Raw genomic sequence first — 72,089 nt, 5'->3', positions numbered from 1 at the left:
CGCTGAAACAAAGTTTCAGCGGACAGTTTTTCGGAATTTCCGAAAAACCTTGTTCAGCGGGCTGTTCGCTGAAACTGTCCGCTGAAAGCCCACACACGGGCGGACTGTCCGCCGAAACACTGTTCAGCGGACAAAGTTGGGCGAACAGTCCCCGCGTGTGTACGCGGCCTTAAGGATGTAAGCACACACTCATTTCTTCTGAAATACACCCATAAAAGTCATAGGAGCAGCAGTTACCTACCATTTTTAGGGCCTACAATATCAGCAGGGCTTTATTATGCATTCTTGGTTGGGTGTTTTAACCTACTAAGATGATATTTTCTGCATTCAACAGCTATGAAAAAGTGTAAAACCTGAGCGTTTACAGTGTTAAACCCTGAAGGCAGAAGGCGGGAGCACCCTTTTATCTCTGGTTAGGTAGAGCTCAAGTGGTGCTTAAAAGCAAGTCTACACCTTTTATTATTATTATTATTATTATTATTATACATGGTGGTACAAAGGGTAATAGATGCAGAGAATGATTTGATGGGGGTACACCTAGCAATCATTCAAAGCCACAACGTAATACTTCAATAGCTAGTACCTTCAATTAAAAAAAAAGATGATCATCACATTTTTGGGTCTACATGATGTTAGACTGTTGACAATCAAACCAAAAGTAGAAAAGATTACATTGACTTGATCACATTTGCTTTATGCGAAGTGGCTGTAAAACACAAGGGGCTTGTTGAATAGTTTCTTGTGTAAGTGATATGTAAGCATATGAAACAAAACTATACTTGTGGTCAGATTTCTTTGCCTCTTGAGACAGAGAACATTCACATCTGCAATTTGGTATCTACAGAGCCGAAAGTGGCCACAGTCTATGCTCAACAAATGTCTGAGACTCTTGTTAGCCGCACTAAGATAATTTTGCCAAATTAATCACATGAAAGAATAAACTTTTATTAGTCACTAGTCACTAAACCTTAGTGTTCTTCCAAAACCATACATTAAATTATACTCAGCACAAATGTAATGTATTTTGGATGTTCCCTTGTTTGCATTTTAGCTATGAAGTGTTGACAGATTCGATTAGAAAAATCTATGCTATTGCTCATGAGAAACATAGAATATATGGCACTCGTGACTAAAACTTTGGATCGGAGAAATGCTTTTAAGATATCATCCCATTAATAAATCAAAACCAAACAAGGGAGAACATATAATTAAAACAAAAAGTCAGAAACTGCTGAAACTGAATGTATGTGATAAAAATGATATCCATTAATAGATCAGGTAACCTAAGGGACTTAAAACAAAGTGTCATTTTTAGGTAACAGGCAGTTTTGCTGTCAGCCTGGATGAGGTTCCATCACATATAAAACAGAGAAGTCACTTTACAATTAACTGAGCTGTTGCTGGGACATTGAGAAGAAACAGCTGTCATTGTTGAAAGCATAATTACACAAGGACACACAAAAAAGACATGTACACTTGGTTTAAGACCATCGTACTCATAAGGCTGGACTGGCATACTGCCCAGGGATTCCTTCATACTAATCACACAGAAACAACATTCACTCCTGGCTAATATATCTGTTAAGTGAGCTAATCAGACCATAGTTCAAAGGTGGTGTCTGGTGGGACACACTTGTACCTGAAGCATAATTATATACAAGTCCACCTGCCTACTGCTTGGAAATAACACTACAAGAACAATGCTTCCTGGGAAATAGTAAATGTGCTGATGAAATGTTATTTTTGAGTAAAAGAAATGTTGCAAGAAAAGGCTCAGTTCCAGGGCATAGTTATGTATAGCTTGTACAGCTGCTCTTTTCTGATAATATGCCGTATGTCCTGTGGATAGATAAAAGACACAAAGTTGAGGTGCCTAGATTGTGTTTTGCTTTAAACAAATTTTGATAAAGCTCAAAAACAGGAAAGTACATACACTCATACATGAAATACACATAAGGTACCTATTTTACTTTAGTTATGAAATGTGCACAGCTCAGGCATACAGCAAAGCCTGGCAGATGACACCAGTTTATTTGTTACATTCCAGGAACACAGTAGTGTCATCTACTCACCTCCTGCATGCTGACTAATCTGTGAAAGAGCAGCTTAAAACTGCCGAGGTAATCATTCTTCTCACTTTGCCCCCTCCCTCTACCAGCATGTTCCAGGTGAGCACATTTTCACACCTGGTTGGATCTCATTGTTACCCCTTGCTCTCTAAGTCTGTGTGCTGCTGTACAGGGGACTGCTTAAAGCAGAGTTCCACCTAAAAAAGGAGAATCTCCACTTATCTGCCTCCTCCCCCCTTCCCGTGCCACATTTGACACCTTTCGGGGTGGAGCAGGTACCTGTTTTTGACGGGTATCTGTCCCCACTTCCGAGAGATCTCACCATGGTGAGATCACTCAGAAGTTTGGCCCCCCTCCTCCTTTTCCAGACACTGTGCCATTCAGAAAGTGCACCTCGCTTCAGTCATGTGCAGCAGGGAGCCTGCTGTGAAGCTGAAAGGCTTCACTGCCAGTTTCCCTTACCAAGAATGGCAGTGGCAGCACCTGAGAGCCGATGGAATCATCGGCTGGGGTGCCAACTTTGCTGGATTCCAGGACACGTAATGTCCTAATATAAAAGATCAGCAGCTAAGGTAATTTGTGTTAAACAAAACACTCACACCTGCATAACTAAAACCTAAAAAGACTATTGAAGTGTAAGATGCAGTAGCTTTTTCAAATCTTGTGATTAAAGGTTAATTAGTGATTCACAAAAAAAACCTCCATGAACAAATAGTGCTTGCTGATAACATGTATCATAACATGTATCATAAATCTCAAAGGTGTATATTAAGTGTAAGTCCTTAGAAAAACAAAATCAAACAAAAACCAAAAAGTTATACATTTTTATTTAAAAGCCTTCAGGCAGGTACAGATTGAAAAATGAAGACATCTGTAATAGCCAATGTTCTAAATCCTTAAAAATGGCTGAAGGGTGGGGGTGTGCGTTCCATCTAGAGCTCTGTACAAAGCACCGTGCGTCCTGGTTGATGGGGTTCATCATCAGAAGCTGGGAGTCACGGTGCGTGGGTTCTTTTTATATACTAGAAAAAATTTCAAAAGCTGCGCCAAAACCCAAATATACTGCCTACACGATAAAAAATCTAATAATATGATAAATAAAAATAAATTATTCTAAATCACTTTACATACAAAATAAGTGAATAAAGTAACATAAGTTGTAATTCATCAAATTAAGAAGAAAAAGCAAACAAAATTCTTAAAGAAGTCCTCTGTCACAATTCTTTCCAGACACCACGGTGAATCCACTCAAAACAGCAAACAAGTGCCCATCACCGAGAAGTGAATATGCTTACCAGATGGAAGCTTAATCAAAAGCCTTGTATACACTTCATCTGTGTCCTTCTCCTTATAGTTTGCGCTCATAGATCAGCTAACCCAAATGAATGGCAGCGTTCCCATAAACATATCTCTCGTTCAGCGATCCAAAAAAATTGCTAACAGTGGCTCCAAAGAAAAGAGGAAACCCACATAGTATAATACCGTTTGGATAATTTATTTAAAACGTGAATATTACACTTACATGGACATCCATTCAGATACAGCATAAAACAATAGAAAGCCGGCCGGCATTCGGAAGCCCGTCCTCCCCTCGTGCAACGTGGTGGCGTCACTGCGTGCCTTCCCAGACGCGTTTTGTCTCAAACTATAAGGAGAAGGACACAGATGATTTGTATACAAGGCTTTTGATTAAGCTTCCATCTGGTAAGCATATTCACTTCTCGGTGATGGGCACTTGTTTGCTGTTTTGAGTGGATTCACCGTGGTGTCCTGGAAAGAATTGCGACAGAGTACTTCTTTAAGAATTTTGTTTGCTTTTTCTTCTTAATTTGATGAATTACAACTTATGTTACTTTATTCACTTATTTTGTATGTAAAGTGATTTAGAATAATTTATTTTTATTTATTATATTATTTGATTTTTTATCGTGTAGGCAGTATATTTGGGTTTTGGCACAGCTTTTGAAATTTTTTCTAGTGTATTTGAGTGTGTGTATCCCACTTAGAGCTGCGGCCTTTTGTTTTAGATTATTTGGTGTTGTGTTCTTACCTGAGCGCGGTTTATTTTTTCCATCCTTCTTTTTATATACCCTCAATAGCTACTCACTATATCATCAGCATTGGTAATATCAGAAAAATGAGAGTACAGAACAAAAAGCATTCATGATTTAACATGAGAATGTAATTTGTTCTGTGTTCTAATTTTTCTGAAAAAAACACTGAAAGCTCCCAAACTCTGCCCACAGCTGATAAGCGCTGGTGTCCAGTGTTTTTTTTTTCTCAGTGGGCAGCCTGGGGTTCTTAACAACCAGTGAGGTTGCTAGCTGGTTGTTGAGGAGCAGGCTAGCCAGCTGGCCACTGCATCCTTAACAACAGATAACTCAGCAGCTGGTTCCCTGCTGACAGCTGAATGTAAACAAAAGAATGCCAGAAATCAAAACTTCAGAAAAAGATGTTGTGGGGTCCCCCTAAGTCCATTGGAGGGGATTTTAAAGGGAACCTCATGCCAAAATTGCTCCCACCATCTGACAGCTCCACTTTGTAGCTGCCGCTAAATAAATGAAGGGGTGGGGGACACCTGGGGACATCATCAGATGACCCCACCCCCTCATGATGTCATCGACGTAGCATGCCCTGGCTGCCCGTTTCTTAACAACCTGCTATACACTGCTAAATGCCAGCACAAAAACGTTTAAACACAGACAAAAACGCTAATATTAACAGTTTTAGCCAGCATTTTTCTGTCTTTTTTTTTAGCTTCTAATGTGCATGGAGCCATAGGGAACATTATTATTGATTAATCATTATTTTATTTATTTTTTTAACTTTCAAAATAATAAGACTTGTACCGCTTATAAGACATATAAGCGGTACAAGGTATATCTGTCGTCCAACAAGGACCAAATCAGGGCATGTAGTACAGCTAATCAACAATTAATTAACAAATGATTAATGTAGCAGTAATATTACAATGCAACCCCTCATCCTTATACAGCCCCCCTGCTCAGTAACTGGGCGAGCAGGGAACCACCGTCTGAGTATCATACACACGATTCCACTAACTGACGGCCAACCTCACTTATGCCGTCCATGGCTGCCAGACCCTAGTAAATTTCTTAGGGCAATTCCTATTCAGGTAGGTTAGCCTGTAGAGAGGAAGCACTGCATTAATTGACCTTTCCTATGAAACGACAATGGGGGGAGGGGGCATTCCACTTCAGAATAATTTCCCTCTTCGCATAAAAAAGAGGTAGGATAGTAATAGCTTCATACATATTGGCCTCTGGTCATCGTCCTGAATTCTCAGAAGCGCCAGTTCCGGGGAATCAGGGAGATCCAGTTGAAGGCGACCATTAATAGTCTCCACCACCTCAGCCCAGTACCCAACAATCCTAGGACAACTCCAAAACAGGTGAAAATAAATCCCTACCTCTTTCTGACACCGGGGACAGTTTTGCGACCTCTGCGGGTAAACCTTGTGAAGCCTTTGGGGAATATAATAGACTCTGTGAATTTAACCTGAATTAGCTTCTCCCTGGAAGAGATCAGTTTGGAGGTATTGGTCAGGCAGTCTTCCCAGTCCTCCCTGTCCAAGGCAGGTATATCCACCTTCCACCTATCCCAAAGCCTCTCCAGCTTAGTAGCATCTCTTCCTAGCAGATCCAAATACATTGCAGACAAGGGCTTCTTGAGCTCCTCCTGGGCCAACAGTTCCTCCACAGGGTCCATAGCAAGATTGCGTATCGTTGGGAACTGTGCCCGAGCGGCGTGCTGCAGCTGAAGGCACCGAAAGTACATCAACCCCGGTAGGTGGTATTTGTCCCTGAGAGATGGGAATGGCAGCACCCCCAAAATAATATCCCCCAGCTTCGTAATTCCATACCTAGCTGTCAGGTCACCTTGAGGCGAGGTGACAGATGCACACCGTAGGAATCAGGAGTGCACCGCAAGGTTGTGGACCCTACGGCTGACTGCTGCGGACGGGAGACAGGTCCCACCAGGGTTAGAGCGTAAGATTCCCTGGGGCGTGGAGTCTAAGAGCCAGCAGGTGTTCACCAGAGCCTCGATTGGTGAGGATGGACTTGGCTGCAACTGGCTCCAGGTCGCGACCCCCAGGGTCCCCCAGCTCACACCCACAGTAGGCAACAGGAGGATAGGGATGGTGAGGGACAAAGCCAAGGTCAGGGCCACAAGCAGACTGGAATAGTCAGGGACACGCCAAAAGGTCAGGATCACAGGCAAACAGGGATAGTCAAAGACACGCCAAAGTCGGTAACGGAACAACAGAAGAGCACACGGAAGGTAACAGGAAGCTAAACACACAAAGGAATACACAATGGTTGATCAGCACACTAGGCTTGCAGTGCACAGGTTAATATACGGTTCCCTGATAGGGCCTGGGGTGGAGCCATGCTTAGAGGAGAGGTTATAAAAACCACCAGGTGGAAGTGGCTGGCCTCTTAGTCTGAACACATGAGGGGAGGTAAGCAAACAGGAAGATCACTGCATAACCATGACACTAGCCCAAAGATGTGGCTCGGGAATTTTTGTAAACTGTGGGAGGTTGGCTTTTTCCCATAGTGGGCAGAGGGGGGACCAGCCTTGGGGATGGGCCAGTCTCTGTCTAGCCACCGTCCAGGCCCGGAGGGTCATTTTAGTAGGGTGCGGGAGACTGTCGTATGCCCTATGTCCCCTGTAAATTAAGTTACCCAATTCTCGGAGTGATCCAAGGAAAACTGCCTTTAAACATACGGCAGCATTTGTCTTGGAGAGCACGCACCACCACCTGTCTGTGACCAGTATGGCCACCCAACAATAGGTCTGGAATTCAGGTAGAGCCAACCCCCCATAGCAGACAGGTAGAGTCAAGGTTGATCTAGCCAGTCGTGGGGTCTCCCCCCCCCATATAAAGGCTCCCACGCACTTGTCCAGTTCTGTGAAAAGGGTGTTAGGGATCCAGACCGGGCTGTTGCGGAAAATGTATATAAATTTGGGGAGGAACAGCATCTTTATCAAGTTTATGCGACCCATAAGATTTAGTGGTAGGGAGGTCCACGACGCACACCTGGACCTGAGTTGGGACATGATCGGGGGTGCAGGTTCAGGTCCGTGAAGCTGGTCAGATCCCTGCTAACTTGTATACCCAAGTACCTAAATTGGTAAACCCAACATAATGGTATTGTCCTGTCAGGGTCACGGGCCCGAGGGTCCAGAGGGAAAATGCTCGATTTGGGCCAATTAATGCGCACTCCTGAGTACCTACCGAACTCCTCAAAAATCTCTAATGCAGCTGTCAGCGACTCGCCCGCATCTTGCAGATACAACAGCGTGTCATCCGCATAGAGGGAGATTTTTCCTTCCAGGGGGCCCACTCTTGGTCCCCTCACCCTGTCCGAACTCTGAATCAATGTCGCCAGAGGTTCAAGCGCCAGTGCGAACAGGATCGGGGACAGCGGGCAGCCCTGGCGCGGGCCCCTCTGTAAAGCAAAGGGCTCTGACAGCCTGTCATTGGCTCGGATTCGGGCCACGGGCTCCCTGTACAGCATGTGCAGCCACCTGGTGAATCTGGGGTCAAAGCCAAACCTTTTCAGTACCTCCCACAGAAAGACCCACTCTACTGAGTCAAACGCCTTCTCAGCATCTAATGAGGCGATGACTCCCGTGCCACTCTTTGTGTGTGTCATAGACATGTTAAGAAATAGGCATCTTATAGTGATGTCTGTTCCTTTTCCGGGCATGAATTTGGTTTGATCCGGGTGGACCACCTCCTCCGGGACCACTGATAACCTATTGGCCAGTATTTTCGCCAGAATCTTGGCATCGACATTTAGGAGAGAGATTGGTCTATAGGAAGAACAATCTAATGGATCCTTACCCGGTTTAGGAATCAAGACAACGACGGCCTCAGACATAGAGTCAGGGAGTGTTCCCAGCTCAAAGAATTGGGCATACAGTGTCACTAGAAGAGGGGACAACAATTCCTGATGTTGGGAGTAAAATTTGGTTGGTAAACCGTCCACCCCTGGGGTCTTCCCGGTCTGAAGCTGGGAAATAGCAGTCTGAACCTCCTCCAGGGTGATCACAGCCTCCAGAGTGAGACATGCCTCATCCCCAAGGGTTGGAAGAGGGATGTCGGCTTAGTAGGCGGATAGCTTCTGAGAGGAATAATTCACCCGGGAGGAGTACAGGCACCTATAATATTGGGCAAATCTGTCGTTAATGTCACTAGGTGAGTTTAACAGGTCCCCCTCTGAGTCCCTAATTCCACCAATGTGGGTAGAGGCGAACTGGCTCTTAGCCAGCCATGCCAAAAAGCGACCACTCTTGTTACCGTATTTGAATATTTTATGGGCTGTAGTAAGGAGTGATTTCTGGGTCGCCTCCACTCTACACAATGACAACTGTTGCAGTGCGAACTGCCAAGCGTCATAAGTGTCCCTGTTGGGGTCTGCCACATATGCCTCCTCCCCCACCCTGGCCTCCTTTTCCAACCTTTCCAGGGAGTGCACAGAGTGCACAGAGCTGCCGAGATGCGTGCCATGTATTCCCCTCTGGTCCAAGCCTTAAAGCCATCCCATGTGACCAGAGGTGAAGCAGTGTCAGCATTGTCCACCCAGAAATTACATAGCCCTTCCTGTACCTCCTCCTGGACTCCCTCATCCTCTATCCAAAACCTAGAAAGCCTTTGTAGCCTCTCCCCAGGGGGGGCAAAGGACAACTTAAGTAACAATGGGGCTTGGTCAGAAATTCCCCTCAACATTGGTGACTTTCGTGAGCATAGAATGGGAAACATACACCATGTCCAGCCAGGATAGAGTTTTGAATGTAGCTGAGTGGCAGGTGAATCATCTAGCTCCAGGGTTACAGAGGCGCCACATATCCGTCAAGGCAAACGAGGTGGCCCAGTCTGACAAACCTGGCACCCAATGAGTCACCAAACGAAGCCTATCCATATCTGGTGTGGCGGTGAGATTGAAATCACCCATCACAAGGATATCATCCACTCCATACTCTATCACCTTCTGCATAATTGTATAGCCTGCTCAGCCTGAGGGGGAGGTACAACCCCACCAGAACACACGGGTTATTTGCAATCAATGCATGGATAAGAATGTACCTTCCCCCTGGGTCTGTCCTGACACCCAGAAGCTGGAAGGGCAGTTGTTTACGTATTAAGATACTGACCCCCCTGTAGTAAGTGGAGTACGTATGATAATGAGACCCAACCCAGGCCTTTTTAAGGCTTAGGATTCGAAACCCAAGGAGATGGGTCTCCTGCAATACACAGATGTGAGGTGAGTACTTCCTGAGATAAAGTTAAATACCAAGGATCTCTTATGGGCAGAGTTTAAACCCCGCACATTCCATGAGATTACAGATATCGAGGTCATGACAGTCTGGGAGGGCATATATGTATCAAGCAGTAACGCATGGATGGAGACAGTCTAATCCCCGAGGGGGGCTAGCCAGGCACCACTGAACATCCCAGCTCCTCCCCCACTGCATGTGATATCCAAGAAAGCATGTCTTAGCGCTTGTACACACGGTCGGAAATTCCGACGGAATGTGTCATATCGGACCGTTTTGTCGGATAATCCGACTGTGTGTGGTCTCCATCGGACTGTTTCCGCTGGAGTATCTGATGGACCAAGTTTTCCAACTTGTTCGTAAAATTTTCCGAAATGCTCCGATCGGACATACTCCGTTAATGTGTAGCCTACTCCGACGGACAAAGTGCCACGCATGCTCAGATCAAATTCCTAGACCAAAGCTATTGGCTACTAGCCTGAATGTAGTCCCATCGTAACGAAATAACGTCATCACGTTATGTACAATTGGATTTTCCGACAACTTTGTCCGACTTATCTCCTAATGGTTCTAATCTTTCACTCTCTATAGAAGTGCCTCGTGGTGATTCCATGCCTGCTTGCGCTGCGGCCTTGTGGCTATCTCCATTGAGTTACCCACCACGGCTCCCGGTTGGGGGTGTATTTTGGACGGCTTGCGGCACCCACCTACTAGACTATCAGTGCACTTACCTAAGTGAGTAAGCATGTATTAGGTGTGGGTGACTCGTTTACCCCAACCTTTTTTCATGCGTTTTCATTACTATTTTTATTTTTCATTTACCTTACTTCTGAATATCATATTACTCTTTATTATAGATTGAACACGTGCTCTGCTCCTGATGAGTGGTTTAAAGGCCACGAAACGTGCGTAGAGCTATCATATGCCGTGCTTCTTTTGAATACATTCAGATTTTGATATTACCCTAATTGGTGCACAAAGACCTTGGTCCTGCAGACATTATCTTACATAGTGATGGCCGAACGGTTCGCCCGGCGGTCGTTTCGCGGCGAATTTCCGACATTCGCGGTCCGCACGTTCGAACGCCTTTTTCCGTCGTTCGCCGCGGCGGACTTACGTGTTTAATGTATACAAGAACTTTAACCTTTGGTGACACGTTTATCATGTGATACAGGACAGCCAATTGAGACATGACAGCACATGGACACTTGTACATTCCCCCTAACCTATAAATACACCCGATCCGGTGGCCATTTTACATTCTTTCTTCTGTTAAGATAGGGACAGGTTCCTGTGTGGAGTAGGGAGAGATAAACCACTAGCTATTTGGTACACAAAAGTTCTTTTCAGGACTGGTATAGGTGTTAGGTGTTGATAGGTTTGCTGTGCTGCTGATTCTTGCAGCAGCCTGAGTGTCTTTTGTTAGTTTAGAGAAAGGGAAAGGACGGTGTATGCTACAGGGACAGCCAGATTAGTCTTTCATCATCATCATCATCATCATCATCATTAGCTGTTACTATCAAGGTCCACAAAAGAGCTGTTCCAGTAACCACTAATCGTTCTCTTTTTTTGCCAATTTGTATAGGGACAGGAAGGAAGCAGTGTTGTCAGGCAGTGAGGGTAATTTTAAAGACTTGCTGTTATTATTAGTTCCACAAAGGTTCTTTTCAGGACTGGTATCAGTGGTACAGTAATAGGCTTGTACATGTATAATATTCTTTCTTCCAAATATAGAAAGGATATTATACTTGACTGCTGCCCTTCTGCTGCAGTCTGCTAAACATTCACAACTCACTTGTTCCACAAAAGTTCTTATAAGGACTGGTAACTTGGTATAGGGTGCTACGGTACATAGGCTTGAGTGCGGTACAGTCTGCTGTTCTGTAAGGACCGCTATCGGTCCACAATAGATAGGGTTGACGTGCACCACTGCTGACCGCTGCCCTATACTGCAGCAGTCCTTCAGCGGTATAGGGACTGACGTACAGTCTGCTAATCACTAACACACAACCTGCTTGTTCCACAAAAGTTCTTATAAGGACTGGTAACTTGGTATAGGGTGCTACGGTACATAGGCTTGAGTGCGGTACAGTCTGCTGTTCTGTAAGGACCGCTATCGGTCCACAATAGATAGGGTTGACGTGCACCACTGCTGACCGCTGCCCTATACTGCAGCAGTCCTTCAGCGGTATAGGGACTGACGTACAGTCTGCTAAACACTAATACACAACCTGCTTGGTCCACAAAAGTTCTTATAAGGACTGGTAACTTGGTATAGGGTGCTACGGTACATAGGCTTGAGTGCGGTACAGTCTGCTGTTCTGTAAGGACCGCTATCGGTCCACAATAGATAGGGTTGACGTGCACCACTGCTGACCGCTCACCTATACTGCAGCAGTCCTTCAGCGGTATAGGGACTGACGTACAGTCTGCTAATCACTAACACACAACCTGCTTGTTCCACAAAAGTTCTTATAAGGACTGGTAACTTGGTATAGGGTGCTACGGTACATAGGCTTGAGTGCGGTACAGTCTGCTGTTCTGTAAGGACCGCTATCGGTCCACAATAGATAGGGTTGACGTGCACCACTGCTGACCGCTGCCCTATACTGCAGCAGTCCTTCAGCGGTATAGGGACTGACGTACAGTCTGCTAAACACTAACACACAACCTGCTTGGTCCACAAAAGTTCTTATAAGGACTGGTAACTTGGTATAGGGTGCTACGGTACATAGGCTTGAGTGCGGTACAGTCTGCTGTTCTGTAAGGACCGCTATCGGTCCACAATAGATAGGGTTGACGTGCACCACTGCTGACCGCTGCCCTATACTGCAGCAGTCCTTCAGCGGTATAGGGACTGACGTACAGTCTGCTAAACACTAATACACAACCTGCTTGGTCCACAAAAGTTCTTATAAGGACTGGTAACTTGGTATAGGGTGCTACGGTACATAGGCTTGAGTGCGGTACAGTCTGCTGTTCTGTAAGGACCGCTATCGGTCCACAATAGATAGGGTTGACGTGCACCACTGCTGACCGCTCACCTATACTGCAGCAGTCCTTCAGCGGTATAGGGACTGACGTACAGTCTGCTAATCACTAACACACAACCTGCTTGTTCCACAAAAGTTCTTATAAGGACTGGTAACTTGGTATAGGGTGCTACGGTACATAGGCTTGAGTGCGGTACAGTCTGCTGTTCTGTAAGGACCGCTATCGGTCCACAATAGATAGGGTTGACGTGCACCACTGCTGACCGCTGCCCTATACTGCAGCAGTCCTTCAGCGGTATAGGGACTGACGTACAGTCTGCTAATCACTAACACACAACCTGCTTGTTCCACAAAAGTTCTTATAAGGACTGGTAACTTGGTATAGGGTGCTACGGTACATAGGCTTGAGTGCGGTACAGTCTGCTGTTCTGTAAGGACCGCTATCGGTCCACAATAGATAGGGTTGACGTGCACCACTGCTGACCGCTGCCCTATACTGCAGCAGTCCTTCAGCGGTATAGGGACTGACGTACAGTCTGCTAAACACTAATACACAACCTGCTTGGTCCACAAAAGTTCTTATAAGGACTGGTAACTTGGTATAGGGTGCTACGGTACATAGGCTTGAGTGCGGTACAGTCTGCTGTTCTGTAAGGACCGCTATCGGTCCACAATAGATAGGGTTGACGTGCACCACTGCTGACCGCTCACCTATACTGCAGCAGTCCTTCAGCGGTATAGGGACTGACGTACAGTCTGCTAATCACTAACACACAACCTGCTTGTTCCACAAAAGTTCTTATAAGGACTGGTAACTTGGTATAGGGTGCTACGGTACATAGGCTTGAGTGCGGTACAGTCTGCTGTTCTGTAAGGACCGCTATCGGTCCACAATAGATAGGGTTGACGTGCACCACTGCTGACCGCTCACCTATACTGCAGCAGTCCTTCAGCGGTATAGGGACTGACGTACAGTCTGCTAATCACTAACACACAACCTGCTTGTTCCACAAAAGTTCTTATAAGGACTGGTAACTTGGTATAGGGTGCTACGGTACATAGGCTTGAGTGCGGTACAGTCTGCTGTTCTGTAAGGACCGCTATCGGTCCACAATAGATAGGGTTGACGTGCACCACTGCTGACCGCTGCCCTATACTGCAGCAGTCCTTCAGCGGTATAGGGACTGACGTACAGTCTGCTAAACACTAATACACAACCTGCTTGGTCCACAAAAGTTCTTATAAGGACTGGTAACTTGGTATAGGGTGCTACGGTACATAGGCTTGAGTGCGGTACAGTCTGCTGTTCTGTAAGGACCGCTATCGGTCCACAATAGATAGGGTTGACGTGCACCACTGCTGACCGCTGCCCTATACTGCAGCAGTCCTTCAGCGGTATAGGGACTGACGTACAGTCTGCTAATCACTAACACACAACCTGCTTGTTCCACAAAAGTTCTTATAAGGACTGGTAACTTGGTATAGGGTGCTACGGTACATAGGCTTGAGTGCGGTACAGTCTGCTGTTCTGTAAGGACCGCTATCGGTCCACAATAGATAGGGTTGACGTGCACCACTGCTGACCGCTCACCTATACTGCAGCAGTCCTTCAGCGGTATAGGGACTGACGTACAGTCTGCTAATCACTAACACACAACCTGCTTGTTCCACAAAAGTTCTTATAAGGACTGGTAACTTGGTATAGGGTGCTACGGTACATAGGCTTGAGTGCGGTACAGTCTGCTGTTCTGTAAGGACCGCTATCGGTCCACAATAGATAGGGTTGACGTGCACCACTGCTGACCGCTCACCTATACTGCAGCAGTCCTTCAGCGGTATAGGGACTGACGTACAGTCTGCTAATCACTAACACACAACCTGCTTGTTCCACAAAAGTTCTTATAAGGACTGGTAACTTGGTATAGGGTGCTACGGTACATAGGCTTGAGTGCGGTACAGTCTGCTGTTCTGTAAGGACCGCTATCGGTCCACAATAGATAGGGTTGACGTGCACCACTGCTGACCGCTGCCCTATACTGCAGCAGTCCTTCAGCGGTATAGGGACTGACGTACAGTCTGCTAAACACTAATACACAACCTGCTTGGTCCACAAAAGTTCTTATAAGGACTGGTAACTTGGTATAGGGTGCTACGGTACATAGGCTTGAGTGCGGTACAGTCTGCTGTTCTGTAAGGACCGCTATCGGTCCACAATAGATAGGGTTGACGTGCACCACTGCTGACCGCTGCCCTATACTGCAGCAGTCCTTCAGCGGTATAGGGACTGACGTACAGTCTGCTAATCACTAACACACAACCTGCTTGTTCCACAAAAGTTCTTATAAGGACTGGTAACTTGGTATAGGGTGCTACGGTACATAGGCTTGAGTGCGGTACAGTCTGCTGTTCTGTAAGGACCGCTATCGGTCCACAATAGATAGGGTTGACGTGCACCACTGCTGACCGCTCACCTATACTGCAGCAGTCCTTCAGCGGTATAGGGACTGACGTACAGTCTGCTAATCACTAACACACAACCTGCTTGTTCCACAAAAGTTCTTATAAGGACTGGTAACTTGGTATAGGGTGCTACGGTACATAGGCTTGAGTGCGGTACAGTCTGCTGTTCTGTAAGGACCGCTATCGGTCCACAATAGATAGGGTTGACGTGCACCACTGCTGACCGCTCACCTATACTGCAGCAGTCCTTCAGCGGTATAGGGACTGACGTACAGTCTGCTAATCACTAACACACAACCTGCTTGTTCCACAAAAGTTCTTATAAGGACTGGTAACTTGGTATAGGGTGCTACGGTACATAGGCTTGAGTGCGGTACAGTCTGCTGTTCTGTAAGGACCGCTATCGGTCCACAATAGATAGGGTTGACGTGCACCACTGCTGACCGCTGCCCTATACTGCAGCAGTCCTTCAGCGGTATAGGGACTGACGTACAGTCTGCTAAACACTAATACACAACCTGCTTGGTCCACAAAAGTTCTTATAAGGACTGGTAACTTGGTATAGGGTGCTACGGTACATAGGCTTGAGTGCGGTACAGTCTGCTGTTCTGTAAGGACCGCTATCGGTCCACAATAGATAGGGTTGACGTGCACCACTGCTGACCGCTGCCCTATACTGCAGCAGTCCTTCAGCGGTATAGGGACTGACGTACAGTCTGCTAAACACTAATACACAACCTGCTTGGTCCACAAAAGTTCTTATAAGGACTGGTAACTTGGTATAGGGTGCTACGGTACATAGGCTTGAGTGCGGTACAGTCTGCTGTTCTGTAAGGACCGCTATAGGTCCACAATAGATAGGGTTGACGTGCACCACTGCTGACCGCTCACCTATACTGCAGCAGTCCTTCAGCGGTATAGGGACTAAGAGTTTTGTCACAGGGTCATTTAAAAAATGACATGCAGAGGAAGAGGCAGGCCCTTCCGCAGGGGTGGTAGGGGTAGGGCAGGAGCAACAGGCTTGAGCCAAAGTGGGAAGTTGCAGAAGGTGCGTTCAATTACTTTAAAGGATGCACCAGACTTGGTTGAGTGGCTCGCTCAGCCTTACTCTTCTGCACCCTCCTCATCCTCTCGATCTGCACCCTCTTCTTCACTCTCTGCTATGTGCACCCCCAAAGACACTACCACCAACAACACGACCACCACCACCACCACCACATACCTTCCGCTTGAGTCACTGGAATTATTTTCCGATCCATATCAAGAGGACATTTCTGATGCGCAGCCACTCTTGGTATTGGATCAGGAAGAGGAGGTAGCAACAAGCGCTACTCAGCAGTCTGACGCCAGTACCCAGATCAGCCCAAGGAGGAGGTTGGTCCCCGGTGTTGCTGCCTACTCTACTTATAGCGGTGGGGAAGGTGACGTTGATGATGACGTGTCTAGTGATGTCACGTGGGTGCCCACAAGAGAGGAAGAGGAGGGGAGTTCAGAGGGAGATATGGACCAGCAGATAGGGAGGAGAAGCAGCAATGACTTACATTGCACAGCAGGGACAAAGCAGACTGCAAATGTATCAGGAGCGAGTCATCGACCATGTACGGTCACATCTGGCGCTCCCAGGACACCGGCACATGGCTCCGCAGTGTGGGCTTTTTTTAACGTGTCCGCTGCTGACAATAGCGTTGCCATCTGCAATCTTTGCAGTCAACGCGTTAGTCGCGGTAAGCCCAATACTCACCTAGGGACGACCGCCTTAAGAAGGCACATGAGCAGCCATCACCGAGCCCAGTGGGAGCAACGGAACACACAAAGCCACACTGCAGGCTCTCACCGTCCAGCCTCGTCTTCTACTTCTCCTTCTCCTCTCTCCTCACAATTGTCCTCCACTCCACCTTCCATCACGCCAAGCTCACATTTTTCTGCAAAAAGGCAGGCTTCCGTGGGCCTAATGTTTGAGCGTAAAAAAATGATGACGCCGGATAACCCTCTTGCCCAACGGTTGGCGGCTGGCTTGTCAGAACTCATAGCCCGCCAACTACTGCCATATAAACTGGTGGACTCGGAGGCCTTTCGCAAATTTGTGGCCATTGGAACACCACAATGGAAGGTCCCAGGAAGGAAGTATTTCTCAGAGAAGGGCATCCCAGAGCTATATGGCCATGTTCAGCGGCAAGTGAATGTATCTCTGGCACACAGTGTCGGTGCCAAGATACATCTGACCACAGACACGTGGTCTAGCAAACACGGGCAGGGAAGGTATATCAGTTTTACTGCCCACTGGGTGAACCTTCTGACGGCCGTCAAGCATGTAACCCGTGGCACCCGTGTAGATTTGGTTTTACCGCCACGGATTGCATGCAGGCCTGACTCTTCTTCTCCTCCTCCTACTCCATCCTCCTCCCTCTCCTCCTCAGCTGCCTCCTCCTTTTCCGCTGCTAGCGTCTCTTCCACTGCACCGCCCAAGCTCCCCAGAACCTATTCCACATGCCAGGTGAGACGTTGCCATGCCGTGCTGCGTCTGTTGTGCCTGGAAGCAAAGAGCCACACTGGCCCGGCACTCCTTTCAGCTTTGCGTTCACAGGCAGATGAGTGGCTAACACCGCTCAATTTGACAGTTGGTAAAGTGGTGTGTGACAACGGTGCCAATCTGCTTAGCGCATTGAAACAGGGCAAAATCACGCACGTGCCGTGCATGGCACACGTCTTAAACTTGGTCGTGCAGCGATTCCTTGTCAAATACCCTGGGGTCCAGGACATCTTGCGGCAGGCAAGGAAAATCTCGGCCCATTTCAGAAGATCTTACACGGCCATGGCTCGCCTTGCTGACATTCAGCGGCGACACCATCTGCCGGTCAGACGTCTTATTTGCGATTGCCCGACGCGATGGAACTCAACCTTCTATATGCTTGATAGGCTGCTCCAGCAGAAACGTGCAGTTAACGTCTACCTGTATGAACTCTGCGAAAGAAACGGTTCTGGGGAGCTGGGTTTTTTTTCACCGCGCCAGTGGCTGCTCATGCGCGACACATGCAGACTTCTGCGGCCATTTGAGGAGATCACCAAACTGGTCAGTCGCAGCCATGGCGCCATCAGTGACATGGTACCTTATGCCTTCTTTCTGGAGCGTGCATTGCGTCGTGTCATTGATCAGGCTGTGGAGGAGCAGGAGCGGGAAGATGAGGAAGTCGCAATGCTGGATGAATTCCCAGGGGGGGCTACTCTATCTGAGACAAGTCAACAACAGGAGTCTGATGAGGAGTCAGAGGAGGATGGTGCCGGGGCGGATGAGCAGGAGCAAGAAGAGCATGCTTTAAACCTTTCTGGGATCCCTGTTGTGCGAGGATGGGGAGAGGAGAATGAAGAGGACGACATTATCCTGGATGATGAGCAGGAGCCAGGCCACCACACCGCTTCCACTTTAGTGCAAATGGGGGCCTTCATGCTCCAGTGTTTTAATAGGGACCCCCGTATAAAAAGCATGAGGGTCAAGGACCAGTACTGGGTGGCAACGTACTTAGACCCCCGGTACAAACACAAAATGGCGGAAATGTTACCGCCGTCGCAGAGGGCTGTCAGAATGCAGCACTTCCAGGCCTTGCTTCGAGAAATGCTGCATTCTGCTTTTGCGTGCGCTGGCAGAGGAGCAATTCCCACTCCCAGAGAAGGATTTGCGGGTACCAATCCAACAGCGCCTGCAAGAAGAGGCCGGTTTGAAGATGTGTTGGTGACTTCGGATATGAGGTCATTCTTTCAGCCGACCCATCGACAGGTGTCATCCGGATCCAGCATCAGGGAACGCCTAGACCGTCAGGTGTCCGACTACATTGGGTTAACGGCCGATGTGGACGCTCTGAGGAGTGATGAACCCCTAGACTACTGGGTGGGCAGGCTTGACCTCTGGCCAGAGCTTGCCCAATTTGCAATCGAACTGTTGGCTTGCCCCTCATCCAGTGTCCTGTCCGAAAGGACGTTCAGCGCAGCAGGGGGGATTGTGACCGATAAGCGTACTCGCCTAGCTCACCACAGTGTTAACTACCTCACATTTCTAAAAATGAATGAGGCATGGATCTCGGAGGAATTCAACACATGTGATCAGTAGACCATGTATATGTCTATAAACAATTTTTGGAATCAAGCACACAGACCTTCTTAATTCATTTGGCTCACTTCCCTGACCCAAAAAAGCACACCGTACTATATGCCCCTACCCTCCTCTTTGAAGAGGTTGAGCGGTGTCATATTTCTACTGGGGCTGCTTATTATGAGGGGTTCCCACCATCCCTGTGCTGTGCTGACTTCCTCCTGGGTGTTCTTATTATGAGGGGCTCCCACCATCCCTGTGCTGTGCTGACTTCCTCCTGGGGGTTCTTATTATGAGGGGATCACACCATCCCTGTGCTGTGCTGACTTCCTCCTGGGGCTGCTTACGGTGCTGCTGTCAGCGCTGTATGTCACGGAGCTGCTGTCAGCGCTGTATGTCACGGAGCTGCTGTCAGCGCTGTATGTCACGGAGCTGCTGTCAGCGCTGTATGTCACGGAGCTGCTGTCAGCGCTGTATGTCACGGAGCTGCTGTCAGCGCTGTATGTCACGGAGCTGCTGTCAGCGCTGTATGTCACGGAGCTGCTGTCAGCGCTGTATGTCACGGAGCTGCTGTCAGCGCTGTATGTCACGGAGCTGCTGTCAGCGCTGTATGTCACGGAGCTGCTGTCAGCGCTGTATGTCACGGTGCTGCTGTCAGCGCTGTATGTCACGGAGCTGCTGTCAGCGCTGTATGTCACGGAGCTGCTGTCAGTGCTGTATGTCACGGAGCTGCTGTCAGCGCTGTATGTCACGGAGCTGCTGTCAGCGCTGTATGTCACGGAGCTGCTGTCAGCGCTGTATGTCACGGTGCTGCTGTCAGCGCTGTATGTCACGGAGCTGCTGTCAGCGCTGTATGTCACGGAGCTGCTGTCAGCGCTGTATGTCACGGAGCTGCTGTCAGCGCTGTATGTCACGGAGCTGCTGTCAGCGCTGTATGTCACGGAGCTGCTGTCAGCGCTGTATGTCACGGTGCTGATGTCAGTGCTCTGTATTACGGTGCTGCTGTCAGTGCTCTGTATCTCCTGCACCCTCTTGTTTGCCTACCCTGGTCCCTGACCTTCCCTCTCCTCCATTGCCTTCATTAGCTCCATAGTCCTGAATTGTCAGAACAATTTCCCAAATAAAAAAAAAATGCTTGTAGTTATCGATCCCAAATTCACCTCATACATGTATTATGCTATTGTCCAGGTGGTGGGACTACGTGCTACCCCCTAATAATTACCCCGTGGCCGCAAATTCGACCTAAAGGTTTGCGAAATTCGCCTCCCATTGAAGTCAATGGAGCCCGCGGCGAACGGTCGTTTTCGCGAACGTTTGTGTCCGTTCGCGTTTCGCGTTCGCGAAACGTCCCGTCGGAAGTTCGTCCATCACTAATCTTACATATGCTTTTATTCAATCTTGCTGCGGTGAACTTTGGAGTTTTATTATTATGATACTTTGTAATATTTATGTTATTATCATGCTGTATTATTATTTTCATTATTACCATTATCATGCATTGTTTATTACTTTGTTTATCATTGTATTTATTTATTTCTTGTAAATCTAATTGCAACGATCAATAAAATTCCTTTTAGTTCACCTTGTACTCTCTTGCTACCACATACTTCATGTAAAGTCCCAATGTCCCCCTTGTTTCCCCCCCCCCCCTCTTTTTTTGTCCGACTGTGTGTATGCAACAGTTTCGGACAAAATCCGCCGGACAAAATCCAACGGATTTGGTTGTCAGAATGTCCGACCGTGTGTATAAGGGCTAAAAGGAACAAACAATACACAGTAGTGATGGCCGAACGGTTCGCCCGGCGGTCGTTTCGCGGCGAATTTCCGACTTTCGCCGTCCGCGGGTTCGAACGCCTTTTTCCGTCGTTCGCCCCGGCGGACTTACGTGTTTAATGTATACAAGAACTTTAACCTTTCGTGACACGTTTATCATGTGTTACAGGACAACCAATTGAGACATGACAGCTCATGGACACTTGGACATTCCCCCTAACCTATAAATACACCCGATCCGGTGGCCATTTTACATTCTTTCTTCTGTCACTGTAGGGAAAGGATCCTGTGTGGAGTAGGGACAGAGAAAACGCTAGCTATTTGGTACACAAAAGTTCTTTTCAGGACTGGTATAGGTGTTAGGTCAGCAGCCTGAGTTTCTTTTGTCAGTTTAGATAAAGGGACAGAGCGCTGTATGCTGCTATTTTAGGGACAGCTCAGCCAGATTAGTCTTTCTTCATCATCATCATCATCATCATCATTAGCTGTTACTATCAGGTCCACAAAAGAGCTGTTCCAGCTAATCGTTCCAGCCTACTCTTTTTTGCCAATTTGTATAGGGACAGGCAGGAAGCAGTGTGTCAGGCAGTGAGGATAATTTTAAAGACTTGCTGTTACTATTAGTTCCACAAAGGTTCTTTTCAGGACTGGTATCAGTGGTACGGTAATAGGCTTGTACACGTATAATATTCTTTCTTCCAAATATAGAAAGAATATTATACTTGACTGCTGCCCTTCTGCTGCAGTCTGCTAATCATTCACAACTCACTTGTTCCACAAAAGTTCTTATAAGGACTGGTAACTTGGTCTGTCTAGGGTGCTACGGTACATAGGCTTGGGTGCGGTACAGTCTGCTGTTCTGTAAGGACCGCTATCGGTCCACAATAGATAGGGTTGCCGTGCACTACTGCTGACCGCTGCCCTATACTGCAGCAGTCCTTCAGCGGTATAGGGACTGACGCACAGTCTGCTAAACACTAATACACAACCTGCTTGGTCCACAAAAGTTCTTATAAGGACTGGTAACTTGGTATAGGGTGCTACGGTACATAGGCCTGAGTGCAGTACAGTCTGCTGTTCTGTAAGGACCGCTATCGGTCCACAATACATAGGGTTGCCGTGCACTACTGCTGACCGCTGCCCTATACTGCAGCAGTCCTTCATTGGTATAGGGACTGACGTACAGTCTGCTAATCACTAACACACAACCTGCTTGGTCCACAAAAGTTCTTATAAGGACTGGTAACTTGGTATAGGGTGCTACGGTACATAGGCCTGAGTGCGTTACAGTCTGCTGTTCTGTAAGGACCGCTATCGGTCCACAATACATAGGGTTGCCGTGCACTACTGCTGACCGCTGCCCTATACTGCAGCAGTCCTTCATTGGTATAGGGACTGACGTACAGTCTGCTAATCACTAACACACAACCTGCTTGGTCCACAAAAGTTCTTATAAGGACTGGTAACTTGGTATAGGGTGCTACGGTACATAGGCCTGAGTGCGTTACAGTCTGCTGTTCTGTAAGGACCGCTATCGGTCCACAATACATAGGGTTGCCGTGCACTACTGCTGACCGCTGCCCTATACTGCAGCAGTCCTTCATTGGTATAGGGACTGACGTACAGTCTGCTAATCACTAACACACAACCTGCTTGGTCCACAAAAGTTCTTATAAGGACTGGTAACTTGGTATAGGGTGCTACGGTACATAGGCCTGAGTGCGTTACAGTCTGCTGTTCTGTAAGGACCGCTATCGGTCCACAATACATAGGGTTGCCGTGCACTACTGCTGACCGCTGCCCTATACTGCAGCAGTCCTTCATTGGTATAGGGACTGACGTACAGTCTGCTAATCACTAACACACAACCTGCTTGGTCCACAAAAGTTCTTATAAGGACTGGTAACTTGGTATAGGGTGCTACGGTACATAGGCCTGAGTGCGTTACAGTCTGCTGTTCTGTAAGGACCGCTATCGGTCCACAATACATAGGGTTGCCGTGCACTACTGCTGACCGCTGCCCTATACTGCAGCAGTCCTTCAGCGGTATAGGGACTGACGCACAGTCTGCTAAACACTAACACACAACCTGCTTGGTCCACAAAAGTTCTTATAAGGACTGGTAACTTGGTATAGGGTGCTACGGTACATAGGCCTGAGTGCAGTACAGTCTGCTGTTCTGTAAGGACCGCTATCGGTCCACAATACATAGGGTTGCCGTGCACTACTGCTGACCGCTGCCCTATACTGCAGCAGTCCTTCATTGGTATAGGGACTGACGTACAGTCTGCTAATCACTAACACACAACCTGCTTGGTCCACAAAAGTTCTTATAAGGACTGGTAACTTGGTATAGGGTGCTACGGTACATAGGCCTGAGTGCGTTACAGTCTGCTGTTCTGTAAGGACCGCTATCGGTCCACAATACATAGGGTTGCCGTGCACTACTGCTGACCGCTGCCCTATACTGCAGCAGTCCTTCATTGGTATAGGGACTGACGTACAGTCTGCTAATCACTAACACACAACCTGCTTGGTCCACAAAAGTTCTTATAAGGACTGGTAACTTGGTATAGGGTGCTACGGTACATAGGCCTGAGTGCGTTACAGTCTGCTGTTCTGTAAGGACCGCTATCGGTCCACAATACATAGGGTTGCCGTGCACTACTGCTGACCGCTGCCCTATACTGCAGCAGTCCTTCATTGGTATAGGGACTGACGTACAGTCTGCTAATCACTAACACACAACCTGCTTGGTCCACAAAAGTTTTTATAAGGACTGGTAACTTGGTATAGGGTGCTACGGTACATAGGCCTGAGTGCAGTACAGTCTGCTGTTCTGTAAGGACCGCTATCGGTCCACAATACATAGGGTTGACGTGCACTACTGCTGACCGCTGCCCTATACTGCAGCAGTCCTTCATTGGTATAGGGACTGACGTACAGTCTGCTAATCACTAACACACAACCTGCTTGGTCCACAAAAGTTCTTATAAGGACTGGTAACTTGGTATAGGGTGCTACGGTACATAGGCCTGAGTGCAGTACAGTCTGCTGTTCTGTAAGGACCGCTATCGGTCCACAATACATAGGGTTGCCGTGCACTACTGCTGACCGCTGCCCTATACTGCAGCAGTCCTTCATTGGTATAGGGACTGACGTACAGTCTGCTAATCACTAACACACAACCTGCTTGGTCCACAAAAGTTCTTATAAGGACTGGTAACTTGGTATAGGGTGCTACGGTACATAGGCCTGAGTGCGTTACAGTCTGCTGTTCTGTAAGGACCGCTATCGGTCCACAATACATAGGGTTGCCGTGCACTACTGCTGACCGCTGCCCTATACTGCAGCAGTCCTTCATTGGTATAGGGACTGACGTACAGTCTGCTAATCACTAACACACAACCTGCTTGGTCCACAAAAGTTCTTATAAGGACTGGTAACTTGGTATAGGGTGCTACGGTACATAGGCCTGAGTGCAGTACAGTCTGCTGTTCTGTAAGGACCGCTATCGGTCCACAATACATAGGGTTGCCGTGCACTACTGCTGACCGCTGCCCTATACTGCAGCAGTCCTTCATTGGTATAGGGACTGACGTACAGTCTGCTAATCACTAACACACAACCTGCTTGGTCCACAAAAGTTCTTATAAGGACTGGTAACTTGGTATAGGGTGCTACGGTACATAGGCCTGAGTGCGTTACAGTCTGCTGTTCTGTAAGGACCGCTATCGGTCCACAATACATAGGGTTGCCGTGCACTACTGCTGACCGCTGCCCTATACTGCAGCAGTCCTTCATTGGTATAGGGACTGACGTACAGTCTGCTAATCACTAACACACAACCTGCTTGGTCCACAAAAGTTCTTATAAGGACTGGTAACTTGGTATAGGGTGCTACGGTACATAGGCCTGAGTGCGTTACAGTCTGCTGTTCTGTAAGGACCGCTATCGGTCCACAATACATAGGGTTGCCGTGCACTACTGCTGACCGCTGCCCTATACTGCAGCAGTCCTTCATTGGTATAGGGACTGACGTACAGTCTGCTAATCACTAACACACAACCTGCTTGGTCCACAAAAGTTTTTATAAGGACTGGTAACTTGGTATAGGGTGCTACGGTACATAGGCCTGAGTGCAGTACAGTCTGCTGTTCTGTAAGGACCGCTATCGGTCCACAATACATAGGGTTGACGTGCACTACTGCTGACCGCTGCCCTATACTGCAGCAGTCCTTCATTGGTATAGGGACTGACGTACAGTCTGCTAATCACTAACACACAACCTGCTTGGTCCACAAAAGTTCTTATAAGGACTGGTAACTTGGTATAGGGTGCTACGGTACATAGGCCTGAGTGCAGTACAGTCTGCTGTTCTGTAAGGACCGCTATCGGTCCACAATACATAGGGTTGCCGTGCACTACTGCTGACCGCTGCCCTATACTGCAGCAGTCCTTCATTGGTATAGGGACTGACGTACAGTCTGCTAATCACTAACACACAACCTGCTTGGTCCACAAAAGTTTTTATAAGGACTGGTAACTTGGTATAGGGTGCTACGGTACATAGGCCTGAGTGCAGTACAGTCTGCTGTTCTGTAAGGACCGCTATCGGTCCACAATACATAGGGTTGACGTGCACTACTGCTGACCGCTGCCCTATACTGCAGCAGTCCTTCAGCGGTATAGGGACTAAGAGTTTTGTCACAGGGTGATTTAAAAAATGACAGGCAGAGGAAGAGGCAGGCCCTTCCGCAGGGGTGGTAGGGGTAGGGCAGGAGCAACAGCCTTGAGCCAAAGTGGGAAGTTGCAGAAGGTGCGTTCAATTACTTTAAAGGACGCACCAGACTTGGTTGAGTGGCTCACTCAGCCTTATTCTTCTGCACCCTCCTCATCCTCTCGATCTGCACCCTCTTCTTCACTCTCTGCTATGTGCACCCCCAAAGACACTACCACCAACAACACCACCACCACCACATACCTTCCGCTTGAGTGCAAATGGGGGCCTTCATGCTCCAGTGTTTTAATAGGGACCCCCGTATAAAAAGCATGAGGGTCAAGGACCAGTACTGGGTGGCAACGTACTTAGATCCCCGGTACAAACACAAAATGGCGGAAATGTTACCGCCGTCGCAGAGGGCTGTCAGAATGCAGCACTTCCAGGCCTTGCTTCGAGAAATGCTGCATTCTGCTTTTGCGTGCGCTGGCAGAGGAGCAATTCCCACTCCCAGAGAAGGATTTGCGGGTACCAATCCAACAGCGCCTGCAAGAAGAGGCCGGTTTGAAGATGTGTTGGTGACTTCGGATATGAGGTCATTCTTTCAGCCGACCCATCGACAGGTGTCATCCGGATCCAGCATCAGGGAACGCCTAGACCGTCAGGTGTCCGACTACATTGGGTTAACGGCCGATGTGGACGCTCTGAGGAGTGATGAACCCCTAGACTACTGGGTGGGCAGGCTTGACCTCTGGCCAGAGCTTGCCCAATTTGCAATCGAACTGTTGGCTTGCCCCTCATCCAGTGTCCTGTCCGAAAGGACGTTCAGCGCAGCAGGGGGGATTGTGACCGATAAGCGTACTCGCCTAGCTCACGACAGTGTTAACTACCTCACATTTCTAAAAATGAATGAGGCATGGATCTCGGAGGAATTCAACACATGTGATCAGTAGACCATGTATATGTCTATAAACAATTTTTGGAATCAAGCACACAGACCTTCTTAATTCATTTGGCTCACTTCCCTGACCCAAAAAAGCACACCGTACTATATGCCCCTACCCTCCTCTTTGAAGAGGTTGAGCGGTGTCATATTTCTACTGGGGCTGCTTATTATGAGGGGTTCCCACCATCCCTGTGCTGTGCTGACTTCCTCCTGGGTGTTCTTATTATGAGGGGCTCCCACCATCCCTGTGCTGTGCTGACTTCCTCCTGGGGGTTCTTATTATGAGGGGCTCCCACCATCCCTGTGCTGTGCTGACTTCCTCCTGGGGGTTCTTATTATGAGGGGATCACACCATCCCTGTGCTGTGCTGACTTCCTCCTGGGGCTGCTTACGGTGCTGCTGTCAGCGCTGTATGTCACGGAGCTGCTGTCAGCGCTGTATGTCACGGAGCTGCTGTCAGCGCTGTATGTCACGGAGCTGCTGTCAGCGCTGTATGTCACGGAGCTGCTGTCAGCGCTGTATGTCACGGAGCTGCTGTCAGCGCTGTATGTCACGGAGCTGCTGTCAGCGCTGTATGTCACGGAGCTGCTGTCAGCGCTGTATGTCACGGAGCTGCTGTCAGCGCTGTATGTCACGGTGCTGCTGTCAGCGCTGTATGTCACGGAGCTGCTGTCAGCGCTGTATGTCACGGAGCTGCTGTCAGTGCTGTATGTCACGGAGCTGCTGTCAGCGCTGTATGTCACGGAGCTGCTGTCAGCGCTGTATGTCACGGAGCTGCTGTCAGCGCTGTATGTCACGGTGCTGCTGTCAGCGCTGTATGTCACGGAGCTGCTGTCAGCGCTGTATGTCACGGAGCTGCTGTCAGTGCTGTATGTCACGGAGCTGCTGTCAGCGCTGTATGTCACGGAGCTGCTGTCAGCGCTGTATGTCACGGAGCTGCTGTCAGCGCTGTATGTCACGGTGCTGCTGTCAGCGCTGTATGTCACGGAGCTGCTGTCAGCGCTGTATGTCACGGAGCTGCTGTCAGCGCTGTATGTCACGGAGCTGCTGTCAGCGCTGTATGTCACGGAGCTGCTGTCAGCGCTGTATGTCACGGAGCTGCTGTCAGCGCTGTATGTCACGGTGCTGATGTCAGTGCTCTGTATTACGGTGCTGCTGTCAGTGCTCTGTATCTCCTGCACCCTCTTGTTTGCCTACCCTGGTCCCTGACCTTCCCTCTCCTCCATTGCCTTCATTAGCTCCATAGTCCTGAATTGTCAGAACAATTTCCCAAATAAAAAAAAAATGCTTGTAGTTATCGATCCCAAATTCACCTCATACATGTATTATGCTATTGTCCAGGTGGTGGGACTACGTGCTACCCCCTAATAATTACCCCGTGGCCGCAAATTCGACCTAAAGGTTTGCGAAATTCGCCTCCCATTGAAGTCAATGGAGCCCGCGGCGAACGGTCGTTTTCGCGAACGTTTGTGCCCGTTCGCGTTTCGCGTTCGCGAAACGTCCCGTCGGAAGTTCGTCCATCACTAATACACAGAACATTTTAAACTGATAACTTGTAGTCAAACCCAAACATAGAACCAAAACTTGGTCAGCAATGGCTAAGCACCCCTTCCCCCCACCCCGCAGGTCCCACCCGAAGTAAGACTACATTTTTCTCCCAATTTAACCGGCCCGAAGGCAATAGCACAGTACAATAGCACAGCACGGGTGACGGCACTTTTGCTGGCAGGATGCCTCCACACCAGAGTCTAGTAGAGAGTACAGGAGTGTGCCACCCCTGCTTTCACACTGCCGGTCAACAGTCAATTATGGAGGCACCTTCACTAAACGGAGTACAATGTCAAAATTACCATGAGTTACCTTAGTAGTGAACTGTGCAGAAACTTTCGGAGACAGTCCAGACCAAGGAGTGCTGTTGTCCGAAACAGAAATAGTGTAGATCCATGGGGGCCGACACCCCAGCGGGGGCTTCACAGCTGTGCAGAGGGTCATCCCCCGTGGTGGCAGTGTATCCAACCAGCGCGCGGCCTCCCTCGGGATAATGAAGAAACGAACCGTCTCCCCGTTGATCACCCACAACTTATCAGCAAAGAGCACACTATATTTAATTCCTTTAGCACGCAGGGCAGTTTTAACCACATCAAATGAGCGCCTGAGTTTCTGAGTTTCAATGGATTCCAGAAACAGCATCAGGCGGTTGTTCCTGTGGGTTAAGTCTCCAGCGGCCCTAGCTGCTCTTAGTAGCTCATCGCGGTTTCTAAAATTAAGTAGATGCAGAATAAAAGTGCGGGGGGGGGAGCCCTGTGGGCCTGGTTGCGGCGGGAGTCTATGTGCTCTCTCCACCGTGAAGTATGGGGACAGGTGAGCCTCTGGGAGGAGGGAACAGAGCAACTCCTCCGCGAAAACCATAGGGTTATTACCCTCCACGTCTTCCGCCAGCCCCATGATGCAGATGTTGTTCCATCGGCATCGGTTCTCAGAGTCCTCGGCCCTCTGCTCCAACAGTTTCACCTTAGATTGTAGAGAGCGGATCGCACCAGTGTTCTCCCCCACCGCGTCCTCCACCACCCCGATATGTTCAGCCGTCATTAGTCTGGTGTGGACTTTGCCCAAATCTTGCCTGATAAGTCCCACATCCATCTGCACCTCCTCGATTTTGGATGTGAGAACCGCCTGGCAGGAGGTGACAGCTGTTTGGCAGGTGGCAATTGCGGCCATGAGCTCCGGAATCCCCGGAGGGGAGACAGCCGTCCCCTCCCACGTGTCTGTCTGGGATGCCATGTGGGCGCGGAGCGGCCACTCACTAGGCCGCGACCTGGTGGGACTAGGGTCCGGCGGTATATTCGGGGGGAACTTGATCTTCTTACCCCCTTTGCCCCGGCCAGCCGGTCGAGAAGGCATTCACTGAGTTCAAGTACCGATGTAGGGTTGCTGATGACCCGGCAAGATGGGTTTCAGGAGCGTTGGAGCAGCAGAGCTCGGAGATACACGTCTGCTCATGCCAACATCTAGGACACGCCCCCCCCGATTAATCATTATTAAGGCCAATCTATTATTTACTGGTTTTGTTCTATGTTGCCCTTAGCAGATTAGACTATAAAATTCCCCAGCTTGTTCACAAATCTCTTACTTGGGACCAGTTTCTTTCACTTTGACCAATCAACTCACTCATTTTATTGCTTATTTCCTCCTCCTGCCCAAAACTTGTTTGAAAGTAGATATGTTCTAATATGTTTGTGCTATTGTAAATGGTTGTATTTATTTAAAATGGTATTATAACATAAATGTTCTCAAAAAGGGTCATTCAAAGAGCAGATGCTTTAGCCAATGACTTTTAGAAAGCATGTCTAGCTAATGTTGCCTAATATCAAATCTACTGGCAGACAGTCCGCACAACCCAAATAGCTGCAGGGACATAACATTTGAAATACTTCTTAACTTATTCAGTTTGTTCTCATAAGGGACTTCTGTAAAAAGCACTAAGTAGACCTTTGAGGGATTTAAACTTTTGTAGCAATGAGTAGTAAGCATTGGGATGAAAAAAAAATTAAGCCTTTGGCTGCAGACTCACACATGGCCCTTTTTGCAATCATGAGGACAGAAAGGTCAATATAGAAACAGACTATCAATTTCAAACCTTTGGGATTTCTAGAATAGTAGATAATAATATTAAATTAATTACTTATAAATTAAGCTAAACAAAAATGACACTTAGTGTCATTCTTGGCTCATGTGTCACCTCATCCGGGGCCTGAAGGTGGCTTCCATTGCAGTACCCACTTTCAGCTAGCAGGTGGAGCTGATGCAAACCTAAAGTGGAAGAAAAACATAAGTCTTACTATTCTTAATAATATTTCCTACCTCCTCCTGCTACCAATACTGCCTAACTTGTATAAAAACGTTCTGTATACTTACCTATTTTAAATCTACTGCGCTCCGATCACCTGAACTCGCAGGGGGTTTTGTTGGAGTTCCTCCTCTCCTCTGCAGCAGCCACTCATTGACACAGGGGAGCCAGAGATGTGGGATCACGTGATTAGACCACAGTGGATTAAAAATATGTAGGTACACATATCTTTTTCAAATAGGTTAGGCAGGATAGGTTATGGGGGAGAGAGAACCTCTTTTTAAGAGTAAATAGTGATAGGATTTTCATCCACTTTAAGGAGGAAGAGAATCCTGCTCTGGGAAGTTGTCTGACCATGATAGGCAATGTTTCCTGGTCCGAGAAGACAGCATTGCCTTGAATGCTGTCTGAGCAGAATGTTTCCTGATCCTAACAATACATTTCGTTGCAGTGTTTTGCGTTTTTTTGGGTCATTTTCCCATGCAGCTTATAACGCTGACTTGTTGAGGTCATCATGGCTCAACCCAACTCAGTAAAAGCCTACATCTTACTGATATAGATATTTTGCACTCATGGAAAATTTTCAGAGCATACAGTTGGCTATAGTAGCATTTATAAAGGAATTGTATACTGCAAATGCAAATTCATATGAATGCATGGTCAATCTCAGTTCAATATCCAATCAGATTTTTGTTTCAGAAGTCATATTCATCCCATATATAGCTCATTTATTGAGAGATCAAGTTTAAAATGACCTAATTGTTCCATTATTACACTTAATACTTTACTTATGTAGAAAACAAAAAAGAGGAAGGAATGGGACTTTGTATGAGGCATGTCACTAAATTAATACCTTGTTCATATTGATCATTGGATTATTTATTGATTACATATCAAATTGAAAAGTGTCAATCTTTAGTAAAGAACAAAAATATTACAGCGCACACATGCAAAACTAACTAACCTATCAATTAGGTGTGGAAAGATTGGTGGAAAAACTGGGTGTTAATTGTGTTCATAAAACCTATATCAAAAAATACTTCAAGATTAAATCAACATTCACAAAGCTAGGCAGCCTAGACAGTCTTGCAGAGATCTCAGATCCCAAAAACATTTAATCAGTGACATTGGCATCAGGGGCTTGATAGCTGCTGCTAATCCAGGACTGATTAATTTTCACAAATGTCAATGTGGGCAGACATGCTCTTTTATCTGTGGTGCTCACATGGCTTCTGTTTTTGCTGCTCTTGATCTGCTTGCATCACAGATTGCAATTTGCAAATAGCGATCAACTGCACATGTGCTAAAAAAGGCCCACACAACTGAGCTGTGGCAAGTGGGCCAGGATATAACAGTTCCATAATCTTATGACATAGGGTGGCTGCTCTCTATTGCTCTCTACCGTTCCATAATGGCTGCTTCTGGAGGACATCCTGCTGCGTTAGGGTTGTGCCTCCCCCTCACTTTCCTCCTCTGCTCTATCTGTCACCCTAGTCACGTCAGTGACCTCATCAGTATCATTCCCTCCATCCTTATCATCACTGGAGCTAACTTGGCAATACACTGCAGCTGGGGGAACCTGACTAGGGATGGCCGAACGGTTCACCCGGTGGTCGTTTCGCAGGGGAATTTTGGCTGTTCGCAGTCCGCCCGATCGGCAGACTATTGACGCTGTTCGCCCGGCGGACTTCCGTGTTTACTGTGTAAAAGAACTTTGACCTATGATGACACATCCATCATGTGGTACAGGACGGCCAATTGAGACATTACAGCACATGGACACTTGGACATTCCCCCTAACTTATAAATAGACCCGATCCGGTGGCCATTTTACATTCTTTCATATGTCACTATAGGGAGAGGTTGCTGTGTGGAGCAGGGAGAGACTGCAGTGACACAAATCGCTAGCTATTAGGTCCACAAAAGATCTTTTAAGGACTGGTATGGTATAGGTGTTAGGTGTAGTTCAGGATATAGGTTTGAGGCACTGCTATTCAAGTCATTGTTGCAGCAGCCTGTCTTTTGTCAGTGTAGAGAGAGGGACAGGACGCTATGTGCAGCAGGGACAGTCAGTTTAATCATTAGCTGTTACTATTAGGTCCACAAAAGTCCTTTTCAGGACTGGTATGGTAAAGTAGTACAGGATATAGTTTTGAGTGCTATTCAAGTTATTGTTGCAGCAGCCTGTGTTTTGTCAGTTTAAATAGGGACAGGCAGGAAGCTGTGTGTGGCAGTGAGGGACAGTCAGTTTAATCAGTAGCTGTTACTATTAGGTCCACAAAGGTTCTTTTCAGGACTGGTATGGTAATAGGCTTGTACACGTATAATATTCTTTCTTCCAAATATAGAAAGAATATTATACTTGACTGCTGTCCTTCTGCTGCAGTAGTCCTTTATGAGTATAGGGACTGAGGTACAGTCTGCTAATCACAACCTACTAGTTCCACAAAGGTCCTTATAAGGACTGGTAAGGTATAGTGTACTACAGTACATAGGGTTGACTGAGGTACAGTCTGCTATTCCTTAAGGACTGGTATAGGTCCACAATATATAGGGTTGAGGTGCACTACTGCCGACTGCTGCCCTATACTGCAGCAGTCCTTTATCAGTATAGGGACTGAGGTACAGTCTGCTAATCACAACCTACTAGTTCCACAAAGGTCCTTATAAGGACTGGTAAGGTATAGTGTACTACAGTACATAGGGTTGAGTGAGGTACAGTTTGCTATTCCTTAAGGACTGGTATCGGTCCACAATATATAGGGTTGAGGTGCACTACTGCTGACTGCTGCCCTATTCTGCAGCGGTCCTTTATCAGTATAGGGACTGAGAGTTTTGTCACAGGGTCATTTAAAAAATGACAGGCAGAGGAAGAGGCAGGCCCTTCCGCAGGGGTGGTAGGGGTAGGGCAGGAGCTTGAGCCAAAGTGGGAAGTTGCAGAAGGTGCGTTCAATTACTTTAAAGGAGCACCAGGCTTGGTTGAGTGGCTCACTCAGCCTTACTCTTCTGCACCCTCCTCATCCTCTCGATCTGCACCCTCTTCTTCACTCTCTGCTATGTGCACCCCCAAAGACACTACCACCAACAACACCACCACCAACACCACATACCTTCTGCTTGAGTCACAGAAATTATTTTCCGATCCATATCAAGACATTTCTGATGCGCAGCCACTCTTGGCATTGGATCAGGAAGAGGAGGTAGCAACAACCGCCACTCAGCAGTCTGACGACAGTACCCAGATCAGCCCAAGGAGGAGGTTGGTCCCTGGTGTTGCTGCCTAAGATCTCTACTTATAGCGGTGGGGAAGGTGACGTCGATGATGACGTGTCTAGTGATGTTACGTGGGTGCCCACAAGAGAAGAAGAGGAGGGGAGTTCAGAGGGAGATATGGACCAGCAGATAGGGAGGAGAAGCAGGAATAACTTACATTGCACAGGAGGGACAAAGCAGACTGCTAATGTATCAGGAGCGAGTCATCGACCATGTACGGTCACATATGGCACTCCCAGGACGCCGGGACATGGCTCCGCAGTGTGGGCTTTTTTTAACTTGTCCGCTGCTGACAATAGTGTTGCCATCTGCAATCTGTGCAGTCAACGCATTAGTCGCGGTAAGCCCAACACTAACCTAGGGACGACCGCCTTAAGAAGGCACATGAGCAGCCATCACGAGCCCAGTGGGAGCAACGGAACACACAAAGCCACACTCCAGGCTCTCACCGTCCAGCCTCGTGTTCTACTTCTCCTTCTCCTCTCTCCTCACAATTGTCCTCTACTCCACCTTCCATCACGCCAAGCTCACGTTTTTCTGCAAAAAGGCAGTCTTCTGTGGGCCTAACGTTCGAGCGTAAAAAAATGATGACGCCGGATAACCCTCTTGCCCAACGGTTGACGGATGGCTTGTCAGAACTGATAGCCCGCCAACTACTGCCATATAAACTGGTGGACTCGGAGGCCTTTCGAAAATTTGTGGCCATTGGAACACCACAATGGAAGGTCCCAGGAAGGAAGTATTTCTCAGAGAAGGGCATCCCAGAGCTATATGGCCATGTTCAGCGGCAAGTGAATGTATCTCTGGGTCACAGTGTCGGTGCCAAGATACATCTGACCACAGACACATGGTCTAGCAAACACGGGCAGGGAAGGTATATCACTTTTACTGCCCACTGGGTGAACCTTCTGACGGCCGTCAAGCATGTAATCCGTGGCACCCGTGTAGATTTGGTTTTACCTCCACGGATTGCATGCAGGCCTGGCTCTTCTTCTCCTCCTCCTCCTACTCCATCCTCCTCCCTCTCCTCCTCGGCTGACTTCTCCTTTTCCGCTGCTAGCGTCTCTTCTGCTGCGCCGCCCAAGCTCCCCAGAACCTATTCGACATGCCAGGTGAGACGTTGCCATGCCGTGCTGCGTCTGTTGTGCCTGGAAGCCAAGAGCCACACTGGCCCGGCACTCCTTTCAGCTTTGCGTTCACAGGCAGATCAGTGGCTAACACCGCTCAATTTGACAGTTGGTAAAGTGGTGTGTGACAACGGTGCCAATCTGCTTAGCGCATTGAAACAGGGCAAAATTACACACGTGCCATGCCTTAAACTTGGTTGTGCAGCGATTCGTTGTCAAATACCCTGGGGTCCAGGACATCTTGCGGCAGGCAAGGAAAATCTCGGCCCATTTCAGAAGATCTTACACAGCCATGGCTCACCTTGCTGACATTCAGCGGCGACACAATCTGCCGGTCAGACGTCTTATTTGCGATTGCCCGACGCGATGGAACTCAACTTTCTATACGCTTGATAGGCTGCTCCAGCAGAAACGTGCAGTTAATGTCTACCTGTATGAACTCTGCGGCAGAACAGGTTCTGGGGAGCTGTTTTTTTTTTCACTGCGCCAGTGGCTGCTCATGCGCGACGCATGCAGACTTATGCGGCTATTTGAGGAGATCACCAAACTGGTCAGTCGCAGCCATGGCGCCATCAGTGACATGGTACCTTATGCCTTCTTTATGGAGCGTGCATTGCGTCGTGTCATTGATTAAGCTGTGGAGGAGCAGGAGCGGGAAGATGAGGAAGTCACAATGCTGGAGGAATTCCCAGGGGGGGCTACTCTACCTGAGACAAGTAAACAACAGGAGTCTGAAGAGGAGTCAGAGGAGGATGGTGCCGGGGCGGATGAGGAGAAGCAAGAAGAGCATGCTTTAAACCTTTCTGGGATCCCTGCTGTTGTGCGTGGATGGGGAGAGGAGAATGAAGAGGACGACATTATCCTGGATGATGAGCAGGAGCCAGGCCACCACACGGCTTCCAGTTTAGTGCAAATGGGGGCCTTCATGCTCCAGTGTTTTAATAGGGACCCTTTATAAAAAGCATAAGGGTCAAGGACCAGTACTGGGTGGCAACGTACTTAGACCCCCGGTACAAACACAAAATGGCGGAAATGTTACCGCCGTCACAGAGGGCTGTCAGAATGGAGCACTTCCAGGTCTTGCTTCGAGAAATGCTGCATTCTGCTTTTGCGTGCGCTGGCAGAGGAGCAATTCCCACTCCCAGAGAAGGAGTTGGTACCAATCCAACAGCGCCTGCAAGAAGAGGCCGGTTTGAAGATGTCTTGGTGACTTTGGATATGAGGTCATTCTTTCAGCCGACCCATCGACAGGTGTCATCCGGATCCAGCATCAGGGAACGCCTAGACCGTCCGGTGTCCGACTACATCGGGTTAACGGCCGAGGTGGACGCTCTGAGGAGTGATGAACCCCTGGACTACTGGGTGGGCAGGCTTGACCTCTGGCCAGAGCTTGCCCAATTTGCAATCGAACTGTTGGCTTGCCCCTCATACAGTGTCCTGTCCGAAAGGACGTTCAGCGCAGCAGGGGGGATCGTGACCGATAAGCGTACTCGCCTAGCTCACAACAGTGTTAACTACCTCACATTTCTAAAAATGAATGAGGCATGGATCTCAGAGGAATTCAACACATGTGACCAGTAGACCATGTATATGTCGATAAAAGATTTTTTTAATTGAGCACACAGACCTTCTTTCTTCATTTGGCTCACTTCCTTGTCCAAAAAAAGCACACCGTACTATATGCCCGTACCCTCCCGTTTGAAGAGGTTGAGCGGTGTCATATTTCTACTGGGGCTGCTTATTATGAGAGGCTCCCACCATCCCTGTGCTGTGCTGACTTCCTCCTGGGGCTGTACCTCTGCTGTGCATATTATGAGGGGCTCCCACCATCCCTGTGCTATGCTCATTATGAGGGGCTCCCACCATCCCTGTGCTATGCTCATTATGAGGGGCTCCCACCATCCCTGTGCTGTGCTGACTTCCTCCTGGGGCTGCTTATTATGATGGGCTCCCCCCATCCCTGTGCTATGCTGACATCCTCCTGGGGCTGCTTTTTATGAGGGGCTCCCACCATCCCTGTGCTGACTTCCTCCTGGGGCTGTACCTCTGCTGTGCATATTATGAGGGGCTCCCACCATCCCTGTGCTATGCTCATTATGAGGGGCTCCCACCATCCCTGTGCTATGCTGACTTCCTCCTGGGGCTGCTTACGGTGCAGGTGTCAGTGCTGTATATCACGGTGCTGGTGTCAGTGCTGTATATCACGGTGCTGGCGTCAGTGCTTTATGTCACGCTGCTGATGTCAGTGCTCTCTATCACGGTGCTGGTGTCAGTGCTTTATGTCACTTTGCTGATGTCAGTGCTCTCTATCACGGTGCTGGTGTCAGATCACTCTATTACGGTGCAGGTGTCATTGCTGTATGTCACGCTGCTGATGTCAGTGCTCTCTATCACAGTGCTGGTGTCAGTGCTGTATATCACGGTGCTGGTGTTAGTGCTTTATGTCACGCTGCTGATGTCAGTGCTCTCTATCATGGTGCTGGTGTCAGATCACTCTATCACGGTGCAGGTGTCATTGCTGGATGTCACGCTGCTGATGTCAGTGCTCTCTATTACGGTGCTGGTGTCAGATCACTCTATCACAGTGCAGGTGTCATTGCTGCATGTCATGCTGCTGATGTCAGTGCTCTCTATCACGGTGCTGGTGTCAGTGCTGTATATCACAGTGCTGGTGTCAGTGCTTTATGTCACGCTGCTGATGTCAGTGCTCTCTATCACGGTGCTGGTGTCAGATCACTCTATCACGATGCAGGTGTCATTGCTGTATGTCACGCTGCTGATGTCAGTGCTCTCTATCACGGTGCTGGTGTCAGATCACTCTATCACGGTGCAGGTGTCATTGCTGTATGTCACGCTGCTGGTAATCATCTCCTGCACCCTCTTCTTTGCCTACCCTGACCTTCCCTCTCCTCCATTTCCTTCATGCGCTCCACAGTCCTGAATTGTCACAATTTCACATATAAAAAAAGAATGCTTGTAGTTGTCGATCCCAGATTCACCTCATACATGTGTTATGTCATTGGCCATGTGGTGGGACTATGTTTGCACAGCTAGTAATTATTTTGTGGCTGCAAATTTGACCTGTAGGTTTGCAAAATTCGCCTCCCATTGAAGTCAATGCGGCCCGCCGTGAACGTTACGGTTTGCGAACTTTCGGCCGCGTTCGCGGTCCGCGTTCGCGAAACGTCCCATTGGAAGTTCGTCCATCACTAAACATGACTACCAATTTGTTGTTTGTCAGTGTTCTCCCCTCTGTAGGCTCATGTTACTCCCTTCCTCAACAACAGAATCAGCATCAGAATCAAGTAATGCCTGCTAATCTTCAAGAAGCAAGTGGCTGATGCTGTGTTTAAAATAATTCAGCTAACTCCTCAATGCATGATGCTGGGGCTATGGCAGGAGTAGTTGTGGACAAGGAGGCAGAATAAGCTGCTATGGCAGCTGTGGTGGACCGGTGTTGCCAACCCTTGATCCAAGGGGGAACTCTGATGTAAGGGGGGGTTCTGGTCACCAGAGACCACCTTATATCAGAGTCCACTGCATTTCCCTTTACAATTACATCCCAATTACATCAGGGTATGCTGCATTTCCCTTTACATCAGTTCCCCCATGTAAAGGTGAATGCCGGGAACTCTGATGTGGGGGGGCTCTGGTGACCAGAGATCACCTTCTGCAGAGTGAATATACTAAGGTAAGGAGGAGGGGTTACTGATATAAGGGGGTACCTTTATATCAGTGCCCCCTTACATTAATGTATTCACTCCCCCCTTACATCAAAGACCCCCCTCTTCAGACTGGCCTGGAGGCACTGTCACCGACTTTTCTCTCAGGTACACCGTGCAGGGCTCAGTCAGGCTCCAGGTTGGTGGCTGTGTTTTTTTTCCATAGTCTCCTCTCCACAGCCCACACACGTATGACTTTTCCTATGACCCCCATCCTGGCGTCACTCTCACTCTTGGCTCTTCTTCAGACTCCCCCTTCAGAGACTGCAGACATGATAAAAAAACAAGAGGTGGTCAGAGATTGCAGAGATGATACAAGAGGTGGTCAGAGGATGCACACAGGATACAGGAGGTGGTCAGAGGATGCACACAAGATATGGGAGGTGGTCCAAGGATGGCAGGCAGTATACAGGAGGTGGTCAGAGTATGTGCACAGGATACAGGAGGTGGTCAGAGTATGTGCACATCATATAGGAGATGGTCAGAGGATAGCGGACAGGATAAAGGAGGTGGTCAAAGGATGTCAGACAGGATACAGGAGGTCAGCGGATTCGCACATGATACAGGAGGTAGTTCAGAGGATGCGCACAGGATACAGGCGGTGGTCAGAGGATGCACACAAGATACAGGAGGTGGTCAGAGGATGCGTATAGGATGCCGGAGGTGGTCCGAAGATGGTGGATAGGATAGAGGAGGTGGTCAGAGGATGAGCACAGAATACAGGAGGTGGTCAGAGGATGTGCACAGGATACAGGAGGGGGTCAGTGGATGGAGGACAGGATACGGGGGGGGGGGGTCAGAGGATGGTGGACAGGATATAGGAGGTGATCAGAGGATGGCGGATAGGATACAGGAGGGTGGTCAGATGATGGTGGACGGGATACCGGAGGTGGTAAAATGATGGCGGACAGGATACAGGAGGGTGGTCAGTGGACGGTGGACAGGATACAGGAGGGTGGTCAGAGGATGGCAGGCACAGAAACAGGAGGGTGGTCAGAGGATGATGGACAGGATAAAGGGGGGTCGTCAGAGGATGGTGGACAGGATACAGGATGGTGGTCAGAGGATGGCGGACAGGATACAGGAGGGTGGTTAGAAGATGGCAGACATGATACAGGGGATAGCAAGACAGAGATTGTGAACATCTGTAATTCTGTACAATCACACCACTGCTATTCTTGTCTGATAAGTGCTGCCTGTGCCTGCCTGTAGAAATTACATAAATAGCATCCAGTCCAAGTGATGGATGGATGGATGTTGCAGCCAGGCCAGGGGTCTGGTGGTGGGACTCTCTCTAAGTTCAAGTTAGTGTGTGTGTGTATATGCACTCCACTCACTCACCAGGCAGGGGGCTGCAGCCAGGGCACTCGTCAGTGGGCCTTGTGTGTCCGTTCGGGGCGGGGGGTGGATCAGCTCTGTCCATCTATCTCTCTTGCGGTGATGGTGCATTGGTGCCGCCAGTGCTCCGGCTCCACTGTACTGTCCACACATTGCATAGGCTCCTCCACCATTAGCCTACTCCACTTGGCTCCTGGCATTTTAAGTTTTCCGGCCGGCTCAGTGTAGCGGGAAATGTGGCTTGCGACATGATATCATCAGCAGGCGGGGCGGGCCAGGTGGCATGGACTCAGGATCAGATCGTCTCAGGGAATTCCAGAGCTATGCATGCACAATGCACACCCATGACGAAAGCAGCCATTTTTACTGCCACTTTTCCGCTCCTACATGCTTTTACAGAAGAAAAAGTGTCTGTTTTTATGGACTTCCTGTAAATCTACGGACGGTTGACAAAACTGTGGTGGACTGCGCAATAGTCTCAGCTTGGGTGATAGAGGATGAGGAGGATGGTTTAGTAAGCCAGTCCACCACCTCCTCTGCATGCTGTGGCTGGATAGCACAGGCATCATCCCTAAACAGGGACAAATGCGCCCTGCCTGTGGACGGACCGTGTTGATCTTTGTCTGTGGACACAGACGCTGTTGGCCCCCTCATAGTGGCATGGAAATGTGTGCCTATCCTTGTTGGCCTCCCAGACTGGATAGGGGGCTTATTACCTAAATTTAATAGATACTGGGAAATGTGTAATTGGATGCCCTTTATTCAATGAAAAGTGGTATTTGGTGCACTTTAAATTGAGGACTGATGCTGACAGAAATGTAAAAACTATAAAAAAAAAAAAAAAAAGGGGGAACAACAGTGTTGCAGTCATAAATAATTCGACTGACAATTAAATAAAAAGGGGACAGGCATAGGACAGAAAAAATGCAGCAATCAAAAAAAGGGGGTATACAGCACTTGATTAACCCTCTGGTTTGTATACAATTTTCATGCAATTTTTAGGCATTTTGCCAAGGCACCCCTGAAGAGACCCTGGTTGAAAAAGGTTGCACTACACTATACTCACACTACACTAACACTGCACTGACACACTACTGTGGGAAGGAACATTTTATAGTGTGGGTTGGGACTATGAGCACTGAGCCATGATTGGGCAAAGTCATCATGCATTTGTCCAATTATGGCTCTGACTGTGCTCTGTGCCCTAATTGAGCAAAGCCTTGCACCTGACCAACGGTCAGGTGCAGGTGCATTGCTTTAGCCAGTCAGGGCCCTAGAATTCACTGTACAGTGTGCAGTGCCTTGTGGCGTGCTGGCAGGCGAACATCCTGCCGAGCACCCTGCAAAATTCAGGTGTTCGCCAAACGGGTGAACAGGCGATGTTCGGGCCGAACTTTTGCTCAAACTGTTCTCTGAACTCTAGTCATAAGATGCCATCACTGGGTTCTCACAGGGCCCCGAAGCCTTCAAGAGTGATGTCATATGAAGGCAGAACAAAAGACTGATCAGCCATATCAGTAAAGAAAGCATAAAGCAACTTCTAACCAAAGTAGATGTTAATTTTTTACACCATTCTAGAAATTCTAGTTACCTGGCTATTGAGTTGTAGACCCATAAGCTTCTAATATTTACTAAAGCTCTGACCTGGAACAAATATGCAGGATCATAAATGTCCCCATATACCTATTTATTATGAGTCAATTCCGCAAACTATTGAAGTAATAGGTTCAGTATGATGACCAGGCAACTAGCATTTTCAAAAGAAGGTATTTATAATAATATTCTTTATATTATTAGGGTAACTTTTCATGAGGTTTCAGTGCTTATTATCCCACTACCTCCAGGTGCAGGGGGTTGCGATGGGGACTAAATGTGCCCCATCGTATGCCAACCTGTACCTGGGGGGGTGGGAAAAAGATACCTTCGCGCGTGAAGACCTCGTCCCTTTTCTAAGTAACATCACAGCCTGGTACAGGTACATTGATGATATTTTATTTTTTTGGTCAGGATCAGAATCAGATTTGTTGCTCTTTTTCAATTTACTTTCTGTGAATCCATTCAATTTAAAGTTTACGTTGAATTACAGCCAAAACTCCATTGAATTTTTGGACTTAACTATCAAAATTGATGCCACTGGACATGTTTATTCTGCCTTATACAGAAAGCCTACTGCTGGCAATACGGTCTTGCATGCGACAAGCTTTCACCCAAAACCTCTCCTAAAGAGCATCCCCTACAGCCAGTATCTAAGGGCCAAACGCAATTGCACTACTGACTCTGACTTTAAGATTGCAGCCAATGACTTATACAATAGACTCAGAGCACGTGGATACAGTCATGTATCTCTGAAAAAATCATATAATAGAGTAAAAAATAAAGATAGGACTTCCCTTCTCTTCTCCAATAAACAAAAAAATTTTGATAACAAAGTACGTATCATTACCAAATACTCTAACCAACATCATTCGTTCCGTGCTATAATCAATAAGTTTTGGCCTCTTTTAAAAGCCGATCCTATTGTTAATCAGTACATAAATGATGCACCATCAATCACCTATATGAGACCTCAATCACTCAAGGACAGCTTAGTTAGAAGTCACTTTCAGGACTCCTCAGGTGATACTAAATCCAAATATCCAGGTACCTATGCATGCGGGCAATGTGACATGTGTCCCTATATACATAACTCTCAAAAGATCAGATTGCCAAACGGCAACCGTTTTGTTTCGAAATTTCACGTTACATGCTCCACTCCAGGCGTTGTATATTTGGCCCAATGCCGTTGTGGAGGATTTTACGTAGGTAAAACTAAAAGACTATTTTCTACCCGCATAAAAGACCACATCAAACCTATTCTTAATAAAAAAATCACCACAGCCATAAGTAGGCACATAGGCACCTATCATGCCTTTGACCCCAACTGGATACGTTTCTCAGCCCTGGCCCATATACCTCTAAACTCAAGAGGTGGCTCAGTGGACAAGCTTCTCTTACAAACTGAAGCTAAGTGGATCTTTATTCTAAAAGCCACTAAATACCCTGGTTTCAATGAAAATATAAGCTACAGATCCTTTCTATAGCTAATCTCTGTTTGTTTGTTTCATGAACCCTCCTACCTTAGCTGTGAGCCCCCGTGGAACCTGGCATGAAGAGAGAGAGGTGATATCCCCCTTTTCCCCTTTTTGTTCATCTTCTTCCCTTTTCCTTCCTTTCCTCCCACCCCCTCCCCAAGTCATTGGTTTTTCTTTTTCTTTTTGTTTTTTTGTTTTCAACAAAATATTTTATTTTATTTTATTTTCTTTTTATGTCTATGTTATATCAAAAAAATATCTCTGTACATCAATTAATGTCATTATCAATTATTATTAACGCTGTACCGGTAATATATACCGTCTAATGTCTCGCTTTGCTTGGCCCAAGGTGGGTTTCATGGTTTGCACACTTGGGATCTCTGTTGCTCTCTATGAGTCCCACCCACATTGAGGAGCTTTGCTTTCTCCCTCCTTCCCTGCACCGCAATCCAAAGCCATATATTTTTTGATTTGGACTTGATACTCTGCTTTTTATCTTCCCTTGCTCCAAGTATGCAAGGGCATATGGACACCCAAGGGCGCAGCTGGGTATTATCCCCAGGCGGCGCCCGATTTGAGGTGGCAGGGAGCATGTAATCCCCTTTAGGGTTAAAAGCCATGATAATCGTCGTTTCTTCTGCCCTCTATGCTGACTTGTGTCTTCCCGCCCCCTTCAAGGGCGGAGAGTCAGCTTAGCCCCATCTCCATCAGCATTTGTCCAAATTAACCTCGTGTCAGCACTGAGGCATTATGGGGTTGGTAGTTCAAATGCCGACTTGAAAGGCTCTGCACATGCTCACTGCTTCCACCTATGGCTGTCCGCATCGAGCCGGTGACGTCAGACGCCGGCTCGATGGATGGGGGATATAAATAGGCAGCGCTGTCATTTCATCTGTAGCGCAGGTTCAGCACAGATACTACCGCCACGCTAACTTTTCCTCTTGGTAAATATATTTCTTTAGCTGAATTTTATACTGTTTTAATACCGCCTCTCATCTTTCTATACCTATATTTAGTCATCCTTCTTTTTATTTACTTGTAGGTTCAGCCTGGCAGTGGCAGCATATCGCTGCACTCTGCAACTTATAAAACATCATAATGAATCAATTGATTCCTTTTTTGTAACTTGTTGCATTTGTATTGCACCAATACCATCATATGGAATTAACTCTTTCATCTCTGATTCTAACTGCAGGTAAAAATAATTCTTATTCCTTCTACTCTCTTTAACAGTATTTTTGTAGTATACCCCCAGTAGCCACTTCTTTCAACCCTTATACTAATTAGGCTTAATTAAAATCAATTGTTCCATCCCTCTGATAATAAGCATCTCATATCCTACTATGGAGGCATGTTTCTCAGCCCCAATTCCCTTTTATAATTTAGGGATTGATATTGACTTACCCACTTTGTTACAAACTAACATTTTTTAATACCTGTGCTGGACTTGTCATACTTGGTATTTATCTCTGGATTTTGTTTTTGATCTTTGTAGCGCTTGTCTACCTCCATCTATGCCCTGCATGAGGCTGGGTTGTTTTTAGCATTTGATCCTGTCACCTAATTCTTGTCATCTATTTCACCATCTGTTGGTCTGTGGGTTGCGATGCAGGAAATGATTATATCTGGGTAAGCATTTGGACTGAGTAAATTGAGACCAATTTCATACCTAATGTTCTGAAATTTATGTGTATCTAATTGTATGGCATAATTGTATTTTCTGTATTCTTAAACCTCTCTTTATGTTTATGTTCATGTTAGTTGCATACTCCCCTGAAGAAGCAAAAACGCGAAACATGTCGGGAGGATATATGATCATTCTCAGCAACTAACAATTTCAGGATCCCCTATATCTTGTGTTATGTAACTTTTTGTATAAAATGTGTATTTGCTATTATATTTTTGCTATTTTGGTTTTTCCAAAATAATTTTAACATATTTCCAACATTAAAGCTATGAATTCTTTTTTAAGAAATCTTTGTCTCTTTAATTAATGTACCGTTAAAAAATCCCCTGGCCCCCCCCTCCCTTTTTCCTATTCGTGGATATAATATTTATAGAATTATTGGGGGATGAGGTACCTTTAACAGTAATGTGTCTCTGGGATAGTGTGGACCAACTTATTTCTATTGAAGTAATAGGTTCAGTATGATGACCAGGCAACTAGCATTTTCAAAAGAAGGTATTTATAATAATATTCTTTATATTATTAGGGTAACTTTTCATGAGGTTTCAGTGCTTATTAAATAGCCAAGAGCAGAAATTGTACTAAAGATGATACACACTTCAGCAGATGAAATAAATGTCTATTTCTTTTTGCAATATAAACAGCAAATGTTGAGGTCACCAAATTAATGCACACATTTTAGTAGGTTTATCACAATATATAGAGAAAATAGAGGCATACTGCAAATCCAAATCTTAAAAATGTTGATTTATTATTATGTTAATGAAAGTCTTGGAAATAGCTATGTTCAATCCACTAGAGACTACAAATCTGCAATACGCAGCTCATAAAGAAGCCCTATGAGACTTATACATCCGCTGTTATTATAATTTAGCATTATTATACATTATAATGAACTCAGAGAACAATAAAATATTGGATACATTTGTATACGTAACCCTGATGGAAGGCCATGCCAAAATGCTTACACTAGTGAGACTTTGTCCCATGTTCTGCCTCATTTGCTGTGGCCCCTGGAAAGGCGACTGCAGTTATTTTACTCATACCGCTTGAGTGGACATAGAATGCTCAGAATAAAAGTATTACCTGCAGTTACATTCTATGTGCCACAAGTATGTAAAAGCTCACAAATTGCAATGAGTTTGATTAATCAAATGAAATAACGGTTGCCTTTTAAGTTTTAAATCTGTAATGTTATCACTTTCATTTTTTGTGCAGCTACAGAGGGTAAAGTATTATTTTTTTAATTTCTAAATTTATATTCTTTAAAAGGTATAATGACAAGGTATAAGTGCAGATAACATACATTATAGAAAACACTTGCGCACATCTTATACAAGTTGCGTATAACAGTCATAAGGCCAAAAATATACAAATATTGGCAAATATTTCATATCTCACAAAAGTGAGTACACCCCTCACATTTTTGAAAACATTTTATTATATCTTTTCATGTGACAACACTCAAGAAATTATACTTTGCTACAATGTAAAGTAGTGAGTCTACAGCTTGTATAACAGTGTAAATTTGCTTCCCCTCAACACACAGCCATTAATGTCTAAACCACTGGCAACAAAAGTGAGTACACCAATAAGTGAAAATGTCCAAATTGGGCGCAAAGTGTCAACATTTTGTGTGTCCATCATTATTTTTCGGGTCTGCCTTAACCCTCTTGGGCATGGAGTTCAAAAGAGCATCACAGGTTGCCACTGGAGTCCTCATCCACTCCTCCATGACACCATCACAGAGCTGGTGGATGTTAGAGACCTTGCACTCCTCCACCTACCATTTGAGGATGCCCCATATATGCTCAATAGGGTTTAGGTCTAGAGACATACTATGCCAGCCCATCACATTTACCCTCAGTTTCTTTAGCAAAGCAGTGGTCATCTTGCAGGTGTGTTTTGGGTCATTATCATGTTGGAATACTGCCCTGCAGCCCTGTCTCTAAAGGGAGGACATCATGCTCTGCTTTAGTATGTCACAGTACATGTTGGCATTCATGGTTTCCTCAATGAACTATAGCTCCCCAGTTCCAGAAGCACTCATGCAGCCCCAAACCATGATCCTCCCACCACCATGGCAAGACACACTTGTCTTTGTACTCCTCACCTGGTTGCCGCCACACACGCTTGACACCATCTGAACGAAATAAGTTTATCTTAGTCTCAACAGACCACAGGGCATGGTTCTAGTAATCAATGTCCTTAATCTGTTTGTCTTCAGCAAACTGTTTGTGGGCTTTTTACTACATCATCTTTAGAAGAGGCTTCCTTCTGGGATGACAGGCATGCAGACCAATTTGATTCAGTGTGCCGCTTATAGTCTGAGCACTGACAGGCTGACCACCCACCCCTTCAACCTCTGTAGCAATGATGGCAGCACTCATATGTCTATTTCCCAAAGACAACCTCTGGATATTACACTGAGCACATGCACTCAACTTCTTTAGTTGACCATGGCGAGGCCTGTTCTGAGTGGAACCTGTCCTGTTAAACCGATGTATGGTCTTGGCTATGGTAGTGCATCTCAGTTTCAGGGTTTTGGCAATCTTCTTATAGCCTAGGCCATCTTCATGTAGAGCAACAATTATGGGATCACCATATAGCAAATATAGAAGGTAGGGATCAAGAAGTATTCAGTAATTAAGCTAAAGTTTGTTAACAAGTGGTTGCAGGTTGGAATCAAGCAGACGCATAGTTGAGGAATAAGTAAAAAGTAGGTAACGAGCAATAGCGAAGATACAGACAGCAGTAGGAGTGACAAGAGCAAGACATTGGTTTGAGAGAGCACAATAATTAGTAAACAGGAAGTGCAAAGGCATGGCTTAAATAGGAAGTTCATGGGAGGAGCAAAGGATTCAAGGTTCAAGAGAAACAAGACATAAGGCAATGTTGTTTAAGGAATCAGGAAGGGAGCTGTCCAGCACCCTAGATGGCTTATTAAGAAGAGATACTGTCAGACACAACAGAGGTTGCAGGTTCATATCTGGGTCATGGGCCACCACAAAAGTTAAGAGAGACCTTGTGTTTTGAGTTAGGTCTCTCTAGGGTTAGGCCGCGTACACACGGGCGGATTGTCTGCCCAACTAAGTTCGTCAGACAATCCGACAGACAGTCCGTTCAAAATTTAATTGTGATGATTATGGCTTACAGCTCATGAAAACTCCAAATCCACAATCTCAGAAAATTAGAAGGACGAGGAACCCAGAAGGTATGGAAATTGAACCCGCTTTGGTTAGAATTAATAAAAAAAGAAAAGGAAGAAGGCTCAAATGGGATTCAATTGGAATTAAAAGAATTTCTAGAATTTAATCGGGGTACGGCTGCATCGAGGATCCTATGGGATGCTTTGAAGGCATTCCTTAGGGGACTTCTGATTCAATCTGTGGCTAAATTTAATAGAAAATCGAGAGAGCAGGAGGAAAGAATAGGGAGAGAAGTGGTGGAGGCTGAAAAAGATTATATTAAAGACCCCATACTGGGAAAGGAAACAATTTGGCTAGATAAACAAGAAGAATTTAGGTTAATAACCATGAAAAAAGCAGAGTTACAACATATGTTCCATCGTCAAGTCTATTTTTCGGAAGGGGAAAGTATGGGAAAGATGCTGGCACAACTGGTGAAGACCAATTCTGGGCTATCATCAATCCCGGTTATTAGGACAATGGAAGGAGACGTTACAACTAACACTGTGAGTATATGTCAAACATTTAGAGAGTATTATAAAAAATTGTACACTGCACAGAAAGTAGGGGTGGAAGAGCGTATGGAAAATTTCCTGGGGAACCTAGAGGTTCCACGTTTAACCCAAGAGGAAAGAGAGGATTTGGAAGCCCCACTAACTTTGATGGAGCTTCAGGAAGCAGTCGTTAGTATGTCAAATCAGAAATCTCCCGGACTGGATGGGTTGCCGGTTGAAGTGTATAAAAACTATGGGGAGATACTGCTTCCGGAACTTCTGGAAAGATTGAGGGGAGCAACCAGGAAAGGTAAACTGCCTGCTTCAATGATGGAAGTAATTATAATATTGCTGCACAAGGAAGGGAAGGATCCATTAGACGTAGCTGCGTACAGACCAATTTCTCTCCTATGCTCTGATGCAAAGATTGTCGCCAAAGTATTAGCGTCCAGGCTTAACCGAATTATTCCAAGACTAGTGCATTTTGATCAAACAGGGTTCATAGCTAATAGGTCAACTAGCATAAATATCAGGAGAGCCTTTCTGAATCTACAGATTCCAGCTGAGAATGATACACCTGGAGCAGTAGTGGCACTAGATGTAACAAAAGCATTTGATAGTGTTGAGTGGGGGTATATTTGGAGAGTACTGGGGAAATTCGGATTTGGTCCCTCTTTTATTGGCTGGATTAAAATGTTATACGATAAACCCAGTGCCAGACTAAAAATTAACAATGAGCTTTCTGATAAAATAGAATTAGAAAGAGGGACGAGACAGGGGTGTCCATTGTCACCCCTGCTCTTTGCTCTTGCTATTGAGCCCTTAGCCAGTGCTATAAGAGCAAGTCGGGAGATAGTCGGTTTTCTAAGAAAAACGGGTGAGGAAAAAATTGCTCTTTACGCAGATGATATCTTGTTATTCTTGGATGATATGGGACAATCATTGATAAGAGCAATAGGAATGGTGCAGGAATTTGGTAGTTTCACAGGGCTGGAGATAAATTGGGAGAAGTCTGAATGTCTCCCTATGGACTCTACCAGTGAACTAACAGTCCCTGGAATCCCTCGAATGACAATTGAAATATCTAGGAGTTGTCTTGACGAAGGATCCTAATCAATTCATAAATAATAATTTAGGCCCATTATTAGTTAAATTTAAACAAAAAATTGCTATATGGAAGCGAATGCCCTTATCAGTAGCTGGGAGATGTAATTTAATAAAAATGATCTGGATGCCCCAACTTTTATATATATTGCATAATACTCCAGTGTGGATTAATAGAAGTTGGTTTAATAAGATTGAGACACTTTTTAGAGAATTAATATGGAAAGGGGGGCAGGCCAGATTGCGGTTACGTATGCTCCAGCTACCGGTTGAAGAAGAAGGTTTTGCAGTACCTTACCCTGAGTGTTATTTTTGGTCATCTCAATTACAGCAGTTAGTGGGAATTGATGTGGTGAATGGAGGAACCCCTAACGGGAGACTGGTCCTGGCAGGCTCCCCATGTAATACCCTGGCGGAGACGTTAGAAGCAGACTCATTCCGGTATAGGTGTCCAACAGTAAAAATGCTGTTAAAATATGGGATACAGTTAAAAAAAATATGGGATATAGGGGAGTAACAAAATATACCCCTCTTTGGAACAACAGGAAGCTATGAGAAATCTGGTGGATCGGAACAATAATAGGATGGGAGAAACAAGGTATTGAAAGGTTGAACCAGCTGTATAGGGGCAGGTGTATTAAGACATTTGATGATTTGCAAAAGGAATTTAAAGTATCACAAAATACATTTTACGCTTATATGCAGGTGAGACATGCATTAAAGACCCAGTTTGGAAGCTGGCCACTGGATTGGGAAGAAATGCCACTAATACAGTTTATAGCCCCAGTAGGCCCCACCAAGGGATTAATAGCTAAATTCTATGCCCAGCTAAATAAACAGATTAATGGTAAGGGGAAAAATTTGGTTGAGAAAGGGAAATGGGAGTCAGATGTGGGAAATATAACACAAGAACAGTGGAATAAAATTTTGGAGGCCTGTCCGAAGGTCTCGGTCTCTCCTCCGCATAAGACATCCCATTTGATGGTGATTAATAGAGCATATTATACCCCCCAGAGGCTATTTAGGTTTGGCAAAAGAGCAGATGATAGATGTCCCAGATGTCAGGGGATGGGAGATCTAATACATATGCTCTGGAAATGCCCCAAATTATTCCATTATTGGAAGGGAGTGGTAGAGACACTGAGTAGGGTTTTCGGGATAGTGGTAGAATTAAATGCTGTGGTGTGTATACTAGGATATAGAAATGAGAAAGCAGAGAGAAAGGGTACAACCACCGTAATATTAAGATGCTTATTCCAAGCTAGAAGGCTGATTGCTATGAGATGGCAATCAAGCCTGGCCCCCACAATAGGAGACTGGGTGAGAGCTGTAAATGAGTACCTATGCAAAGAGAGAGCTGTATACTTAAAACGGAATAACTTAAAAGAGTTTGATAGGAGGTGGAAGAATTGGATAGAGAAGGTAGACCCCCTGATATAAACTGTAATGTAATACTAAAGAACAAGTAAAAGAGGAAAAAAAAAGGGGGGGATTAGGGTAATAGGAACACTTTAGTTATAGTGCACATAAAACATGGAGTAGAAACGTGGTGAAGTTAAATATGTAGTTGCTGGGGGGGGGAGGGAGGGGTAGAGGGGAAGGGGTGGCTTTAAAAAGTAGGAATGCTTATGAATAAGGAAGACTGGGGCTTTATGGTATTTTTAATGTATTTTTATTTATTATTTTTTTTTTCCTTTTCCATGCCCAGTTCTCCCCTTTCTTAATTATCAGTCTCATGGATAGAAGGAATGTGTATAAGTATAATTGTAATTTTAGAGTATAAAACTATCTAAAAATTTGTAGATATAAAGTGAAAAATGTAATAAAGATTAAATATTAAAAAAATAAAAATAAATGTGGCACTGGAGGGTGCGAGGAAGCAAACAAGCGGAGCTTCCCCTTTCGGGTGGAGTTAAGCTTTAATTAGCCTTGGGTGGGTTGGAGCTCACTTAGAAAGCTTCCATCAGTGACTACTATAGATGCAGCCCTCATATTTAAGTATTTTTTTAAAATTAATACATAACTTGATTACACTGAATCTGCACACACCTACACTTTAGGACTAGAAGAATTAAATATTACATAAAGAACTTTATTTACCAAAAGTAGTGCAACAGCCAGGGATAGCTTTGTTTCTTTGGGTGTCCGCATTTGTAAGTATTAGCAGTTCATTTATTAATCTTTCTTGTGCCCCGTACACACGAACGGAAATTCCCCCAGAAAAAGTCCGAAGTGAGCTTTTGGTCAGAAATTCTGACAGTGTGTATGCTCTATCGGACTTTTGCTGGCGGAATTCCTGCCAGCCAGAGATTGAGAGCAGGTTCTCTATTTTTTGGTCGGAAAAAGTTCCGGTCGGAAAAAGTTACGATCGTCTGTACAAATTCCGACGCGCAAAATTCCTACGCTGGCTCGAAAACAATTTGCTGCATGTTTGGAAGCATTGAACCTCATTTTCTCGGCTGGTCTTAGTGTTGTACGTCACCGCGTTCTTGACGGTCGAAAAGTTCCAAGAACTTTTGTGTGACCGTGTGTATGCAAGCCAAGCTTGAGCAAAATTCCGTCGGAAAAAACATCCAAGTATTTTCCAACGGAAAATCCACTTTTGTGTACGGGGCATTACTTTTCAGTTTATTAATTCTGGTTCAAGCATTTTCACTAGACATGGTTAGGATATTTATTGTATAATCCTCACTTCAATATTGTCAATTTGCAAGCCCTTCTACCTCAAGCCTGACAAACCCATCCACACTGTGATCACTTTGTTACATTTTCCGTTGTAAACCAACAGGAACATTTTGATATTTCTAGGCAGGGCTGGCTGGAAGCATATGTGTGTGGCATAAAATGTCACCTCTTTCCATCTCACACATACTTGAATAATAATTAACTTGTATTACATTTTGTTCAATTTACTGCAAAGTTATTTTTAAGGAACCAATGCACACACCTGTCACTCTGTTGGGTCATACTTCCTAGTTAAAAAAAAAAGAGACCTTGTGTATAAATATAACAGCAAACGTCTGGGATATTCAGTGGTTATCCCAGGAGCAAAAACTGAGGCTAGATTTGGAGTAGAATCCTGTAGTAATTTACAAAGGTCATTGTTTTGCTGACTTTAGATATTTTCCATCTGGTGTAAAACCCCACGTGCACTACACATACAACACATGTCATGCATTAGTTTCACTTTAACTTTCCCTTTAATGCTTGCTGTTTTAGCTAAGCTTTTAAGATGTGTATGTACTCCAAGGCTGTGACAATGCTGTTGCTTTGTAGAATAACTGGGCATATGATTTTCACTTTGAAATTTTATAATATATGTGCGATTTAACCATTAAGAGGAAAATAATTTGGTATTTTGCCACTAGATGTCAGCACACCATAACATCATACTCCATCAAATGCCCTGACATATTTAAAGAAAAGCCCTGCTGAGAATATTAAGACTGTCAATCCTGGCTATTTAAAAAAAAATTGAATTGCCTGGCTGTCATGCTGGTCCAGTGGCTTCACTACTTTAACCCCTTCCCACCTAGCCTCATCATCTCTTTAATAGAGTCTGTATGCCCGGGGGCCAGGAAGCATCAGACCACTGTGATTGGCTGTCACGGTGGTCACATGATCTAGAGCAGGGGTAGTGAATTAAAATTTAAGGAGGTCTGGTCACTAAAAAAAAATTCTGTCCGAGGTCCGAATTACAATTCTGTGCCATGAAATATTGTATGCGTCTTCTTTCCTTTTTTTGGCGCAACTCTGCTACTACTCTGTAAATGTAAATCTCCCCAATAGTGTTCCCCCTTACATCAGGTGCCCCTACCACAGTAATTCATTACATTGGGTGCCCCCACCAGACTACCCCCATTAATCTTTTGCCACTGTCAGATTATGCTCTAATATCATGTGTCCCCATCAGAGTGCCCTCTTAAGTAATGTTTTCCTATCAGAGTGCCCCCTTACATCAAGTATTCCCGTCAAAGTGCCAACTTACATCAGGTTTCTTCATCAGAAGGACCCCTTACATCTGGGGTCTCCCATCAGTGTTCCCCCTTACATAATTTGTCCCCATCAGAGTGCCCCTTATATTAGGTGCCGTCATTGAATGAATGAATGACTTGTATAGCACTACCTATGCGAAATGAATCGCCTCAGGGTCATTAGAATGCCACTTTACATCAGGTGTCCCCATCACATCAGGTGTCCCCATCCGAGTGTCCCTTTACTTCAGGTGTCCCCATCAGAATTCCCCCTTACATCAGGTGTCCCCCTTACATCAGGTGTCCCCATCAGTGTGTCCCTCTTAACATATGTGCTCATTGGTGTGCCCCCACTAACAAATGTGCTCATCAGTGGGCACTCTGATGGGTACATTTATGTTAAGGGCTATGCTGATGGGCACATTTTGTTTTGCCCATCAGAGTTCCCCTTAACATAAAATCAACATTAACATAAATTAAGGGGCATGCTGATGGGCACTGTACACTGGTAGCCTGACGTTCTGGACAGGAGTGTCGCTTGGTCTGTGTACAGACCACAGGCTGCCATTTAATGACGGCTGATCTAGAGCCAGTCTAGCTGATCTGATCATTAGTACGGACTGAGAGCTGTTGTTGATGGCTTAGTCACTGTGCTGGGAGCGTGCAGTGAGCATGCTTTCAGCACAGAAAGCTCTGATCCCCATGGACGCATAAGTGTGTCACTTGGGTGTTAATGCCCACCCTCTTTGCCATCCCACATATGCATTACATGGGCGGCAAGAGGTTTAGCCACCAACTTGGAACAGGTAGGCAGATAATTAGTTCTGACTTTCCAATCCATAAACTCGTTCCGGATCAGTAATTTATAAATTATTAAAGCCCAAAACTGCCAAGCAGCTAGTACAGTTTTCCTTTAATTATACTATACCACTGTGATAGTTATAAAAAATAAAACATCTTTTTCTACTGGCTTTTAATAATTAGGGGAGAATGGAATCATTTCTGCAACTGATTTATAATTTATTTGTAATCGCTTTTTTCCAGCAAATATTAAGTGGATTAATATCTGCTGTAGTGACAGTTGTATCTATTGTGTGATAATGTTGGCAATTCCAGCAAAACAGGTAAACACAAAAAACAAAAAACATTAACATAAAATAAGGGGCATGCTGATGGGCATGTGGACCTGCTGCCAATGGACGTATTTAGACATAAATGAAAAAATAGGTATTTTTATAATGTGTGCACTGAAAATCTTATGACTTTTGAAGCAATCTAAAAGTGAACGAAAGGTGACTAAAGTGATATTTACTTCATCTTTTTTTAACCTCTTAACCATGAGAAGATTTACCCCCCCTCCCCCCGTCATGTTCATACCATTTTTCGCTATACGGCACTGCGTTATGTTAACTGACAATTGCCTGGTCATGCAACACTGTACCTAAATAAACTTTATGTCCTTTTTTTCCATAAACAGAGCTTTCTTTTGGTGGTCAACTCTGGAGTTATTTTTTGCACTATAAACAAAAAAATACTGACAATTTTGAAAAAAAAAACTATATTTTTTACTCTCTGCTATAAAACATATCCAATAAAAATTGAAAAAATTGAGTTTCTTCATAAATTTAGGCCAATATGTAATTTGTACAAACAAATGGCCACTGCCCCACCTATAACTGGCCTATACAAAGAGAACGATTAGGTTGGTATTTTGAGGACTAGGTTAGTGATGGGGGGGGGGTCAAGTTGTGGATGTCTTTGTAAGTTGTTAGTATTTTGAATTTAATTGGGTGAGTGGAAGCTAGTGGTGGGATTGACAGAGAGGAGAAGCAGACACTGAACAGATGATAAGGTAGATATGCCTGGCAACAGCATTTATGATGGACTGAAGGGGGCATAGACTAGGTAAAGATAATTCAATGAACAGGGAGTTGCTGTTGTTGAGGAGAGAGATGACCAGAGAATTAGAAGCTTAGTGGTGTCATTGGTTAGGAAGGGGTATATTTTGGTGATGTTGCGTAGGTTGAGGCGGAAAGATTTGGACAGGTATTTGATGTGGGGCCGAAAGGAGAGAGATTCCTTGGCATGCAGGGACAGGTTCATAGTTGAGCGATTGATCTTGACAGAGAAAATGAGGAAGGGGCACGAAGGTGCATTAAGGTGAAAAAACACAAGGCTTTACAACCCCTTTAATCTTGTTTTCACTAAGGCTGGCCATACATTAAACAATTTTCTGTGAAATTTTCTTTAGATTTACCTTCAACTATGTAGTGCAAGGGCCTGCCTAATTGGATACAATTGAAAGTGTTGTTTAGTTTTGACCTTATAATGTATGGTTTTTGGTAACTCTATAGGACAATTGTACAAGGTGATTGAGCATTTATGGCCAGCAGTGGTGGCTGGTGCTCACTATTTTTGGGGGTGGCGGCACAACCAACACCCCCCCCCCACGGGAGACACTGGTGGCAACCTCCCCCCACCTACTCCCCCTTGGGAGACACAAGTGGCGGCGATCACCCCTCCAGGAGACACAGGCTGCGGTGTTCACCCACGCGAGACACAGGTGGCGATCACCCCCGCCTACCCCCCCAGACACAGGTGGTGATGATCACCCCGCCCGCACTTACCCCCCTGTGGGAGACAGGTGAACACACAGACATTCTCCTTCTGGCCGATTGGAAACCAGAAAGTTGTCCTGAGACACGATTGGCCAGGAGGAGACTCCCTAGCCAATAGGGGCTATCTGATTGACCGGGAGGAGAATGAGGAAGAATAGCGAATATTCATTCGCTAGTGTCACACAACTGGGTGGGATCGAAGCACAGTGATCTGCGACACGAGCCCACCCTGTTTTGAAGGCTATTAGAACCTCTGCCTCTAATCATGTGCTTCAAAAATATTACACCCCCATCATTAGAATCCATAGTCCAACATCCATGCATGTAGATCAGGGGGCAGGACACATGGGTGAGGAGTGTTGGCCCCCCCCTGAGTCCCTTATGGAGCAGCCGCTACTGATGTACAGCCTAACACACCTTCATGCATCAATGTTCTGGCTGCTCCTGCCCTTATCCTGTTTGTCTGCTGCTGCCAGATTCTGTTGCCATTGACTCTTGATCTTGCTCCTGCCCTGTATCCAGTACCCTGCTGCCTTGTTCCCTGTTAGTCCTCCTTTCCTAGTTTTGTTTCCCCTTTCCCATCCACTCCTCCAGTTTTCCCCTGCCTTGCATGTTTCACATTTGTATATATATTTATATATTTAGTTGGTTATTTTGATTTCTATGCATTCTCATGTTTATTGCTTGCTGGTCTGTAGTTATCTTACATCCACTGTAAATAAATCTCACTTTAAAGGGGTTGTAAAGGTAAATATTTTTTCACCTTAATGCATTCTATGCATTCTCTTCGCCGCTCAGCCTGGCCGCTGATTGGCTAGAGTGGATGGATTGAAAGCAGCGCAGCCATTGGCTCGTGCTGCTGTCAATCACATCCAATGACGCAGCATGCCGGGGCGTGGCCGAGTGATACAGCAAGTGGCTATAACCGCTGGCTGTATCATGGGACCGCGCCCGCAAGTGCTTCTCCCCATGCGAGGGAGCTCGCATGAATGTGAGAAGTACTTGCGAGAGGAAGCCGAGACAGCTGCTGAGGGACCTCAGAAGAGCAGGTTTCGGGGCCACTCTGCAAAACGAGCTGCACAGTGGAGGTAAGAATAACATGTTTGTTATTTAAAAAAAAATTATTTACAACCCCTTTAAAGATATATACATATGCTCTGATCCCAGTTTCTTTTGTGTAGCTACAAATATCCGGCCATCTCCTGTGCTGACTCCTGACACTTTGATGATTCTGATTCACTCCCATTTTTTCACTTGTGATGAAGCACAAATGAACCAGGGTTGCCAACCATCAATAAATGTACTGACAGTTTGTAAAAGTTAGTGATTTGTACAACTGTCCGTAAATATCAGCGACTGATAATTTATCATGCTGTGCTCACTTTTGTAAGTGTAGACCAGGCAAATTACTTATTATGTGTATTGTTTGTTTTTCCATATCATGTTTAGACCGATTGTCTTTTTAATATACATTCTGTCATTTTTCAAGTTGTCAGTAAAAAATATGCTCCATCAGTAAATTTTCCATGTTTTTCCAGTACAAAATTCCGCAGGAGGTTGGCAACCCTGAAACTGACCCATGCAATCCTTATGAGCAGCTGGGTATAAAAAAAATGTGTGTCTGTTTATATTCATTTAAATCTGAAAATGTTGTTGCCTTTAGTCCAACGGACCTGAACAGACCAGAATGTAAACAGATGCACATCCATTTATATCCAGGTGTCCATAGTGATATATCGCAGGCCATTTTTAATCTGTCTAATCACAGGTCAAATTGAACTGACAGAATGTCCATATGAAAGAGACATTTATTGAAAATATTACCTAAAGATTATATATTTTAATACTGTTCCTAGTCACATTTACATTAGCATTCAGTTATTGTACTCAGTTTACTATTATAGTTGTATGCTGGTCTGGGGAGCCTTTAGTTTGGTTTACTGAGCAGCACTATGGTGGTTGTGGTTAAGATATGTTTTGTCTTTGCTCCTTTACAAAAGTAGTTAAATTATTTTCCATTGTGACCTACAACCAAAAAAGTAAAACAATAAAACCCCTCAAATATATATACTGTATATATATATTTTTAGAACTTGTTTTATATTTCCCTTAGGTGGTTATGTAAAGGCAGTCTGATTTGTGTTCAACTCCTAATTTATGCATTGCTTTTTGAGAACTGTCTCTCTTACAGAATTATTGTACTCTGTGCAGAAATATTGTCCAAGAGTCATAACAGATAGATGGAAAAATGAAAAAAGTTCAATATATAGACATTCACAGTGAATGAGAGGAGCGGATCAGTCTACACTGTGCATAATAAGGTATTTTAATAATAGCAAATCTAAACCAAAAAGCAAAAATGTAATGGCTTGGGTCCACAGGTATTTTTCTACCTAAACCTCATTGAGTCCTAGAATGTTTTTATTCAATTTTTGGCGGTGTCTGGGTTCCACATATTATAATTTTTATCATTTGTAGTCCACTCCTAGTGCTTTTATGTGGTAGCCCATTTGGATACATATATTTGCATTTTCTTGGCTTTTATTGTGAAAATATTAAATTAGATAAAATAAAATGAGAAAATTAATTGTTTAATAATTGTTATTTGTAGATCCCCAACAAAATGTAATTGTGACAGACCTAACCAGGACAGGGACTTTTGGAGAGGACTAGGGGCAAGCCTCTTACCCACTGGCTATGGGCCCTGGTTTTTGGGGAAACCCTGCTCTTTGGGAGGTGTGTGCCTGGGGGATCCTTTGAGTGGCCTTGTTACTGATTTGGGTGTGTATCTCCCCAAAACACACAGACTATTGGAGTCTAGGCCCTGGGTCCATGTTAAGGGCCTAGATGCTACTTTTCTAGCAATGACTTATCTACACTGTGAGATTTATAGCAGATGTTAATCTCATCAGGTCAAGCCACTTGTCTTTCACTCATTGTTAATTGTGCTAATTAACTCACCTATTGTCTGCTAGCAGGCTACTGAGGGGATGTTGAACTTATGGTAATGTGTAGTGTACTTTGTGACCTCTAATGAATCACAACATTGTCCAGGTGGCTAGTTGTTGGATTGGGTGTAGTGTACCTCCAGCACAGTATATACCTGAAGCTACCCCTTATTTATGGTGTTGTTCTGTTTCTCTAACACAGGCATCTGCAGCAGTTAGAGTGGGTGTAGTGTGCCTCCTGCACAGTATACACCTGAAGCTACCCCTGATTGCTGGTGTTGTTCTGTTTCTCTAACACAGATATATGCTCCAGTTACAGTAGGTGTAGTGTGCCTCCTGCACAGTATACACCTGAAGCTACCCCTTATTGCTGGTGTTGTTCTGTTTCTGTAACATGCATCTGCAGCAGTTACAGTGGGTGTAGTGTGCCTCCTGCACAGTATACACCCGAAGCTATCCCTTATTGCTGGTGTTGTTCTGTTTCTGTAACACAGGCATTTTCAGCAGTTAGAGTGGGTGTAGTGTTCCTCCTGCACAGTATACACCTAAAGCTACCCCTGATTGCTGGTGTTGGTCTGTTTCTGTAACACAGGCATCTGCAGCAGTTAGAGTGGGTGTAGTTTGCCTCCTGCACAGTATACACCTGAAGCTACCCCATATTGCTGGTGTTGTTCTGTTTCTGTAACACAGGCATCTGCAGCAGTTACGGTGGGTGTAGTGTGCCTCCTGCACAGTATACACCTGAAGCTACCCCTTATTGCTGGTGTTGTTCTGTTTCTGTAACACAGGCATTTGGAGCAGTTAGAGTGGGTGTAGTGTGCCTCCTGCACAGTATACACCTGAAGCTACCCTTGATTGCTGGTGTTGGTCTGTTTCTGTAATACAGGCATCTACAGCAGTTAGAGTGTGTGTAGTGTGCCTCATGCACAGTATACACCTGAAGCTACCCCTTATTGCTGGTGTTGTTCTGTTTCTCTAACACAGGCATCTGGAGCAGTTACAGTCGTTGTAGTGTGCCACCTGCACAGTATACACCTGAAGCTACCCCTTATTGCTGGAGTTGTTCTGTTTCTGTAACACGGGCATCTGCAGCAGTTACAGTGGGTGTAGTGTGCCTCCTGCACAGTATACACCTGAAGCTAACCATTATTGCTGGTGTTGTTCTGTTTCTCTAACACAGGCATCTGGAGCAGTTACAGTCGATGTATTGGGCCTCCTGCACAGTAAACACCTGAAGCTACCCCTGATTGCTGGTGTTCTCATCTCCCTTCAGCCTTTAGTATGTCTGGAAGGCCAACAAGTAGAGGCAGACAGTCACGAGCCAATAAAAGAGGGCAAGCAGGCTCTGTGTCTAGAAGCAACAGTGCTGGTCATGGACGCGGTTCATCGTCATCAGCATGTGGCCATGGGACATGCTTGTCCTTATTTTTGGCAGCTGAACATGTTGAGCAGCAACATGCTGAAGACTTGGTAGAGTGGATTACCAAGTCCTCCTCATCCTCCTCATCCTCTCTCACCCAGGCTCAGGGTACTGGCAAAGCAGCTGCCAACGCGTCCTCTTCCCTCGTCTCAATGTCATCAGTCACTCCTTCCCTAGACCCACCATGTCCTCCTGAGGAGTCCCCCGAACTGTTTGAGCAGTGTTGGGTACATGCTCCAGGAGGATGCCCAGCGTTTTTAAGGCTCTGATGATGATACCTAGCTAGAGGAAGGCAGTAGCATGAGTGCAGAGAGAGGGGATGCTTAAGAAGGACAGCAATCTGGCAGTCATGTTCCACCAGCTGCAGCATACTGCCAGGTTTGATCTAGTGAAGAAGAAGGAGGGGATGATGAGGTCACTGACTCCACGTGGGTGCCTGATAGGAGAGAGGAGGAGGAGGCACATCTCCAATGAGGCAGGATGCCCTCCGGGGGCCAGCTTAAGGGCAGCACACCGACTGAATCACACCGCAGAGCTCTGTCTGTGCAGGGCGCTGCCTCTGCGCGTTATTCCAAAAGTTCTTTGGTGTTTCTACTTACACTCTACTTAGTTTCTACTGGCCTGTCCTGCATCCAGCGTTCTTTCGGAACGCACATTCAGTGCTGCTGGAGGCTTTGTAACAGATCACAGGATGCGCCTGTCCACTGACTCGGTTGATCGACTGACCTTCATAAATATGAATCAGTCTTGGATCACCTCCAGCTACTAAGCACCTGAAGCTGATGTAACCGAGTAATTTGTTTTGAAATGTCCCACCCTTCAAGACTGCCTATGCTGATGCTAAGTGACTATCCTGTTATGTTGACTGACTATCCTCTTCCTCCTCAATGATCCTGCTGAAAGCTTGGAAGAACATATTTGGTTCTGGGTGCCGCCACCAGTGGCTAAGGCCCAATTTTTCAGCCCCTGTTTAACAGGGGCTTTTAATTACAATTTTTGATGCAATTCTTTGCAGCAGGGCTCATTCCTGCACTCCAACTAGAGTATCTGGGAGAGGTTGCAGTGTCGTGGCACCAGCACCAGTGCCTAAGGCCCAATTTTTCAGCCCCTGTTTAACAAGGGCATGTAATTACAATTTTTGATGCAGTACTTTGCAGCAGGCCTCATTCCTGCACTCCAACTAGAGTATCTATGAGGCGTTGCAGTGTTGTGGCACCATTGCCTAAGTGCCCAGTTCTTAAGGCCCAATTTTTAAGCCCCTGTTTAACCACTTGATTACTGGGCACTTAAACAGCCTTCTGCCCAGACCAATTTTCAGCTTTCGGTGCTCTCACACTTTGAATGACAATTACTCAGTTATGCAACACTGTACCCAAATGAATTTTTTGTCCTTTTTTTCCCCACAAATAGAGCTTTCTTTTGGTGGTATTTGATCACCTCTAGGGGTTTTTATTTTTTGCGCTATAAATGAAAAAAGACCGAAAATTTTGAAAAAAAACGCATATTTCTTTGTTTCTGTGACAGAATTATGCAAATTATTAATTTTTCTTCATAAATTTTGGCCACAATTTATACTGCTACATATCTTTGGTAAAATAACCCAAATTAGTGGATATTATTTGGTCTTTGTGAAAGTTAGAGAGTCTACAAGCTGTGGTGCGAATCGCACAAAATTGATCACATCTGATGTACTGGTGGACTATCTCGCTTCTTATGACCCGAACAAGTCAGGAAAGAACAAATACCCCCCAAATGACCCCTTTTTGGAAAGTAGACATTCCAAGGTATTTAGTAAGAGGCATAGTGAGCTTTTTGATGTTGTGATATTTTTCCCACAATTCTTTGCAAAATTAAGATTTTTAATTTATTTTTTTTTCTCCCCAAAATTGTCATTGTAATAGGTTATTTCTCTCACATGGCATGTGTATACCACAAATGACACCCCCAAAAAATTCTGCTACTCCTCCTGAGTATTACAATACCACATGTGTGGGACTTTTCACAGCCTGGCCACATAGAGAGGCCCAACATGCAGGTAGCGCCATCATGTGTTCTAGGAACATAAATTACACATCTAACTTGTTGACTATTTATTACACTTTTGAAGCACCAGGACAATGACACGTGACACTGATGACAGATGGCACTGATACGTGGCAATGATGACACTTATATGTGGCACTGATGACACGTGGCACTGATGACAGATGGCACTAATATGTGGCACTGATGACAGATGGCACTAATATGTGGCACTGAAGACACGTGACACTAATACGTGGCACTGAAGACACATGGCACTAATACGTGGCACTGATGACATGTGGCACTTATACGTGGCACTGAAGACATGTGACACTAATACGTGGCACTGAAGACACATGGCACTAATACGTGGCACTGATGACAGATGGCACTAATACGTGGTACTAATACGTGCCACCGATGACAGATGGCACTAATACATGGCACTGATGATGCGTGACACTGATGACAGATGGCACTGATAAGTGGCATTGATGACACTGACAACAGATGGCACGTGACACTGACAGGTGGCACTGATGACAAATGGCACTGATACGTGGCACTGATGACAGATGGCACTTATACGTGGCACTGATGACAGATGGCACTATGTGGCACTGATGACACGTGGCACTGATGACAGATGGCACTTATACGTGGCACTGATGACAGATGGCACTGGTGACAAATGGCACTGACAACAGGTGGCACTGGGGGCAGGTGGCACTGGGGGCAGGTAGCACTGGGGTGGATGGCACTGGGGGCAGGTAGCACTGGGGTGGATGGCACTGGGGTGGATGGCACTGGGGCGGATGGCACTGGGGCAGAATGGCACTGCTGGGGGAGGATGGATGGCACTGCTGGGGGAGGATGGATGGCACTGCTGGGGGAGGATGGCACTTTATTTTTTACTTTTTTTTTTTATCTAGGCGAAGCAGAACGGCTGCCGCTGCAGCCGTTCATCTCTCCCCTCTCACACTCTGTGTGAGAAGGGAGAGCGGCGCTGAGAGATGATCTCATATGTTTACATATGAGATCATCTCCCATTGGACACGCCGATCACGCTGTAAACGGCCGCTGTGATTGCCCGTTTACAGCGATCTGTGTTTGCCTGTCCCCGGGGGACACGGCGAACACAGAACTTCCGCGATGCGCGCCCGCGACGGCGCGCATTGCGGAAGTAAACAATAGGACGTCCAGGGACGGCCTCCCGGTTGAACGCGCCTGCTCTACGGCCGTCATTCGGCTATAGGGCGGGCGCGAGGTGGTTAACAGATGCATGTAATTACAATTCTTGATATAATATTTCACAGCAGGGCCCATTCTAGCACCCACCGAGAGTAACTGTGAAGACTTACAGTGTTGTGGCACCAGCACCACCACCTCCACAACCACCAAAGGCCCAATTTTTCTACCACTGTTAAACAATGGCATGTAATTACAATTCTTGATATAATAGTGCACACTGCAGCCGTGGTCCATTTTGAAAGTGACTAGGAGAAGCAGCAAGCAGGTCTTACAGATTTGGCTGTTATGAATGAGATTTGAAATAGCAGTGGATGGGCACAAGAAGATGAACGTCAGAGGATCAGGTGTGGTGAGCTGCAGAGCACTCCTTACACAGGGTTGTGTCTAAACTGGGACAGTGAAAGTCAGTCAGTGAATACTTCTCCTCCAGACTCTGCTCCTCTTATCTGTGCACTCACTATCTCTTGCTGGCCACTGTTTGCTCCCAGTACACTGATCTGCTTAACCCTTGATACACCAACCAGTTTACAGTTATGAGCTTGATGCTCCAGGGATTTAAATACTGTATTGGCTCCAAAGATCATACAGTGGCTGACCGACATACAGACAGTATATCTATTCTCCCGGTCTCATGAAGGAAGATGAGCTGCTCAAACATGCATTATACTAATATTTACTAACCTGCTTACCTGCTAACTCCTTCAAACCCAGCAGTATACTTCAGCTTTTATTTTATGTTGGTACGTCTGTACTCTGCCACAATCTGCTTCTATATTTCCCTGCTAACTCCTGCAAATGCTGTTAAATACACTTATTGCTTGCACCTCTGCATATCGCTGCAATTGCCTTATCTCTGTGATCTACAGTATATGACAGAATGCACTAAAATGCCAAGTGACATCTATTTTTATCATTCCTGCTTGCAACTCTCATTCATAGCAAAGGTGTTCACATAATGATTTCCTCATATAACTGGACATTAACCACTTCAGCCCCAGAAGGAGTTCCCCCCTTCCTGACCAGAGCACTTTTTGGAATTCGTCACTGCGTTGCTTTAACTGACAATTGCGAGGTCGTGCAATGTTGTACCCAAACAAAATTGACATTATTTTTTCCCACAAATAGAGCTTTTTTTGATGATATTTGAGCATCTCTGCGGTTTTTATTTTTTGCGCTATAAACAAAAAAAAGAGTGACAATTTTGAAAAAAAAGCAATATTTTTTACATATTTTTGGTTAAAAAATAAAATCACAATAAGCACATATTGATTGGTTTGGGCAAAATTGATAGTGTCTACAAAATAGGGGATAGATTTATGGCATTTTTATTATTATTATTTTTTTATTAGTAATGGCGGTGATCTGCAATTTTTATCGGGATTGTGACATTATGGCGGACACATGGGACACTTTTGACACTATTTTGTCATTTATACAGCGATCAGTGCTATAAAAATGCATTGATTATTGTGTAAATTACACTGGCATTGAAGGAGGTTAACCACTAGGGGGAGTTGGAGGTGTTAAATGTGTCCTAGGGAGTGATTCTAACTGTGGGGGGTTAGGTCCTAATTTGGTAAGTGTGTGGGTGAGTGGCCTCAAATACGGTGTTTGGAGGCCATACACCTCCATCCACACACCTATCAAATTATGACCTGTGGCTTTGTTCATACAGTTGTTGTTACAGTTATTGTATTTTTTGTGAAAATAACAGTATTTTTCAGGGTAGGAAGGGACTATCAGGTAGGCTGTACAGGGCCTCATGATTTCCAACAGCAGCCCTGGGGCTCCCCGAGAGGCTCCTCGTACCTTTGTACTTTTATTTATTATTTTAAGTCCCTGGGTCTATGGGCACTCGGCCTCCTCTGCCCTACCCCTTCATCCTCAGTCTATCACGAATCACCCAGTTTTGGTCCCTCAGATGATCTGCCTGTGCAGTGCATGCTGGGAGAGGCCAATATGGCAGCGCCTGTAGGCTGTCTATGAGGAGAGGTGGCAGAGTATCCAGGGCAAGATGGAGCACCAGAGCCCGGTCTTAGCAGGACTTGATGCAGCGTGCGGCGTATGGTCTGAGCACTGACAGGCTGACCCCCCACTCCTTCAACGTCTGCAGCAATGCTGGCAGCACGCTTGTTTATTTTATTTTTGGTCCGTCGGTGGAGCGAGAGAAGAAGATGAATGGACTTTGTGGGACATTTTTTTTATCTTTTAATAAAGGACTTGTGTCTTGTCTTTTGTACCATTTTGAAACTTTTTTTGTGAAATGGTAGGGGTACATTTGTACCCCGTTACAATTTCCCACGGGGAGCGGGATCTGGGGGTCCCCTTGTTAAAGGGGGCTTCCAGATTCTGATAAGCCTCCTGCCCACAGACCCCCACAACCACCGGGCAAGGGTTGTGGGGATGAGGCCCTTGTCCCCATCAACATGGGGACAAAGTGCTTTGGGGGCTACCCCAAAGCACCCTCCCCATGTTGAGGGCATGTGGCCTGGTACGGTTCAGGAAGGGGGGGCACTCTCTCGTGACCCCTCTTTTCCTGTGTCCTGCCAGGTTGCATGCTCGGATAAGGGTCTGGTATGGATTTTTGGGGAGAGCCCCACGCCATTTTTAAAAAAAAATTGGTTCGGGGTTCCCCTTAATATTCATACCAGACCCAAATGGCCTAGTAATGGACTGGGGGAATCCCATGCTGTTTTTTTCAATAACTTTTATCTGTATTGCTGGGACTGACAATTCATTATAGCCGCAAGTACTTTTAAATTACTTTTTTTCCTTTAGAAATGTCATTTTGTTCAGGGACTGTTCTAAACACGGGAAAAATCCGCCACTTTACAGGCATACTATAGGAATCCCCCAGGTACAAAATTTAAAGGAATATTTCACTTTTATCATTTCACTTTAAGCATTATTAAAATCACTGCTCCTAAAAAAAGGCAATTTTTAAAACTCCTGGGGCAGGACCCAGGTCCCCAAATACTTTTGATGACAATAACTTGCATATAAGTCTTTAAAATGAACACTTTTGATTTTTCATGTTAACTATCTTATATCGCTCCAGTGTAGTGCCCTCCTAGTTAGGCTGCTAGATAAATTTAGTTTTTGGCTTTATTATAAGGAGCAGCGTGGTTATTGATCTGTTGCGTCTGATCAGGATTCCTGGGATGAGAGTCTGATTACTTAAAAAATGATCAGCTGAATATTTATCATGCCCTGGCCAATCTCTAGGGGAAGGTATCCAGAAGGTGGCTGGGGTGGTGATAAATGCCCAGGAAGCCTCAGTAGATTGTTCTTTCCTCCTCAGGGAGGGCTTGAGTATCCTGGGAGGCTGTTGCCGCCAAAGAAAGCCAGAGAGACAAGAGATTTCTACTTGGGCCTCAGCAGTTGTTGGGCTGAGGGCCTAAAAAGAATTGCCAAAAAAGTACCCTTGGTATGGGCACTGTCTCTTAGTCCTGGACTGAAAGAGGGATCCTTATTTCCTTCACAGAGAATTTGTGTGAGGATCTTGGGTGATAGGACACTGTAAGCAAAAACTTCAGTGGGACTGATTGTTGGGAAAGTTCCAGAGGGGAAGCAGTTGCCAGAGGTTGCTTTATGAACTGCTGTTGCAGGGCAGTCAGCATCCTAGCCATACCCTGCTACCTCCAGAAAAGCTGCCCTTGGGAAGATTAAGCCCTGGTTCACACTGATGTGATTTCAGATGCATTTCACAACACCTTGATTCACATGACAAGTGAAATAACATGTTTTTCTTTTTTTTTCCAATAACGATTTTATTATTAGTTTTTGACATGTACACTTAAAATGTAATACTTTGTTATCAAAACAGTAAAGCAGTGTGAAATAACATATTTTTCTATGGAGGGTGTTCATACATTTGTAGTCCAAATGCAATGCGTTTTCAAAAAGGGTCCTATGTCTGTTTAATGCAAAGCAGTGCTATTCTGAGCTCCATGTAGTTAAATGGAAATTGCACTGAAAAGGCATAGGAGTTTAATTCAAAGAGATTCCAGTGCATTTTCAAGTAGTCAACATTGTGGTTTCATGGTGCTTGAAAGAGAGAGAGAGAGACCATGATTCAAAATTAGGAAGGCACTACGAATATTTTAAGGAGCTTTTTTCCAGGTGAGCCGAGAGATCCCACAGCAGGTAACCCCGCAGGTGCTGGCCTGGCTCACCACTGCGACAAACATGGAAACTTTGAAAAGGCAGCCGCACACCGCAACGGGATACCAATAAAACATCTTTACTGTAGTGTAGACATATGCAGTCACAGGAATGAATGGACGGTTAACATGTTTCACACATCTTGTGCTTAGTCATAACTTATGGCGTGCGACTGCGTTTTCCAAGTTTTCATGAATCCAAATTGTAGCTACATCCAAATCGCATTGCCTAATGTATTAGAATTGCAGCTGAACTCGAATGAGGTCGCACTGGCTGTGGTTCTATAAAACTGCACAGCATCAGTGTAAACCTAGCCTAAAAGGAAGTTCATCCTCCTATTGTGATTACTGATCATTTTACAGTATCCCGTGACCCTACACCCTTCTCCCGTTAAAGGTCTTCAGCAATAAACCTTAAGAAATACACTCCTAGACTGAACCATACTTGTCAGTGTGTATGGGCATGTACTTGGGTGGCCTGTCTATCTTCAGCGGCCCTTTCAGAGGTGAGTGCTACACTTACATTCAGAATCCATATTGTACATTGTGTGGAGATTTCACCATCCACTTGAACTATAGTACAGGTCATTGCAGTGGCTAATTGACTAGGACAATTCTTGTTAAATTTTAAGGTGCAGAGTTTGATGTTTATCAAGGACAAACATCCTTGTGGAATCAATATGTTCTCTCTGTATTTAGATCTGTCTTCAGTTTCCTCACTCAACCCAAAGGCCAGTAGATTAGTCCATCTATGTATGTAAAACTCTGGTAAAGACATTAGACTATAACCTTCTTCAGAGTCTGAAACTGATGTGAATAGTTCAATGCTCTCTGTAAAGTGTTATGGAAAAACAGTTATATGATTGAGTAAAGTAAATAAACTGCATCACTGAATTGGATGTAGACTAAAAATATGCGTGTGGTCTTTTACATCACTTGTGCCAAAAAACAACAAAAAACTTCAAAATATCTCAGGGCACTGGATATGATACTGGATGAAAGAAAATGTACTGAGAAAATCTTCTGGAGTTAGGAACTCATCAGTTATTATACACAGTGGTTTGGCCACTGGTATGCATGTTCAGATATAAATTTAGCACAAAAATTTCCATTCTTAGGTATTACTCGAGTTGCTTGGGGAGGCATTTGAGTAAGAATGGTGTAATGCTTTTGCTGTACTTTGAACTCCTTTTAAGTATCAAAAATGAATATTTCTGTTATGGGTTAATAGAAACCAACTAATAAAATAAACTTCTATGTATTTCTCCCGAAACAAATTAGCAATGCCGTAGCTAACACACTTTAGTGTTACCAGTGTAACCATAACCACACAAAACAACTGGCTTGGCAACCACATATCATACTTCAGGAAACCAAAGAAAAACACACTGAAATGCCACAGCCTGTGAAATTAATGAAATGTATCCTGGGCAAAATAGAATGTACTTTTCAATTTTTCACAAGTAATCATGTCATTGTGGCTTAATTTACTGCTTGGCACCCTAAAGCGTTCAAGTATTTCTGACTGGAAGCCATTATTTATTAGTTTTGTGCATTTCCAAAAAAGGACTTTCTTTTTACTACTCTGCTTGAAAGAATTTTGAATTAATTGTACATAGATTTATTAAAACTTACCAATGTGTTTAAAAATACTCAGGACATGTCAGAAACAGACTAAGTGTATGAAAATGCAACAATAGGATGCCTGGTAACCACTAATGAATAAAAATGTCTTCCATGACAAAGACTGTGGGGGAGGGGGGGGGGGGGGGTTGGGGCGGGGGTTGCCAAAACCGTTCTTGATGTGCATTGGGCATAACAGAAAAGGAATATAGGTGGTCCCTATGAATCAGTAGCTTACAATATAATCCCATTGCACATGTTCCTGGTCAAGGTTTATACTAAAAGTGTGCTGTAGCAACTGCCAGGAGGCTGGCTGTTGTAGGCACATAAGTAATACCATATGTCATCAGAACCCCATGGATCTGTATTTAATGGTTCAGATATTTATTGTTGAGATCACATCACCAGAGGTGTCAGTGCAACATTTTAAAGACACGAAGGACCTCTTTGTCCAGCATGTGACATGCCTGATGAAGAGGTCCTCTGTAGCTTTGAAACGTTGCATGGACACTGTTTGGGATGTGATCTCTTTAATGCACATCTGGACCATTGACTACTGATCTTGTGAGGTAAATTTACCTGAAAATCCCAAAGATGGTATAAATTGTAATTTACATGGTTGCTCAGTACAAGTTTAACTGAATGCTTTCCTATCGAAAAATAAAAATACAATAACTCCAGTGCATTTAGGTCAATAATAATACTTCTTAGTGTAAACAGACAAACAAATAGGGACAGGACATAATTTTTGTATTCCTTTACCCAATGTTTTATAAAAGAAGAATTAAAGCCTCTATTACAGAGGCCACAAATTGGAGAGTCCCTATTTTTGTGTATTCCCTGAGATGATTTCCAAGTGTTAACCACTTCAACTTTTTTACCAAGATCTCTGAAATGCCTGTGTTTTTAAAACATGTACATAATTGTTGCCTCGTAAAACTGACCACTCAAAAACAATCCCTTCGTAATAAGAGGATTAAAAAGGACGAGCTTTAAATTATTATAAAGCATTGGCCTACCCATAAAGGCCCAGGTCCCAAGATCTTTTTTTTTTCTTTAATTTCTTTATTTAGGACTCTGCTCACACTTGGAGATTTCTTAAATGCAGCTGGATTATAAATCAAAAAGCAGCTGAGCATTAGAACTCATACAACAGTTGATATATACAATGTAAAACCTTTACCCTGAACATATAATTTTACACCTGGTTGTGCTCTGCCAAAGCCAGCTGGAGAAATGTTCAAGTTACTGAAGAACAGCTAGGGAACAATGGGAGGGATGGTGGGGTTGCATCAGGGGTTGAAGCCAGTGCCTGGGGTAGAGGTCCGCCACAACTCAGGGACAGGCGATGATGACTAACCTGTAAAAATATTTGGGTCCATGGGAGTCAGCATAATCTGATATGATCCTTACATCCTTGCCTACTTGTAGAAAGCTTTCCTCTGTCTTTTAGCCCCCGCCCCCCAAATTACTATTACTAAATATTACCTCATGGACTGCATGGGACTGTCATAAATGTTTTATAAAATATAAAGAAACTATACAGTGAAATTACATAGTGTGAGCAACCGGTAAATCATGTGATCGCTGTCATTGGTCATAGTGATCATGTGATTATAACGTAAACAAAACAGTCAATTGTTTCCATTCATGACTGTTTTGCTTACTATTGCTTACTATTGCAATACTGTTATTGGTTCACAGCTATCACATGGTACCTGGGCCAAGCACAACACACTGTACCATGGGATTAGCTGTAGCCCATCACAATAGTAAGCAAGGTGTCATGAATGAAAGTCATTCATGACAGCTAATACTATTGCTTATAACACTGAACATCACTGTTATAAGCAATATTAGTGTAAAAAAAATCCCTGATCAACCCCCAGAGTACTACAGTGACTAGGGAGACCAGTCCTGCTAAAGATCACAGCCATTACTAGTAAATAAAAATAAAAATGCCATAAAGCTATCCCCTATTTTGTAGACACTATAACTCTTGCGCAAATCAATCAATATATGTGTATTGTGATTTTTTTTACCAAAAATATGTAGCAGAATACTTATCGACCTAAACTGATGAATACATGTGTTTTTTTTCTTTTTTTTTGGAAATGTTTTATAGCAGAAAGTAAAAAAAATAATTTGTTCTTTTTTCTTCATAATTGTCGCTCTTGTTTTGTTTATAGCACAAAAAATAAAAACCGTAGAAGTGACACCACCAAAAGAAAGCTCTATTTGTGGGAAAAAATGGACATACATTCTGTTGGGTACAGCGTCGCATGACAGCGCAATTGTCAGTTAAAGTAACACAGTGCCGTATCGCAAAAAAAAAATGGCCTGGTCAGGAAGTGGGTAAATCCTTCTGGGGCTGAAGTTGTTAACCACTTACAGACCTGACCATTTTGCTGGTCAAAGACCAGACCACTTTTTGTGATTCGGCACTGCGTCGCTTTAACTGACAATTGCGCGGTCATGCGACGTGGCTCCCAAACAAAATTGATGTCCTTTTTTTCCCACAAATAGAGCTTTCTTTTGGTGGTATTTGATCACCCCTGCGTTTTTTTTTTTTGCGCTATAAACAAAAATAGAGCGACAATTTTGAAAAAAACACATTATTTTTTTACTTTTTGTTATAATAAATATCCCCCAAAAATATATAAAAAAACATTTTTTCCCTCAGTTTAGGCCGATACGTATTCTTCTACATATTTTTGGTAAAAAAAATCGCAATAAGGGATTATTGATTGGTTTGCGCAAAAGTTTTAGCGTTTACAAAATAGGGATAGTTTTATAGCATTTTTATTAATCATTTTTATTATTTTTTTTTACTAGTAATGGCGGCGATCAGCGATTTTTATTG

At 45.3% G+C, this 72,089-nt stretch overlaps 1 long non-coding RNA gene across 1 annotated transcript; it reads left to right on the top strand.

The window, feature by feature from the left end:
* The first annotated feature begins 42,986 nt into the window (after positions 1-42,986).
* On the top strand, positions 42,987-44,324 carry LOC143976101 (uncharacterized). The gene is made up of 3 exons (XR_013272508.1): positions 42,987-43,675; positions 43,774-43,926; positions 44,227-44,324. It is a non-coding gene; the product is annotated as an uncharacterized LOC143976101 (long non-coding RNA).
* The last annotated feature ends 27,765 nt before the right edge of the window (positions 44,325-72,089 follow it).

This window comes from Lithobates pipiens, unplaced genomic scaffold, assembly GCF_037356315.1.
Source record: "Lithobates pipiens isolate NorthernLeopardFrog02 unplaced genomic scaffold, aLitPip1_a1.2 Scaffold_13, whole genome shotgun sequence".
NCBI classification, from domain to species: Eukaryota; Metazoa; Chordata; class Amphibia; order Anura; family Ranidae; genus Lithobates; species Lithobates pipiens.
The sequence above is the reverse complement of the archived record's forward strand: the minus strand, read 5'-3'. Positions and strand labels throughout refer to the sequence as shown.